Raw genomic sequence first — 67,591 nt, forward strand, 5'->3', positions numbered from 1 at the left:
CGATTTTCGAGTGGAGTCTATCTTTGAGCGCTTAGTGCACTCCATCAATGGTGAGGAGCGCTAAAAGCCGGTATCAGCCGCCACAATTTAAATTTCGGCGCTTACTGCAATGCATGTGTGAGGGAGGCCTAAGGGGCAGATTTACAAAAGAAAATCTGACTCTGTTGCCCCCAGCAACCCCGCCCTGCGCAGCTTTCATTTTTCAAGAGCACAGTATGGATTGTTAGCTGCGCGGGGCGGGGTTGCCGGGGCAACAATACAGTTCCTTTACACCCCAGGAATTTGCAATAGAGTTCACGTTGCTAGGTTACGGGTTGCCGGAGAGAACGCGCTCTACGTCCTATCTAGCCAGCGGGCGGTGAACTCTATGGTTTGCTTAGCAACTCCCGCCTTCACAGCCCCGTGTCCTTTCCCCCGGAAGCGGAAGTGCTGAGAACAGACGTTTTTCAGGTCACGAATTAGGATCTGCGCAGTGGCGGCGTGTGATGGTGGAGAGCTGAGTATCGTGTGCAGCGGACGGACAGCGGTGAGGAGAAGCTAGTTGCCTGTGAGCGCGGCGGGGCCGGGCCGCTGAGGGGGACTTTGGCGCCATCTTGGTCTTCCAGCGCTGTGTGTGGCGGGCCGCGTTGTGCTGACATTGTTCTGTAGCGTACCCCGTGCTATCTGCTGGCAATTCACACATTTTGATTAACTTTACAAAATAAACGCATTTTAGGCCAAAAAAAAATTCTTAAAATTGCAAATATTGAAAACTTGACCTTTTTTAAAATAAATGTAGAGAGCGGTGGCCTGGTGTCCGGCGCGGTCACATGACTGCGGTCTGGCCGCATCCAGGCTTTGTTTACATCAGCTTCACGTGATTCCTGTGTGACGCCCGAGCTGCGCCTGAAGAGAAGCCCTTGTCCGTACATTTTCCCCTTCACCTCTAGCATCAGAGCGAGGCCGTATCACAGGGTGGCGGCAGATTCCGGCGCAGACCGCGGCCGTTTACCCTGCGTACCCTTCTTTCGTTTTCACCTGTATCCCGGATGGTTCGGGCGTCTCGCTGTCCGCCGCGCACTGCAGATTTTTTTTTTTCTCCTTTAAATATTTATTTTTCCCGCGTTTTACCTGCCACCCCTCCACCATGTCAAATTGCGAAGGCTGCGGGTCGTACGGCTTAAATTAACTTAAATGGAAGCCGTCCGTGTGAAATCCCTAAAATAGAGAGCATGCTGCGATTTTAAATTTTTTTTTATTTTTTCCCCCCGTAAGCGGATATTGCTATTGGTCCTCTCGTGTCCAGGAAGAATCCATTTCCTGTAGCATGCTGTGGACGGTATTGGCTGCGGATTTGTGGTGCAGACACCGCAGCAAAAATCTGCCTGTGTGCAGGCGGTCTAAGGCCTCATGTCCACGGGGATAGAGCCGCAGCATGATCCGCGCCCCGTAGGGATGCATTGGACACCTGCACATCGTTAAATACCTGCGGATGTCATTTTTCCCTGAGGCGCGGATTGCGTGTGCAGGAAATCACCTGCGGCATGCAGCATTTTAGTGCGAGTCTCCTGCAGGCTTCTATTGAAGCCTATGGAAGCCATCCGGATCCGCGGCACTACTGCAGCTGAATTCCTGCTCTCCGGCGCGGGAGAGCAGGAGTTTTAAAAGAGTGCACGATGCATGCGCGCGGCATGCTGCTGTCATGCCGAACACATCCTCTGGGCCGAAGAAAGAAGATCCGGCTGCGACGGAGGGAAGATCCGCAGCGTCCGGGCAGGTGAGTAATTCTTCTTTTAGGCCTCATGTCCGCAGCAAAGGAGGGACCTGCTGCAGGATTCTGCATGCAGTATCCGCATCGGGCCTTACTTTCCCCGTCGACATGAGGCCTAAGGAAGCCAAAAGAATGTTTTCATTTTTACATTTTATTTGCCACCTTGTAAATGCATCGCGACCCTGCGTACACCTGCCAAGTTTAGTGTAACGTGCAAGTCATAGTGTGAAAAGACATAAGTCAACTTCACAGAATGTGTGATGCTACTGCCTAGAGGTGGACATGTGATCTCCTGTCACTTACTGTCACACAAGTATAATAGAGGAGCTCACAGCTCATCCTCCAGGCTGTATACTTATGGTCTATCACTTATTTAAGTGACTATAGCAGGTAATAACTAAACTGTTCCCCCTGTATAGCCTTAATAATACTGGAGTGATGTATTGTGGGATTGATTGAAAGTGAAGGTAAAAAATCTCTTCACCAAGATGGTGTCTGATAAGGGGGCTGCAGGGAAGAGCCTGGAATACAGAGGAGACCCCAGATTGTGAAATATGCAAGCCTTCTCTGAAAGATGTTGTCTGTATTGGAGCATATGTTCTCTAACCCCTATATACTGTCAGCACTGATAGTGCCTTTCAGGATGTGTGAGCTGCCCATGCCATAGGCACTAATGCCACCCCGTACCATCAGAGATGCAGGACTGTGCGCTGATAACAAGCTGGAAGGTCTCTGTTCTTGTGTCCGCAGGACACGGCGGCTGTGGTTTCCAAGAAGAATTTCACATTTTGATTCATCTGACCACAGATTTGGCCCAGAGAAGACGCTTGTGTTTCTGGACTTTTGACATATGGTGGATTTTTTTTTTTTGCATGATACAGCTTTAACCTGAATTTGTGAATTGCGTGGCAAACTGTGATTTCTGGAAATATTCCTGAACCCATGCAGTGACTTAGCATTACAGATGGCTGAGGGCCCGTGGATGTTAATGCAGGGATGGCTGAGGGCCCGTGGATGTTAATGCAGGGATGGCGGAGGGGCCGTGGATATTAATGCAGGGATGGCTGAGGGGCCGTGGATATTAATGCAGGGATGGCTGAGGGGCCGTGGATATTAATGCAGGGATGGCTGAGGGGCCGTGGATATTAATGCAGGGATGGCTGAGGGGCCGTGGATATTAATGCAGGGATGGCTGAGGGGCCGTGGATATTAATGCAGGGATGGCTGAGGGGCCGTGGATATTGACCATCCAATATTGAAAGCCTGCCCTGTGCTCATGAATTCCTCCAGATTCTCTGAATCTTTGGGTTTTATGTATTGTAGATGGTCGGGTATTCAAAGTCTTTGCAACTTTACGATGAGGAATGTTTCACAATTTTGTAGATGTGGTTTTGGTGTGTTTTTGTTTGTTTTTTTTTTTGTTTTTTTTTTTCAGATTGACCCGCCCCCCCCCCCCCCCCCCTTCCATTTTTTTACTTCTGAGAGACTCTGCCTCTCTAACATGTTCTTTTTATAGTCATTTGACTTACTAATCAAAAGCAGATGGACGATCAATTTTCTACCAGTTTTTCAGCCTTTTGTTAACCCTATCACAACTTTAGATGTGTTGCTGCCATCAGTTCCCAAATTATTATTTTTTTTTTAACCCCTTGAGTCCTAAATGGGTTAACTAGACAGAGCTCTGTTCCTGGGATTTAATCCCATCCAGTAACAGAAGCATCCACATAGAAAAAGGCTTGGCAGCATAAGTAGGTGTAAGTGATGGATAAAGACTTTATTCACCCATAAGGCAGGCAGTGACATTTCGGCCAGTGGCCTTTTTCAAGCTAAAGTATGACGTGGGATTAAAGCCTCTACTCCCCCAATCAAACAGCAGGTGGGGGATCCTCGGCTGTCAGACACCACCAAGGACCCACAGGAGTAGGGAGAAACCTTTTTTTTTTTTTTAACCTCTTCTGCCGCTGCCTTTCCAAGCCACACACTAATTTACTCAAAAGTGAGAACCACCTGGTGCCCTCTGTCACAGCAGAGCTTCAGGGTCCCTGCAGACCCTGATTGGCTCTGTTAGCGACTATCGTCACTACAGGGGTATGACAGTAAGAGCTCCTTGTAACTGGAACTCTTAGGGCTAATGCCCACAGATGGATTTCTGCCGCATTCCCCGCGGCGGAAATCCGCAGCTATTAGGTTCTGTTGAACCTAATAGTTTTTCTGCCTGTCGGTGCTCACGTGTGTGACTCTGCTGTGGATTTCCACAATGGGAAATAATTGCGTCATGTTCTGTTTCACCGTGGAGGTTTCCATACCATATAGTATTAATGGAGGTCAGGGAAACGGGGACTTTTTGTTTATCACCTGTGGCGTAAATCCGTGGGCGTATCCCCGTCCGTCCGTGGGCATTAGCCCTTATGGATGCCCCAGCTACAGTGTGAAATAAAAAAAAAAAATGTGACTAATCCTCAGTGGTTTTGATGTCATGGGGGCCATAGATGGTAAAAATATAGTTAGAAGATGAAGTAAAAAAATCAGATGAGAGCATACATACAGAAGAGAGAAAATGACCCACCACCGACGCCTTGTAATCCGAAACTATACAAATTATATCAATATGAGGAACCCATTGCCATACTTTATTTTAGTGTAAATATACCAATTTTAGAAATAAGCTATAAATTAACTTTTTTTTTCTTTTTACTCTCAGTTGAACAAACAAAAAATTTAAGCCAGTGTTAGGGCTCATGTCCACGGGCAAAATATGATTTAAGATCCGCAGCGGATCTCCCGCATGCGGATCCGCATCCCATAGGGATGCATTGACCACCCGCGGGTAGATAAATACCCGCGGATCGTCAATAAAAGGGATTTAAAAAAAAATGGAGCATGGAAAAATCCGGACCATGCTCCATTTTCGTGCGGGTCTCCCGCGGGGACGGCTCCCGCGGGCTTCTATTGAAGCCTATGGAAGCCGTCCGGATCCGCGGGAGACCTAAAATAGGAATTTAAAGTATTTACCATCCGGCGCGGGCGGGGAAGGTCAGCTGTTCCTCACGGCCGCATCTTCCTTGCTTCGGCTCGGCGGATGTGCCCGGCGCATGCGCGCGGCACGTCTGCGACGTGCCGGCGACGTGCCGCCGGCGTCAGGAATTCATCCGCCGGCCGAAAATGAAGATCCGGCCGTGAGGAACAGCTGATCTTCTCCGCCCGCGCCGGATGGTAAATACTTTTAAATTCTTATTTTCGGCGCTCATGTCCGCGGGGCAGGAGGGACCCGCTGCAGATTCTCCATGTAGAATCTGCAGCGGATCTGATTTTCCCCGTGGACATGAGGCCTTAAAAAGGATATAAAAAAAAATAGCCGAAAAAGTTGCCGAAAAAAATGCAGCAAAAATTTTGGTGGGTAAAGGGGAAAAAATAGTACAACTCCCATATAGTATTTTCCCTAAAGTGTCTGGTCCTTAGGGCCTCCTGTCCACGCGTGATATTTCACTGTGTTGCCCATGACGATAATCTGCACATCGGTAACGCAATGACCGTTTTCCATGGGATAACTAATGAGACCGTGCAGCCCGATGCACACAAGCGGAGAATTGAGGCGATTTTCCACTCTTATATAAAAATCGCAGTGAGAATGTTCTCCCGCGGTGGTATATCGCAGCGCCTGTGGGCAGCCAGCCTAAGGCCTCATGTCCACTTGCACGCACGGATACCATTGCTGAATCCCGCAGTGGTATCCGCCCAAGGACATGGCGAGGGGAAAAAAAACATTTCTTACCACTCAGTCCAGCGCAGGTTTCTTCTGCGTCGCCTGGATCTCCTTTCCTCAGCATGGCGGATGCTTCTGGGAGCTCCAGCTGGCGCATGTGCAGTGTTTTTCTTTTTTACTGCATTACATTTAGTGTCCCAACTCTTCTGGCGTTGTGGAGGAATGTGTGTTGGTGTATGGGCTCACTCCAGCGTTTTTGTACCGCACGCGCATTGCGCAGCAAGTGTGCGATGAATTGCGTACTTCCTGTGTGCCAACAATCCCCAGACATTATCTTGGCATGTAATAAGCGGTCAGGTGGTGTCTGCCGTGATTATATATATATATATATTTTTTACATTCTTTACGTGTGGTATTACTTTGGTGCTGTGTATTGCGTGCGCGAAACCTGGTAGCGTACGCTAGCGCCCTATGTATGTAAAATGTAATTGGAGAAGCAGAATCCCTTATCCCTTGCCAACTGTAACTGCCCTAAAGTAAGTTTAGTTAAGGTGCGCCCTCCTACTGCTGGTTGTTGGTATTGCTGTGTATAAAGGCACTTTCACAGGGGCGCATTGTCATAGCGCAACTCTTCACACGCGCTGCCAATAGCCCGTTGAGTTGTATCTCACGCACGCTGCCATGCGCAGTCTTCCTGTGTTTTTTTTATTTTTTTATTTTTATTTCCAGCGCTGTTGCTTCAGAATAGCACATATGAACGCTGCCCATACGCTATGTAATTGTATGAGAGGCATTGATGACACACCTATAAGGACCAGTGGGTGCTCTTGTGTGTAAAATAGAACATACTGCGGTTTGTATTTTTTTCTGCGCTCATGTTTTATGTAATTCCTACAAATATATGCAAATGTAAGCGAAATTGTGTAAGTCAATGTATTTGCCTGCAAACTACCACATATCGCACGTGTGATACGTGGTAACCTTACGCTTGTTAGCCTGACCTTAAAGTGTCAATTTTTATTTTTTATCCTGGCGCTAGAAAACTATTTTTGAAACCTAAAAATAAAATGGCGTAGCAGCGGTTGGCTTCTGTACTGACCAGCTAGGAGCCAGATAACTTTTAGTCTCCAAATTTAAATCCATATTAAAAGGAATCGGCCAGCAGCTATGAAGACCACGATCTGAGTTATGGTGCCCTTGGGGTGTTTCCGGGACTCTGGGGAGGCTTTTTACACTTAAGACTCCCGACGCTTGCACTGTCAGCCTCCAAAGCCGGTGCGAGGACTCAAAGCTGCAAACTGTGCGCATGCGTTCCCATAGGGATCAGTGGGAGTGCGTGTGCACACGCCTGGGGCACTGAGTGCGATGCCATGGTCTGCATGCTGATAGCGGGAGGTGGGTAAGTGTGTATAACCCTGCAGCCCCTTACTGTTTCTTACAGGTGATCCTATTACAGTGCAGACTAAACTAGCTGTAACTGCTAACACTGCACCCCATATAGAAGAATATAACCTATCGCTGCTCCCTGTAGGTCTCTTGTTGCCTCCTCGTATCATTCTATACATCTGAAGAAAAGTTCATTCCCCCTTATAGTATACACAGTGCTGCTCCTTGGTATACACGTCCAGCACCAACTTACTGCGCAGCTCCTGGTACTGCTGCCTCTACAGCTTCTGGATCCCTGCTGATTGGTTATCCTAAGCATAAGCCATCAGTATCCATGTCTGGGGAGACCCCACCCCTGGGATAGGGATGTTTGACCTCTGCTATAGGGTTTGCTGCTTTAGCATAGTGCAGCTCATGGGTTATCCTGCTGACACGGGTTACCAGGGCTGGACAGATCTCAGGTAGAGGACATGTTCAGCTTCTGAAATGCAGCAGGTTCCTAAAGTCTGCAGCATATATTTCCTCCTTCTTGTTCCTCTACCCTCTACACCCCATCTATCGATGCCCCTGCAGTCATTCTGCCTGTCGTTCCCCACCTTAATTTGTCGTCAGATTCTATCCAGATCTGTTCCCTGTAAGAGGGGCTTGAGGCTGACTGTTGTAGCAGCGGTCCCCTGGCCCGCATCAAGACACCCAGAGGTACCTGGGTTAGACACCTTCTACTTCTGCCAAGTAATTGGTCAGTGTTGCATACCTAGGAACGACTTTTACCCCCGTCTTCCTGATCCATATGGAATGGCATTCTGTGCCCGAAGTACATCTCCTCTCCTTTCACTCTACACCAGTATGGCTAATGAGAACTGCAGCCTATGGGCACGTGTAACGTGCTGTCTGTGGAGTATAGAGTGAAGCTTTCATTGCATATGGTTTCTTATCTACGGTGCTTTCTGTATGGGATTGGCGCCCTCGCTCAACGCTCCACTGTTTGTATGAGGGGAAGTCAGGAATACAAAGGTTCCCTGGTTTGTACCAGCAGGCTATAACTCTGCATACTACCTAGTCTGACATCTCAGCACTGCTTGAGAAAGTTCTAAGCCTGTATTTACAGTATCTTTAAAAATACTGTTCTATGCAAGTGCGATCCATTTTGCAAGAAAAACATATTGCTGTACGTGTTTTTTTTGTTTTTTTTTCCTCCTACTGAAATGGCATGCAGTTTTCATGTATCTAAAAACATCGCATTCACATGAAAATTGCATCTGCATGCAAGTGATCCTGTTTTTGTGTGGTCCCATTGAAATAATGGGCCAGAGTCCTAAAAATAACATGCTTCAATTAAAGGAAAATCTTATTACTAAAATCTAATCACTTATGAATAGACCCATTGTAAATGATGGGTTCTATTTTTGTTCATCTTGTAACGCACAAAACTTGCGCAAGAAAAAACAAACCATGTAATAGCACCCTAAAGTTACAGGTTGTCTCATCCCAGTTTCTTCTGGCCCTGACTATATAGCGGAATAGTATGTCTGCATTGGAGACTCCTTAGAAACTTAATTACTGGCATCCTCAAAGCTCTTGTTGGTGGTGTAGCCTTAGAGTTGTTTGCTCTGTCTACTATTTAGACAACTAAAGGCCCTTTTACATGCTACGATTATCACTCAAAATTCCTTCAATGGCCAAAACTGAGCAAAGCCAATGATGTGGTGATTTAGACTAAACATATAGTACAAAACTTAATAGGGAACCTTATTTCTTGACTTCCCCCTCATTTCCGAAGCGCACCTGCTGTGCTGATGGTCAAAGTTTTATGTTTGGGAACCTACAAGTTCTGGTAGAAAATGATCCACAGCTGTTCAGGAAAAGAGATTTCCAAGTTATTGCCGCAGTACCGTGTTCACCTTTTATGAATTGCGTTGGTGCAAACACTTTTTGTACCGTTTCACTCACCTTATCCATCTTTCCTTGGTATCTTTTATATGTACTTGTATATTTCTTTTTGGGTCTGTGTCCTTTAACCCCGTTACATCATAAGAATATCTGAATTTTGACACAGGTATTGATTAATAATAAAAAAAAATAAAATCACATCTCCTTTCAAGCTCTACCAGACAAAAGTGAAAAGTATGAGCAGTCGTGTACAACCTTCCTGTAGACCTGTCCCTGCCTTCCATCTTCCTTTCTGTTCACTGTCTGCTTAGCAGCACATCTGTTGCTGGATCCTTACACTTGATTGTCATTCTTGGGACTGTGTGTATAAAAATGTTGACTTTTCAGTCCTGATTTTGTTCAAATTGTAACCAGATGACTGTTGTGTTGACTAAAATTACTTGTTTTTCTACAGAATTGTGTGCCGTCTTTCTACTTAACGAAGATACTTCAGTCTTCCACATTCTCAATTCTCGGAACATTCTCGTGTTTTTTTCTGTTTTCTTCTTGTCGTGAACCAGAGCAATAGTACGACCATGTCGAAGTCCTATTCTCAATCCTCTTTAGGTAGAGACTTCATGAACATCGGTTCCGGCTCTAAATTAAGTCAGCAAGGCTCTCGTACCTTACTGTCTGGTCCCTCGTCCAAAAACTTGCCATCCATATTTAGTATTGGTAACAGAGCTCCTCCTCCTCCCCCTCCTCCTTTATCTTCTCAACGTAGAGGAGACCCCAATCAGGCCAATAATATCTTGGCCAGCTTTGGTCTGTCCTCCAGGGACTTGGATGAATTAAGTCGCTATCCCGAGGAGAAGATCACTCCTGAAAGCTTGCCACAGCTTATTCAGCAGATTAAGAGGAGGAGGTCGGAAGACATGTCTATGTTGAGTTACAGAGAGCGACTTCCTCGAGAGCCATTGAGAGTATCTAGCAGTGACTGGGATGATGACGTAAGGCCTTACAGAAGAGAGAGTTTTCCTGATCGCTCATCCGGTCTCGACCATGTGGTCGATTACGACCATGGGAGCCGCTCTCGAGAGCCCACTTATCGCGACAGACTGGATTTAGATGAACGCTTAAGAGATCGGGAAAACTTTAGAGAAGACCGTTTCTTATCTGACGCTCCTTTCCGTAAGCTTAGTACAGATTATGAGCCCATGAGCTACAGCCAACCACAAGAACGATCTGTCTTTGAAAAGACGAGAGGAATGCCATCCATTAGAAACATTGATGATTTCCACGGACGATTGCCAAAAGACTTTCCCCATCTCTGTTCCCTCTGTGACATGCCACTCCATACTAAGAAGGTGAGTTCCTACCTCCAGTAGCTTATTTTGGCCATAAAACCTTAAGTCATGATAGATCTTATTCTTTGGGTTCACTCAGACCTTTACTTTAGAAAGGTCTTAGAAATTGTATTTTCTCAAGTGGGCAGTAGTCATGCTTGGTCTGCGTAATGCGTATGTTCATCTACCAAAATCCATTTTGTCCCACTACTCTTCCCCTGGTTTTCCTTCAAATGGCATTCCCTCTCGAGTCTTAACCATATTGGCACATGCCTTTCTGTGTAACTGTTCCAAAGTATTTTAACTTTCTGATTTATTCATATTCTTAGTATATATGCTTCATTCTAAACTAAATGGTAATAACTGCACAATGCTCTTATATACTCGATCATCATCCTTGAGTACGGTAAGACCTGGGCCACATGGAAAGTATCATAGAACATGGCCAACAGTTAGAATGGTCTTGAGACAAATCCCTTGGTTCTCCGGCTCCCACGAGTCTGATATCAATATAAATGGTACCAGGACAAAATGGTAATTGATGAAGAACCTCTGGGACGCAGTAATAAGGTAGCTTCCCCTATCGTTATTTTAGCCAACATTAGATGGCATATAACTTAGAGGGAAAATGTGGTGAGCGTTTCTGGTTGGGTGGTGATACTTGGGGCATTGCTGAAGATCCCTCCTGAGCTCTTGCACTTGGCCAAGCATTCTGCGCATTATTTCTCCCATTATTCATTTTACCTTATTTTTCCTCTGCTGACTGGAATCTCTTGAAACTTCATACTTTATATTACCCCAAGAATTTACTCTACAGTTGCACTAAACTGTAAACGTGGAAGTAAACGCCTTTCAATTTACACATGGACGTTCCTTACAAACCTTCTCACTTTGCCTGGATGGCAAGTCTGTAGTCATGAGGCTTTTTAAAATCCTTTTTCGATGGGCACCAGAATCTCTTAACATCGTGAGCTCCATCACTATTCCTTACAGAATAGACTTCACCAAACGATATATTCTAGTAGAGCAAACACAAATTCTTTCACTGATCAATGGACTTCCTATTACAGAACCAGATTTCCTTCACTTCAAGGGGTTTCCCATCTCACACTTGTGTTCTACCTGCAGGTTGACTAAGAGGGGCTTCTAAAGCTCCCATTGCTTGGTAGAATGGTGGTTGCATACTGAAGTGGTGGCCATGCGCGTGTGCAGCTTTCACCACTTGGGTCTGTCAGCTTGTTTGCACACTCAGTTTGGGGGCCTTTTAGACGAGTGACTTATTGTTTGTACGAGTCAACGGTGTCTGAATTCGCTTGTTCTCTCGTGCAGCATGTTTATACATCGCTGGCTCGTTCAGACGAGAAATCGGTCAGTTCGCATTCGCTGTATAAATAATTGAGAACGGCTGCAGTTTAAACTGAACGGTAAGCGAACGAGCCAACGATGATGTTAATGCCTGCATATGATGAAGGAAAGTGAACGATTATTGTTTGGCGCACGTTTAGACTGAACGATTATCGTTTCCTTTCGCTCTATTTGGATTTTTTTTTTCTTTTTTCAAACAATCATTGTTTTAAAAGGGCCTTTAGTCTATGGCTGCCTTAAAGAGGTTGTCATGAACCTTTATCACCTGATCACAAGATAGGTGATACATATAATTCCTGGAGGTCCCACCACTGCTACTCCCAACAATCAAGAGAACGGCGCCCCTGAGTCACTCCGCGTTTATGGAGCTGTGGTGGCCTGACCGCCACGATCTGTGGAGATGGCCTAGCAATGCGTTGGTTATCCCACTCAGTCCCATGGAAGGGAATGGAGCTGTAGTCACTCATGTGCATTTGCTGCTCTAGTCTTCCTGGAGACTTGGGCTGGTGCTGCTTTCATGATTAGTGGGGGTCCAAGCGATCTATCCTTTATCGTGTGGGTACATGATAAGCGGTTTTGGTGGGAAAACCGCTTAGGAGTTGTCCAGAATAAGAAAACAATACAACCGATGGATGCAATGTGGCACTTAAAGGGAATAGCATTACCAGACACAACCTGCAGATGTATGTAGCTTCTTTTAGAAGAGCTGTGCTTTTCCAATTCTGGACAACCTTTTTAACTGACTGGGCTGGTACCCCTCTTCTCCCAGTAGACGCCCCCCGGTAATCGGACACTTATGGTATATCCTATAGACACTGGAGACTAAAATGAGGGTTGTTACTTGGCCTCCAATGTCTATGGTTCTGTAATCGGAGAAAAAGGGAAAACTGGTGTAATGACCCCAACCCACTTGTTTGTTTTTGAATGGGATTAATATTGGCCCGAGTACTGGAATACTTGTATTATGCTACTAATTGTTTCTCTTTTCTAGGGCTGGGTTGAGCATGTTGGCGGTCTCACTCATAGAAGACATCGACTGCTTCTGCTTGAAGTGTATGTCAAGTATTTCCATTTGGATTTGTTTCATTGTGAAAGATCTATTGTCGGCGAGGCGACTAAAATTTTGGAGTAGGCAAAACACAATTGCCTTAAAGGGCCAAGCCAACTAAATTTTTAATTTTTTAAAATTATGACTGGCCCCTATATGTCAGCTGGCATTATCTTGTTTAGTTCCTTTCTAGTTGAAACTCCTGGCAGTCTTCTCAGTCAGTGACTCGTGTGTTTAGCATTTCGGGTGCATTCACATGGGCGGTTTTATCATGCGGGTTCGTGCGTTGCGAGATGCACAACTTGCATGAAAATAGAACTGGTTATTTATAATAAATGTATTCACATAAGCTGCGTGGTTTTTTTTTTTTGGTTTTTTTTTTCCCGTTCTTTTTGGAATGATATCTTGCTCGCCGCTTGTGAATGCACTGTTGCTGCGGAAGTTTAAAGCTCCTCTCACACAGTTATAATGAATGAGATATTAGTTCAATCACCTGTATGTATGGTCTGTAACCTAGAAATAGAATATGTATGTTAATGGAAATGCCCACTGCAGGCGGAGATGGTACTGTCTCTAGCTGCACATGTAGTTGTGGTTTGATGCATCACTGATAGTGCAGTATAGTGAAAGAGAAGGCAGGCGCAAATCGCAGCATCAAGATGGTGTCTGACAAGCATCAGGCAGGAGGCTGCACTGCATGGAAGTGACTGCAATATACATAAGTAGGAGACTTCCAGAGTGTGACAGGCAATCTGGTGAGGGGTGTAGTGACTGCAAAATGTGTTTTCTCTGCAGTTTTCTAGAGGCTGAAACCTTGGTCCGAAGGACCAATACATTAATGAAAGAGTTCATGTATTTATCTGCAGAGACATTTGTCCCTAAAACTTGCATGACGTGGCATACTTAATTTTGACTTTTTTTTCTTTCCAAATCTAGATATCCAGAGTGGAATGGACATGGCATGTAAGTATCAGCTGAAAATCATTGTGAAGTGTTTCAGGGAGTCAAGCGGTGTACAAAATGGCAATCATTGGCTGTCTGCATCTTCTGGTGTATGCCTGTCTTCTAATCGTCTTGCCTATTGTTTATTTGTAACGGTTGTAGAATAAAAATGAATATCCATTTTGTAGGGGAGATTCGCTCATGCTGCGGCAGTCCACAAACCATGCACCAGGACTATTGGGACCGCCACCACCACAGCCGCAATCCCTATTATCCATGGGCGGTGGACCCGAAGGAAGACATGGAGGCCCAAGGGTTCACTTAGGGGGTGAGACTAACTTAACTGTTTCATGAGGGGATCTGAGATCTGTGGATGCAATACTCTTCGTAGACAAGCTTTTGGGTTCCCCACTGACTTTTCCCCTTACCGCCACCTTTCTGTAGTCTTGTTTTGTTAATAGCTTTTGGTTTTCTTTTTGTACTTGTGGTCCCTCCTAGTGTAGTTTCGGGAGGCACAGTAAGACCACATTTTAACAGTCACAAGACCTTAATTTCATGCAGTTCTACTTAAATCGCCATAAGATGCTATGTAACTTCTTGTGGTCCTGAGATCACAGCTATGAAACATGTTAGAATGCAGCCACGACCAGGCTTAAAGGGGGTTGTCCTAGAAAAAAAACTTTTCACTGATCTGCTGGCTAGGTGATATCCGAACGCTGGGAGTCCTGAGTGTTTATGAATTAAAGGGTGGTCACATGTGCCATTCATCTTTGGATTGGAACTGACGGAGATGGGTGACAGCCTGTACTTGGCTATCTCTGCCAGTTCCACAGAAATTAATGGAGATATCATGTACACGTGTAACTGCTGCTGTGCTCATTTGGGGTGGCTTAGGATCCTAATTCTTGTGATCACTGAAGGTCCTAGCAGTCGAATCGCTACCAGTCAGATCACCTATGTTGTGGATTGGTAATAGAATTGATTCTGCCATAACTTAAGTTTTAGATAACTCGGTATAGCATAACAGGAGTGCATTATTCTGGCCACAGTTTGGGTAGAGAAATATGTCCTTGTTATGCTTGTGTAAAATTGGCCATAACAATGTATCCATGGGTTTCTATGGGCTGCGCATATGCCAAAGCATCCCATTTAGCTCGTTTGCATCTAATTATATTGGAAACCTTAGCTTTCCTGGAAAAGGGGATCTGGCAAAAGTATGCAGTTTACTTCAAAGGTTGTGCAAGCATAGCCTCAGTTGCTTATGAGTTTACACTTAGGAAAATAGACTGCAGTTCAAAATTGAGTTTGAAGCAAGCAATGAAATGGTATGTTTTTAATGAAATTTCTATCCTTGTATTTCAGGAATGGAAGAACGTGGTCCTGGACCAAGGCATATGCAGAACAGACCACCGGTATGTATAACTTTTTTCAAGACTTGCTGATTACCTATCCTTAAGATAGGTCATCAGTTTCTGATTGGTGAGGATTAGAGATGAGCGAGCCTACTCGGCCACGCCCCTTTTTCGCCCGAGTACCGCGATTTTCGAGTACTTCCGTACTCGGGCGAAAAGATTTGGGGGGCCCCGTGAGTGAGTGGGGGGGAGAAGGAGAGAGGGCTCCCCCCTGTTCCCCGCTGCTACCACCCCCCCCCCCCCCCACTCCGTCACGCCCCCCCCCCCCGAATCTTTGCACCCGAGTACTGAAGTACTCGAAAATCGCCGTGCTCGATCGAGTAATTACTCGAAACGAGTAGGTTCGCTCATCTCTAGTGAGGATCTGTCCCTCTGGACCTCTCTGATTAGCCTTTTGTAGTGCTCAGGCGAGTGCCACAGCCTCTTAACTGCATACTGGGGCAGAGTACATTCCTCTGTCCAGAGAAGAGGCAGCGGTGCTCACCCTCTACAACCAGTCCTCTTCAAAAAGCTGGGGGCCCCAAGCAGCAGATCCTGCTTATCTGATATTGATAACGTGTTCTGACGATAAGTGGTCAATATTTGTCATGGAAAACGCCTTTAACCCTTTAATGATGTGGCTCTTGTTCCATTTTTAGTTTTTTCTCCCCACTTTCAGAAAATCACTTTTGAAAATTTGAAAATCAACTTTTTATCCATTGACCTAGCTGTCTGAGGGCTTGTTTTTTGTTTTTTTGTGGGAAGAGTTGCATTTTTCAATGGTGCTATATAATATACTAGGAAATAATAACTTTATTTATTTATTTTTTTTAAAGCCAAAAATTATTTTTAAAGATAAATAAAAATTTCCCGCTGCTATTTTCTGACCCGCAGAACTATTTTTTTATTTTCCTACAGATGAAACCAGCCAGATATGGAACCGGGAGAGTGGTTCATATCATAAACTTTGAGCGAGGGAGGAATCTGAAGAGCCGACTTCTAAGGCTGGCTGAGCCTTTTGGAGAAATCACCAACCATTTGATTTTAAACAAAATGAATGAGGTGGGTGTGACTGGCGAGCCCCCCCCCCCCCCCCCCCCAAAGATCTATCACTGTGTGTGTATATGTATACAGTTGGTTTAAAACTTGTAAGTTCCCTTATACATCATGCAGATTTATACACAGCTATTGGGCAACATCACAGAACGCGTCGCCTGAAATCTTAGAGCTACAATTTTGTTTATTTTCAAAAAAATACTTTTTCCTTCATTATTATAGGCATTCATTGAGATGTCCACTGCAGAAGATGCAGTGGCCGTGGTAGACTACTACACTACAAATCCAGCTATCATCATGGGGAAGCCTGTTCGCGTCCTCCTGTCTCAAAAATATAAACGTATTAAGGTAAGTTCTCACTTATTTCAAATGTGTCTGTTCTGTAATCGGCTGTTTTCTTTTTGCAAAGGTTTAAAGTATTTTTCATACCAACATTAAGTTGATTTTTTTTTTGCCGCTTGGACAATTTTTTTCCTTAACATTTTGGGAGACCTAAATAGAACTTGAATCCTAAAATAATTATAAAAAAAAAAAAAAACCTTTATATTGCACCCCATACCCATATATTTTCTGAAAGGAGACGCCAGTCACATTGTGAAAATGCCACCAGCACTTTACATTCATGGACATTTTCATGCAACTTTGCATTAAATTGTAACCTTTTTAGAGAAGGGAAAAAAATACTACAATTTGATATTTTGCTAAAAATCTGATGCCGCAGCGATGGTGAACTCCAGCACCGAAAATAAAATTAAAACTTCATGCATTATTGGTAGACTGGTTTTAAAAACTCAGTATACAGACCATGAAAACGCTAACAATTAGACAACACTGGCCGACGCTGCTCAATAAACTGTAATGAAGTGAAACTTGCTTAAACAAGTATGCAGGAGCTTCTCCACATGAGGTCACTAGAGGCTGTACAGGGATGAGAAGTGACGGTAATGGGCAGCGATCCTTCACACCTCTTTTCCAGTAGAGCGGGAGAAGAAGCATTTCATGCTGCTCTCTGGCTTCAAAGACGTGCTGTGCTCCGGTATTTATACTGTAATCATTAGAGATGAGCGAACGTACTCGGATAAGCACTACTCGTCCGAGTAATGTGCCTTATCCGAGTACCGCTGTGTTCGTGCTGAAAGATTCGGGACTCGCTGCGGAGCGGGGAGCTGCAGGGGAGAGCCGGGAGGAACGGAGGGGAGATCTTTCTCTCCTTCTCTCCCGGCCGCTCTGCCCCGCTCCCCGCTGCGACTCACCTGTCAGCAGCGGAGCGCCCCGAATCTTTCAGCACGAACACAGCGGTACTCGGATAAGGCACTTTACTCGGACGAGTAGTGCCTATCCGAGTACGTTCGCTCATCTCTAGTAATCATCATCGTTTAAACGCTACAATCTTGGCTTCATGAACTTGGTAGGCCTTACAACTTGGCCATGTCTGGAAGTGTTTAACAGCAAGACGTTGCATAAGTCGTTGGCAATGAAGGGATTAAAGATCAGCTCTGCTTTTTATTTTTTAGTAAGTACTTTAGGAAGAAAAATTCTGGATTTTTTTTTTTTTTTAAAGTTGTGTTCCTCTTTTGCTCATCCTGAAAACTGTCTAAATTGCCAACTGTTACGACTCCCCTTGTCAGTGTGCCTACCTCTCAGAGCTGACTGTATGCAGGATTACACTCTACTGACAAGGGGGTGGTAACGCTCAGTTGTCAACTTTGACAGGAGGAATAACCCTGCCAAAATCTAAAGGTAAAATCTGAGATTTGGGTTGTGTTTTTTTTGTTTTTTTTTCTCTTTAGAAATCTGAACCAAAGCCTGAAGCAAAACCTGACCCCCAAAAAACAGAAGTCAGCCGCGTGGTGCACGTTAGTAGGCTACCCAGTTATGGCTTCACCGACTCTGCACTGATTAATCTTGCTGAGACTTTTGGGAAAGTGAAAACCTATATTCTAATGAGAGTGAGGAATCAGGTACATTTACTTTAGGTCGCTGTTCAGGTGGGTTTTGGTCGACTAAGATATTAGTGTGAATATGCTGTAATTGACTTTCAGGCTTTTATTGAAATGGAGAGGTTGGAGGACGCTCAGGACATGGTGAAGCGTTGTGAGATCGTCCCTCTAATGTTCCAGGGAAAGACATTGAAAGTAGATCTCTCTGAGAGATACAAGAAGCTGGTTTTAAGGGTAAGCATTACGGCTTTTTTTATAATTTTTTTTTTTTTTTTTATAGTTAAATATCTATGCCCTCTTACAGTGTAATAGTTTGATCCCTCAGTGGAGAGCTGCCTGAAATGTAGTATGCGGTCCATTAAAGCCCTTAATTTGTCACTGCCATTACGAAGGAACGGCAACCGGTGGTGTCGTTTTCGCCAGGCCGTTCATTTAAATGCCACAGTCAGAATTGACAGTGGAATGGTTAATGGCTGGGATCGGCATTATCTCCAACCCTGGCTGCTGCAGCTGATTCATCTGTCAAAGGCTGCTGACACCTTTGGAGCAAACGTGCATGTATGATGTCATCAAGGACTTAAACTTGTTCTATTTGCCACTTTTTTAATGCATTTATAATTTTTTTTTTTTCCCTTCTCTCTCCAGATCCCAAACAAACTTATTGAACAGAAAGATAAGACCCGGTAAGTGTTTACTCCACTTTGTAGGTAATGCATTAATAACACAGCATAACAAATAAAAATTAATTTTCTGGTGCCTGAGATATTTAAGCTGATCTTTGCTATACCTGATACGCTGATTCCAAAAATGGTGGTAGTTTTTTTTTCTATCAGCTATAGTTTTAGAGATATGGCATGTTATTGTTTACATATAAACAAAAGCATTACCTCAATTGATGCACACTTTTTTTTTTTTTTCAGGTATGCATGCTGTATGCATATATCTCGAGAATGAAAGCTGATAGGAGAAAAGTAAATTCATATTTGAATTCTACGCATCAAATACGTTACAAATCATCTGTAAAATATTTGGCACCAAAGTATGTGTTGGGCTGTGTAATCTTTCTGTTTAGTTGACAGTTTTGCTGGTTTCTGATTCTACATAATGCTGCAGTTGTTGAGATTTCGGCAGTTGGCACGTAAACTGAAAGGGAATTGCAGAAGAATAGTTCAGACTTGCTGAGATGGTCTGCGCACTTCCCTGCCTGCTCCATATATTTAGTAGATTTTGCATAGCCTAGATCAGCACCTTCCTGCTATATTCCTGCACCTGGAAGGAAATGGGCGACTGCCGGACTCCTTCTATAATGGCACCTTTTATCTATCTCTCCCTTGTTCAGCCAAGGAAGCTAGCAGAACCGTAAATTGCATAATGGACTGTTGGATGCTAAGTGTGATTGCCTGCACCTGCCAGTAGAGGGAGCTTACTGCTTAGAGATTTCTTATTAGCCCAATGAGAGCAGTATAAATCTTTCTGCATCTAGCTCCCTCTAGTAACAGTATTTTATCATTCTCACTTCTGCACTACATGAGCTTTTTTCTTTCTCTGTAGCAGGATGGATGACAGTCGTTTTCTGTATTATTGAATGGTTTGTCACTTTTTTGCCTTTATTTTTTATTTTAGCAAGAGGGCTCATTCTCCAGACCACAAAGCGGGTGCCAAAGAGAAGCAGAGAAAGCCTGAGTCAACTGAAGGTGATGATGGAGAGGGCCAGGTTTCTTCAGAAGACATCACTGGTGATGATACCGTTCACACTTCAGAGGAGGCTGATCAAAAAGATATAGTGACAGATTCTTGTGAAGCGGATCTTCTGGAGGACGAGGAGGAGGAAGCCACTGCTCTCCTAGAAACCAGTAGCTCTGTGGCTGATGATGAAGTACTAGACTCAAACGAGGCAGACACAAACGATGATGGAGAAGACCAAATGGAGGCACAGGAACCTTTGTCTCCAGCTCCCACTGCAGGCTTCACTGAGGAGAAACCGAAGGTACAGGAGTGCTGCAGTGTGGGGTGTAACAATAGCGACTGTTACTTCAGCAATCGGGTTATAGTAATATGGGTCTCCATGACTTTCAGATCTCTTTTTTACAATAGTGTTTAGTGGAGACTCTGACGTCAGCACCATCATACAAATGTTTGATAAGCGGTTATGTCATTTAGATGACCTTTTTAGAAACTCAAGATGTAAAGTAGGAGTGAGTTTGCAGTACCATTTCAGGCCACTGTACAATATGTAGAGCACTGCTAGTTCCTGTGCAAAGCAGCTCTGCGAACAGTTTATGTTCAGGGATGATGGGTGTTGGACCCTCACAATCTGCTACAGTATTGATTACCTTTCCTTATGGAGAAGTCCTCAATCTAAAAACAAAAACCTGAATCCCTGTTTAGGGTGAATGCAAACGGCCTGGTCGGATCCCGCTGAGAGAATTCTCGCAGCGGGATGCAACCAGTGCCCTTGCTCTGACCCACGGCTCACCTTTTCCCACCGTCTAGTCTCTGCTCTATGTGCGGCTGGCACACAGCCGCATATGCGCAGAGCCAGCGTGTCAGCGGTGACGTTTCTGTGCAGACCTCTGCAAGGCTCGCACAGAAATGGGGCGTTCCGCGATTTGTCTACCACGTGAGTTTTTACGCGGTCAAATTGCAGCTAAAAATTATGAGCGGAAATCTTGCATTCCCCCTTAATGTAAAGAGTCTGTTAGTGTTTTGGGTTGCTAAACTAAGATTAGATATTGGACAAGACATTTCAGTGTGTTTTGATATAAATGAGCTTTTTCCTTTCAGGGAGCAGCCAAGTTTTCTGGGAATATAGATGATTTTGTAACTCTTGATGAGGTCGGTGATGAAGAGGATTTGGATAGGCTGAAAGCTGCTGTTGCAGAGAAGTCTGCAGAAAGGGCTAAAATGGAATGCAGTTCAGTTTTGGCTAGCACAAGTGTGGAAGAAACGGAGCAAGAAAATGAGGCCGAGCAGGAGGCAGAACAGGCAGCGGAAAAGGGGACCTGCAAAACGGCTGCCAGAAAACCTACTAAGGCCACTGAAAGCACAAGTGAAATAAACCCTCTGGCAGCATTAACTAAGGATTATTTTCTTGGCCCGTATCAGTCCAATAATCCTGTTGGTAAGTATGTGTGCATAATTTATGTTTGGATACAGGTAGTGTCTATGGTGCCAGACTAAGGGGTCTTGGGCATGGTCTTTACCTTAGTATGGCATTGCATTACGACGAGGGGCACCTGTGCAAATGTCTTATCACCATTTTTAAAGTTGTAAGCTGCTGAAGAATAACTGTAGGTTCCTACTTAAAGGTTGTCATGTATTAACATCTGCTTTATATTGACACTTTAAGGTGTGGAGTTCGTTGTTCCCAAGACTGGCTTCTACTGCAAGTTGTGTTCATTATTCTATACCAATGAAGACGTTGCAAAGGTTACCCACTGCAGTACCTTACCTCACTACCAGAAACTGAAGGTGAGTGTTTAGGTTTCTGTGCCTTTTAACTTTGACTTTACAGGACGTAAGCTTGCCTCCTAGCAGAGGGGTACTTCACGCAACTCGCTTAATTTTATTTCATGATCAGAAGTGAGCCCATATCATCCTGCAGCAGGTGCCGACTGGTAGTCTGCCTTTTGCCACAACAGCGGGGTTCGATACCAATAGTGACACCTGCTTTTAACCCCTTTACATGCTGCAATCAATGTACATCGCAACATCTAAAGGGTTCAGAAGGAGCAATGGGTTGCCATGGTAAGCGAATGTTAGATCGCTATTGTGAGTGATAAGGCACTGCAGCTCATCACGCAAAAAAACAAGCCCTCATAGAGCTCAGTCCTTGAAAAAATAAAGATATAAGCTTTTCAATACAATGATGTAAAAAAAATTCCCCAAAAAGGTTTTATTGTAGAAAAACCTAAAAAAGATAGTTTGCGATCATAATCGTGCCAGCCTGCAGAAAAAATGGTTCATGTCATTTATGCTGTATATTTAACACTGTAAAAACAAAAGTCCCAATTGATGTGTTCTCTCCCTGTGCTACAAAAAAAGTTTTCCAATATATTTTTGTGTACATATAGCGTAAGGGCCGGCGCTTGTCACTGCAGGCATGGCTCTCATTGAAATCAGTGAGCCATGCCTGCAGTTGCAAGCGCCCACCACTACAGAGGTTCCGCTTCAACCTCCTGTGTTGCGGCACTGACAGCATGTGCCCGCTCAGCTGATCATTCGGGTCCTGAGCGACAGGCCCTGGCCGATCAGCTATTGATGACTTATCCTGATAGGTCAGCAGTAGTATTTCCCTGGGAAACCCCTTAGAGGCCCTCTCTTAATTTGATATATCAATAGTGCCATGTAGAAAATCCTTGAGGAGGGGTGAAGTGTTGCTTAGTTTGGTGTGGGGAGAACTTGACTGACCTGTACAGAAATTTGACATCGGCCCCATGTGAAACACAATGGGGTAGATTCTAGTAAGCAACCCATAACCCATTAACCAACATTGCTACGCAACTTAAAGATGATATGCTAAGGAACCAATCCCTGTTCACATGCCTAGTTCATGTGAATGTCATAAAGCGGGTTTCCCCTGCATGGAACCCATCTGCTCTATCCTGAGCGGAGTGTTGCCCTTACTAGGTGGTTGCCGTTTTGGAGGCCATTGTGCGGTCCTTGTATTACAGGACAGTCCATCTTCATCATCATCCTGTAATACTTTGTTTCACTGGGGAAAATGGGCCGGCTATGGTTTCCCCATCAACATCTCCTGGCTAAATGGTGTCCCTGCATTCTGAAAGGGGTTGTGTATGTTGTCGCAATCCCTTTTTAAAGGTTTGTATGAGACTTGAAGAAATTAAATGATCTGCAGGAAATCCTACTACTCATCCCCATTAAATTCAGCTTTGGTAGTCTCTGGTGTTTACTGTCCTCTGTGTTCACATGGCATACAGTTGTGCCAAAGGTTTTGAGACGCGCACACACTCAGGTTTTCAGTTTGCTGCTTGGGTCTTTTTTTTTTTTTTTTTTCTCATCAAACTTGCACTCGAGATTTCGTTTTCCTGCTCCGTTCGGTGAGTAGGAAAGGGAAATCCACACGGATGATCTGTGCCACTTCTGGACGGACCTGAACAGCGCCGGGCGGACCCCATTGACCATAATGGGCTCCACCTGCTTTCCGCCCAGCTGCCCGGTTTTAGGAAGGGAGAAAAGTGTCAGTCCCAACATTTTGCCAAGACTGTACATGCTAGAATCACTGCTGGCTGCAGCTGTCATGTGGATGTACAGCGCACCACTGCTCCAGGAGAATAAGCAGACCGACAAGGACCATGGCAGAGTAAATTTAACATGTGAGTAACGTTTCCTGCAGCTAGCTTCCATCTGGCAACCACTTTAACTTGTGCTTTTGTGGGTGAACAGATGTGAATTCCCAGAAGGAGGTTTCAAAGGGTATACGTTGTTAAAGAGGAGCAATTGAAACCTGGCATTTCATATCGATTACCATGGAAGAGGGTATGAATGACTCATGGCCATATTTGTGTGTTTTAATTTTTATTTTTTTTCCTTCTGTTGTAGAAAGTTCTCACCAAGCTGGCAAAGAATCCAGAGAAGAAAAACTAAATACTGCAGAAAAAAAACCCTCGTTTCAATTTGTTCTTTTTTAGTTTGCAACATGAAAAGCTAAGGCTTTATGGCAGTCTGCCAAGTAAATAGCATGTTGGTAGCAATCAATGTCCTTTTGGCCTTTGCTCTGCAGCAGGTTTACACTGGCATCAGATGCGGGATGACATCTTGCTAAATTTCCGCCATTAGACCACCACCTTCACCTCAAAAGCTAACCATGCGTTGTCGCATCACTGACGCAAGATCTTGACATTGTTGCCCAGCTTGTCGGGAAGCCTTGGCATATTTGGCATGCAGCATTAGCTAAATGTTTGTCTCTTTTTAATGTACATCGCCGCACTCGGTGTAAGTGGTTTTGTGTGTTTGTTTTTATTTTTTCCCCTCCTAGGTTGACCAATCAGTTTTTTTGATTCATCAGATAAGCACCGCTGTAAATTCTTTGTTCTAGGAAAACCCAAGAGGGTCTCAAATGTGGGGCCTCTCCCTCTTAATGTGCAGTACGGCATGTTATTATGAGAACCCATGGTCCGCTTCACCGCTAAGCAGCATTTTGTTTTTAAAGCAGAACTTCCTAAAAATCTGTGTTTAATTCCTTTTTTTGTGTTTGAAAATCTGTGAAAACTTGTATCTTCTCCCGTCTTGAATTATTGGAGCCGCCTTCAAGGCGTTACTGTAAATGTTGGAATATGTGCGCATAACAGAATCCAACACAGGTTTTTCTGCATGGATTCTGTGGCTGAAATTTTTGGCTAAACTGCAAACTTCTATGCGTGTTTGGGAATCCATAAGCCTATTTGGCTCTGTTGGCAAAATCTAAATGTAGAATTTCCAACACAGATCCTCACGGAATCACATCAGGAATGTTGCACACGGATTTTGCCCATTGACAAGGTTAAATCCACATGTGGATCCGTGGCGGAAATACAATGTTTGGCAGATTTCTGGTAAAGAATCCATGTTTGATTCTGCTCTGTGCACATTCTTATAGGAATACAGCTGTCAGGAGACTTGCAACTTTTCCCATTTAGAACTGGAGACTAGAGTAAGCTGTGTAAATTTTTCAACTTAAAAAAAAAAACCAGAAGGGGATTTAAAGAGATTATTTAGATCCTCCACCCCTCGCCCCCTAAAACTGCGCCACTTGCATCAATTGACTGCTACACATGAGGAGAAGCTGCAATACTAAAATGCAGTTTGAGCACCAATCCTAGATGCTTTCCATGGCCAGGAGGAATGCTGTGTATAAGGGGAGGGGGATTTTTTATTTCCCCCCCCCCCCCATCCCTCCATCCCATTTCCTTTAACATAACCTTCTAAAATGATATTTCAGTGCTGCACCGCTGGCGTCTGACTACCTCATGCACACTTTGCTTTGGTATACATCATTAGCCCAAGACACGACATGCTGCACTGCTCATAGGCGGCCCCGACCAATGAGAGCAAATGTGTGCAGTGTCTTGGGCTAATAATGCATGCTAATGTACCGCGTGAATCAGGTAGTCAGACGCGGTGCAGCCATCTTTCTTTTGTTTTTTTTCCAGGACCAGAGTCTCTTTTGTTAGCATTTTATTTTCCTGTTTAAAGATATTCACACATGGCAGATTTCTTGCAGAAAATCTGTTCTTTATCTAAATGGGCTTGTTTCTGAAGCAGATGCATGGAGTTCAAGCCCCATCCAGAAGTTTCTAAAACCATCTTTGCTTGTGTGAATATACCCTGACAAGGGACTCAAAACGCATTTAGGTATACTCTCTAGAATGCAGTAAAACATTCATGGAATGATCAGTATTCACATGGCGCTGACTTGTAGTGCCCAGCGTAGCGGTGGCCGCAGGTAAATGGCAGATTTTATCCATAAAACTGCAGCCGTTGTGATTGTGTTTAATGGTGCTGCGATTTTTGCAAGTAAAACAGCTGTTTATCTGAAATCATGCAGCTATTAATGAAGAATATAAACCCACGCCTACCATGTTGGTGCAGTCTGTAGTTGCATGCAGCTACAGGAGTCTGTAGCATTTCATAGCGTAATGGGGGTTCTCTGGTTACTGGACATCCCGGCTTCCCCTCTGTTAAAATAAAGTGAACTACACTTGCCCTTCCGTGGCCGCCGGGATCCAGCGTTGCGGTTCAGTTGTAGTCCCGGTGATTGCTGTGACAGTTAATGTCACAGGAAATCGGTTGCCCGCTGCAGCGTCACTGTCCATTCCCCTGGCATCAATGCTCACATCCTAAGTGAAGTGACTCTGCAGTGGTCACCTGGTTTCCTGTGACTACATCTATCACAACACTCCCTATGATCACAATTGGGCTGCAGCACTGGATCCTGGTGGCCGCAGAGGGGTAAGTGTAGTACCGTATATTTTAATACAGGGGGTCCTTTGAAGCAGGGTTGTCCAGTAACCAGACAATCTCTTTAATTAGCTCTTAATGTGCAAATGTAAGATTAGGTTACAGTAAAGGGTTAAGAGTCTAAAAACAATTTTTTAAATTTTCGTTTTCTCACGACCCTATGCCAAATGTCCATATTTCTGTAAACAGTGTTGCCCTTACTGTGAAGCTGTAGAACGTTGTGATGCCATAGTGTCCCAGTTGTCATGCTTGGAATTTAGATGAATCTTTACGTATTTATTTAGAGAGCATTCTAAATAAAACCTTGTATTATAAAGTGGAGATGTGTTGCGTTTTGTCTTCTGGCCATTTTATAAATCTAACCAGTTTTTCTTCTTTTTTACATAAATTTATGTGCAAAAGGAATAAAAATATATAAACTGAGCAAACGTTCTGGTAAAACCAGTGAAGTGCCAAAAGCAGTCCAACATTAATCTGGTGTCTTTGGTAGAAGTGATTTCTACATAGCAGGTAATTTATTTGTAAGTATAGTGGAGTAATTGCCAGTGTCGCAGGAACGTAGGCGCTTTTGCGCAATGGGTGTTGCATTTTTGCGTGTTTCACTGTCCTTTTTGCACATGCAGCAACAAAGCATGCTCCTTAGCATATTTAACTTGATAGCCCATTGTGTTTTTCTGAGCAAATCCACTGGGAAATCATTCAAAATGTGTGCGCAGAATACGCTTGTGTGAACAAACCCATTGAAATCTGTGTACTAATCACACACAACGCTGCAAATTAGCACTTGTGATACAGGCCTAAAAATAGTGCCAACAATTGGGATGTGCGTGCCGCTCGTTCTCAGGAATTGAAATAGGAGTTTTCAAAATAGGAGTGGGGAGTTAAATTGAAGTAATTCTGTGGAACGAAGGGGAAAGGGGAGGATTTTGACTCTTTAAGATAGGAGGGTGGCAAATGTCACACATGTTGGTTATTGTGCATTTCCTTCTAAAATACTGGTGAAAATGTGTTCCAGACTATTCTGACTTAAAAAGTTGATTGAAAAGGGAAAATCTATATAGAGAAGTGCAGTAAATTCTAGGCTGATCAGCGAAAATTATCTCCAATGCCTTGATATGCCAACCCAAACATGAAAGACGCAGAAGGAAGTGGGGAACTAGTTGCCATTTTGGCTATTATATTCTTCGATCCATTCAAAGACTCGGCCTATTATCGCCTCCACAAAGAACAGAGCGGAGGAGAAAGAGGTACAGCAAGAAATGACCATTCAAGAGGACTGTGTGCTTACTATACAGTTCTCTATGGGTAAAGTGCTGTTAAGAAGAAGAGAGTGGTGGTTGTGGGAGATTTCCTATTGAGAGGATTAGGGGCCGCTGTCTGCAGACCTGACACTTCACGAGAGGTGTGCTGTCTTCCAGGTGCACAAATCAAAGGTGTCTGATAGGCTGTCAAGACTCTTTTTAGTCTTACAAAACACCACCCATTCCTACAAATACATGTAGGGACAAATGACACTGCAAATAAAGACCTTGCAACTATCTGCAGAGACTTTGAACACCTTGGGAAGAAGGTGAAGGAACTAGGAGCACAGGTGGTCTTCTCATCCATCCTCCCAGTGCATGGCCATGGAATAAGATGGAACAGGATTCTAGAGGTGAACTAGCTACGTCGATCAGCAAAGATTTGGATTCCTAGACCATGGAGTGAATTACCTATATGATGGACTGCTTGCTAGAGACAGGCTGCACCTTACAAAAACAGGTAAGCATATATTTGGTGGGCACCTTGCTTCACTCATTAGATGAGCTTTAAACTAGAACAATATGGGAAGGGGAAGTGAAAGGCCAGGTAAAAATATTCAGCTAATTACTACATTTAAGAACCTCGCTATTAGAAGTGGAAAGAAAGAACAAAGACAAAAAATTCAGAAGGGAAGTAGAAGAGTAAGAGACACCGATCACAAACTAAACTGTTTTTACACAAATGCACAGAGCATGAGAAACAAACGAGGATTGGAGCTCCTATCACAGGAAGAGAAATATGATGCCATAGGCATCAGGAAAACTGGCTTGAAGGATACAATTTTATTTTCTCATAAGAAAGAGACCTAAAAAAGAGAAGCTATTGCGTTGTATGTTAGGAAAACATTCATCTCCACTGAGATTAATGCTTCGGAACATAGGAGTGCTGTAGTAACTGGGTAAGAATACAAGGCGAAAACAGAAAGGACACCATTGTAGGCGTTTACTATAGGCTGCCTGGACAAGCACAAGATATTGATGAACTCTTTCTTCATCAGGTGGCCAAGCTCTCAAAAAAGCATGATCTAGTGATTATGGGAGATTTTACCGATCCAGACATTTGTTGGGAATCTCTCTCAGGTAACAGTAATGGATCCAACAAATTCTTATCCGCTTTTGCTGACAACTTTATCTTCCAAAAGGTAGAAGAGAAAACAAGGGGATCTGCTATCTTGGACCTAATTCTTACCAACAGGGAGGAAATGGTTGAGAAAGTAAGGGTGGCTGGGACCTTAGGAGGCAGTGATCATGCTAGCCTTGAATTTTGGATAAAAATGGGGAATTACCTGAGAAAACTCAGACCTCAAGGTTAGATTTCAGAAAGTTAGTTTTTAATAAACTCAAAAGAGGGTAGGAAGAATCCGATGCCTGGATGTTCAATTGACAAATGTCCAAGAAGGTTGGGAAATATTGCGAAATAAGATTCTCAAAGCACAATCATTAGCAATCCCTAAAAGGAAAAATGGGAAGCATTTAAAAAGACGAGGATGGATGAACACAGGATTTGCACACGTTAAAAAGGAAGAAAATATGTTTATCAAATGGAAAGAGGGGGGAATATCTAATGAAGAATATAATGTGATCTGCAGAAACTGTAGAGCAAGTGTCAGAGAAGCTAAAGCTAATAATGAATTGAGGCTTGCAACAGAGGCCAAAAGCAATTAAAGGATTGGGAGGGGGGGGGGGGGGGTCAAATGCAAAGGAAAAGTCAAAGATGCTATTGGATGCTTACAAGATGAAAATGGTGAATTGGTTAAGAATGATGAAAAGGCAGAACTTTTTAAATTCCTGGTTTGTATCGGTTTTCTCTCAAAGTAGATGGAACATCAACTGGTTTTCCCTGTGCTATTGGGGAAATAAAAGAATGCAGGCTATCTGTAAGCAGAGAGATGGCGAGGGAACACATGGCTAACTTAAATGAATTCAAGTCTCAAGATCCAGATGAATTGCATCCTAAAATACTAAAGGAAGCAGCGGAGGTAATTGCTGAGCCACTCGCCATAATCTTTGAAAATTCCTGGAGACCAGGAGAAGTCCCAGAAGATTGGAAAAGGGCAAATGTTGTCCCCATCTTCAAAAAAGGGAAGAAGGTGGATCCAGGAAACTACAGGCCTGTGAGCCTGACTTCTATACCGGGAAAGATCGTTGAACAAATTATTAATCATGTAAGCAAGTACTTGGATGAAAATGGAGTAATTAACCAGAGCCAGCATGGGGTTGTAACAAGTCATGCCAGACAAATCTAAATGCCTTCTATGACAATCTAAGACTGGGTTGATCAGGGAAATGCAGTGGATATAGTATATCTTGACTTTAGTAAAGCATTTGACAAAGTATCTCATACCATACTTATTGAAAAAATGACCAAATAAGGGATTCACAAGGCAACTGTTAGATGGATTCACAACTGGCTGAGTGATCGTACTCGGAGTGGTCATAAATGGCTGCATATCCAAGTGGGAGAATGTATCAAGTGGGGTACCACAAGGCTCTGTCCTGGGCCCAGGGTTGGTCAACCTTTTTATAAATGATCTGGAGGAGAGAATTGATGGGGAAACTGATCAAATTTGCCGTGGACACAAAGCTAGGAGGGATAGCTAACACTAGGGAAGAGAGAGGATTCAAAAGGATCGAGAAAAGCTTGAACAGTGGGAGACTAGCAGAATAGTATTTAACAAGGAGAAATGCAAAGTCCTACATTTGGGGAAGAAAAATTTTAAAAAGCACATACAGAATGGGAGGGATTGGGCTAAGCAGCACATGTGAAAAAGACTTTGCACAAGAAAAGACTATAAAAGCTTAAACCAAAAAACTGCAGCATGCAGAACCGTTTTCCTGGACTGGAATACCTGCGCAGAGGTGCCAGAAGTTGGTTGACTCAATGCACAGATGTCAGGGTTTTTTTTTAATAGGAAAAAGTATTTTCAATACATTTATAGAAATGAGTTATAATTTGTGCTTTAATTCCTTTTAATTTTTTTCTTCACTACTGTATATGTACCCTTGAATTGTAAATATTACCAAAAGTGATTTCTAAGAAGGTCAACTAGTGATCTGGTGCCCAGGCCATGAGCATCTAAGGTTTATTCATGTGCTTGGGGAGTAAAAACTGGTCTGATCCCACAGAAGTGCCACGGTAGAAGCGTTCCTGCTGGCAATGATGGGTGTCTGAAGAAAGAGGGCATCGCAGCTACAGACCACTATTTGGTGCACAGTGTAATGCCTCATGTCCACGGCATGTGTAGATTCCACAAATTGAATTTGCCTGTGCACATTGGGCCTAATTGTTCAGTGTACACAAGACCACGGCAGGGTGATGAGCAATTAAGTTGCACCGCCTCACAAAAAAAAAGGTCACTGGTCGATCAAAAGTTGTACTCGACAACATCTTTTCTTAGCGACTATCTGAATGATGGCTGCCCCCGTATAAGGGGGACTTTGCTTTTGGCTCTAATATGTGTTTACATGGACTAAGTTTTCCCAACTTCTCTGGATTGAAGCCAGCTGTCTCCTGCTTTGTATTTGCTGAACCGTTATCTCCATGTTAAATATTTAACAATGATGCCATCGTGTTCCTGTGGTGCACCTTCCCTTTCCTGGTATATATCTACCTTCCAGCAGCTGCAGGGTATTCTACACGATGGGGATGTACGCACTACTGCTGTCCGTGCTGGCCCTCCTAACTCCGGCTAAGAGCCAAGGAAGCATTGCATTATGGCTATAGGCGGACGGGTCTTTTATGGCATCAATGTGGATGGATAGTTAGATACTAGAGAGCTTCAATGTAATAAGACATATATTAAGGGAACCTTTAAGCAAGAGGCTCCTCAAGGTAAACTACCACCCTTAGGTCGGCTCCACATGGGTCGGAGGTTCTGCAGCATTTACAGTAGAAGCAATGGGGGAAGATGTCCAAAATCTCCTGAAAATGGACTGGAACATTTCTGTATCAAATGGACAGCATTTTTGAAACTGCAGATTTTAAATCTATCTCGCCTATTTATGCTGCGGATTTCACCATCTAAATACAAGGGTTAACCCCTTAGTGACACAGGCTATTTTGGAAAAAGGACACCGAGTTTTGGAGGACTTTCATCTCCACTTTTCAAAAGCCCTAACTTTTTTAAAAATATATATACTTCCATTGACACGGCCGTATAAGGGCTTGTTTTTTGCATGACGAGTTTTTATTGGTAGCATTTTTAGGTATCTATTGTACAACTTTTATTAGTTTTTGTGTTTTTTTTGCAGGTTACAGAGAATAAAAATCCCCAATTCTGCCATTTTTGTCCTATGATTAGGGTTGCAACCCGCCCGGTATTTTTGTGTGAAAGTACCCTTTAGGTTGTTTTATATAGAGGGTTTTATTTGGGGGTGGAAACGCTGCAGTTCTTGATGCAGGTTTTGGGCTGAGGCCATGAGTGGAATAAAAAGCAATGGGAAACGTAAAGAATGGACTACAGGTACTTGTACACCTGGGTGATCTATCAGACGAATAACTGCTTGAAGGAGTGAATGCAAATAGTCCTCCCATATAACCTCAGCCACCACCCGGGTGACCAGTGATAAAAAGAAAACGCAGGTAGAAGTGGCTCAGGAGAAGTCAATGGTCTTTTATCACCACGTAATATGCAGTAACAATACACCCCTGTAAGTAAGCCCTTAGGCTGGGTTCTCACAGGGCAAAATCCCACCGGAAATTGCTGCGGCAAAACCGCAAGATTTCCTCTCAGAAAGCGCAGCTCGAAAATCTGCGGCACTTAGCTGCGGGTCTTAAAGCGGCTTGACCGTATGCTTTTCTGTTCCTGGACGGCGCTCCCATAGAAAAGAGCACAGCCGCAAAGGAAAGAAAAAATTGACATGCTGCGGCCGGAAAAAACGCGTCACACCACTGGCTGAAGCCAGCTTTTCCGCGACAGATTGGCCGTCCCATGTGGATGAGATTTTTGACAAATCTTGTCCATATGGCTGGCTAAGCATAGGATTAGCAGCCGTAGCCAGATTTGCCGCAGCAATATCCCAGACGGAATTTCCTTGGCAAATCTACCCTGTGTGAGCTAAGCCTTAAGGTTCCACCCACCTTTAACAGCTATCAGCTGAACAACCACCAATGTGCTCCTCGTGGCTGGGAGAAGTTGCTCCTGGACGATATTTAGATCCTCTTCTTTATACATGGTCGTGCCGTTAGGCTGTGATTGAGCCCACTCCCATGGATGAAAAGCAACCTAAGAGTCCACTGTAGTCCGATCCCTGTACTTCTTGCAGAATGTCTGTCTGTCCTTGATGTTTTTCTTGGATAGAAGTGGCTTCTTTGCTACTGTTCTTGACACCAAAAAAATAAGTAAGGGACATAAAAAAAACACAAAAAATGGCCATATACTTACTATTGTGCTAATGCAAGAGAGTGGGTAATGCACCCATTCCTCAGCATGCAGACTAATATCAAACTTCTAACGACCACTAGTTTGTGGGTGGGTGCTTCTCATGCTCCGCCCCTGGTGACAACATCATCCCACCCCCTGATCACATAACGGTGATGTCATTACAGGTCTTACAGCATATATAAATCACAGAGCCGGACTGACAGAAGAACAAAGTTAGGGCTCTTGGAAGGGGAGGACAAAAATAACAAGATGAGAATACAACTAAGTCGTTATTCTCTTAGACACAACTTAGGGGTCCTGACAGAAGGCACTGACCTACCGCCAGCACAGAGATCCGGCGGGCTGAAGGACCTATGGTGATGTCATTGCTGTGGGAGGCGCTATTCTGGAGTTTGGTAGAAAGTACCTTATACTGGGTAAGCCGACAGCAGCTACCAGAACCTGTGATGACATCACCATCATGTGCTCACCTGTGTGAGTGGAGTCAGAGATCATATGAGCAGGGATAGATCACTGTATCCAGGAGTCTGCTGTGCTGGTTGTCATCCCTTCTCTGCTGGATGAGCTGCGTATGTGATGTCTGGGACTCAGGATGGATGTGGATGTAGCACAGCTGTGTGTGTGATGTGTGGAGGATCAGGATAGATGTAGTAGAGCTGTGCTTCTCCCAAACATACAGGAGCAATGCGCTGATGAATAATGCCTTGTCCAGCAAGATGGAGCATCTCGTCACAAGGCAAAAGTGATAAGTAAGTGGCTCTGTGAACAAAAGTTGAAACTTTCAGTCCCTGGCCAAGAAACTTCCTAGATCGCAATCCCATTTATATCTGCTGTCATTTGGATTTTGCCCAGAAGCTGATATCCAGCGTGCCAGGGCAAATGGCAGAAGTTTTGGAAAATAATGGTTAACACCGTAAGGCTGCTTTCACATCGGCAGTGTTACTTCCAGTATTTTGTGCCAGATCTACAATGGATCCTCTGGATGGAGGTTCCAGCGCAGATGTGAAGGCAGCCGAAATAGTGAGTCTTTGCCTAAACTTTATGTATTTTCAAAAAAAGTTTGAAACATTATGAAAGGCTTATAATTGTACTTCAGTAACGATAGAAACCTCTGACTAAGGCCCCTGCACACGGGATTTTACCGCAGAATTTCCGTCCGTGCCCGCCTGCATAGGATTGCATTACAAAACGCAATTCTATGTAGACGGCTGTGAAAATACACGTGGAAAACAAATCGCGTCATGCTCTATTTCTGAAATGTAATTCCTGGCGCTCTGGCTTCGCTCTGCGCATGCGCTGGCTGGGCGGCAGCCAGTACATCACAGAGCCTCAGTCCCTGCAGGGGCGCGGGCCGGTCTCGCAGGGGATCTAACCCGGCCATCTGCAGGCGACCTAAAAGATATAAAAACACCGAAGCAGCAAACTTTGTGAAAACCACAATTTGTGTCAGTCTCAACTTTTGGCCACGACTGTACAGCAAATGTGTTTTGAATGTTTGCTGCCTATAGTGGAAAAAAATATTGCATGCTTTCCAAGTGCTCTAAAATGTTGGGAAGTCATTGCCAGAGACTTTCACAACTTTTGCTGATTGTACACTGTTGTTTGTGCTGTAAAATTGCAACATGTTCTAATCCTCTGAAAAGCAAGAGTCTCTGCAGATTCATATGACAGAGCCGACAAATGGCACCTCCCTATAGCACCATATTACTTAGATCATTGCTGATGAAGAGAAGTTGGGGGGCCCCAAGATAAACTTTTGCACCTAGGACCATGAGCCTTTAGCTACGCTCCTACCTCTAGGGAAGAATATACCTCTGGTATGACATATGAGGGAATGTACCCAAAAAACTGCTGTACACCTCCTTATGGAGCCAGAGGCACATAGAGGCGCAGTGCAATCCCATGGACTTCTATGGGTGATGTCCTAAGGCTTGTTGGTTGTATGAAGCCATGAAATATACATGATGATGGGTTCACGTCTGCAAAATCCATCAATAATCTAATATGTTGTTAGCTATTTAGTCGTTCACGACCCTGAAGGCAAGCTCCCTCCATGTTTTTCGGTTTTGCGCCAAGCGATGTAGGAGTCATCCATATACTCCGATCCCAAACCCGGAAAAATGGGGAGGGTTAGGGAAAGACCTGGTGACCTACCCTGTAAAACCTTTGCCTTGGAAACCCTATAATCTAATATGCAAGATCCAACCATGCCCAATCTGGTGTTCAATGGGAGATAAACCAGCTTATGCTCCGCTGATCCAAGCGTGTGTGTTTATGGCGGAGCTGCTGGCCGAAAACTTGTAAAACTCTATGTCCAGCAATAGTGACTGATGCTACTAAATTAACATGGAGATGAGTCTGAACACCAAAGCAATGACATTTGTGCTGCTGCTAGGATCTATGGAAATCATGCAATCACTGAACTCCCACCTCCTCTTGGGGCAGGGAGGACATTATATTTTCTAAAGTCACCAGATTTTCCCAGGGTCAAAGCGGGACAGAGAGGTGGGGTCAGGGGCGGGGCTTACCACAACATGATTTCAGCTCCATCATTATATAAGAGACAGGAAGCAAATTCACAGTATTTCTGCGTCCAAAAAACAATCAAAATCCTTAGCATTGGTGCGGATTTTGACTGGAAATACTATGCAGCGCTTCACCTCACCTTCTCCAAAGGCTGACCGTTGTCAGCGCTCCCTGGCTTCCGGTTCCCAGAGGCCTGTAAGCATATATCTATATTACACTCAAGTTCGGCACTAACAACCAATCAGGTTGAATCAGACAAGCCAAACAACCAATCAGGTTGCTAAAATTGTGAATCAGAACGAATGAGGTTGCTGGAATTGCCCCATAGTGCTGAACTTGAGTGTAATATATATATATATATATGCGGCCTGTAATGACTTCACCTGACCAGTGGTGCCACAACTGACTAGCTCGCTGGGAGGCGGAAGCCGGGGAGCACTAATTGTTGGAGGCCTTCGGAGGAGGTTAGAAGTGCCGCATAGTATGAAATCAGCTGCGGATACGTGGCTGATTTCCAATTAAAATCTACACCAATGGTGCAAATTTTGACTGTTTTTGAATGCGGAAAAGCTGCATAATTTGCCACAGCATACCTCAAGCTGAGTGGCCTCAGTAGTAATAGTGTCCCCTATATCAGTCCTAGTAGTAATAATGACCTCCCACAGTGGCCTCAGTAGTAATTGTGCCTCCTATATTGGCCCCAGTAGTAATACTATTACTGGGGCTGATATAGGGGACACTATTACTAATAGTGTCCCCTATATCGGCTCCAGTATGAGAAGTGATCCCCATAGTAGCCCCCCTGAGATCGATATACTTGCTTCCTTCTTGTCTTTAAAGCACTGCTGCTTCTCTGTGCTTCTGTGGGCGGAGGTGTGTGTGGCTGGACGCCGCCTCTCCTCTCCTGCAAAACCAAAGAGGAGAGGTCAGGGGAGGAAAATCCTGGCTGCACACACTGCCATCACTGTGTGCATCCCACAGCAGTGCCACTGAGTGATTACCAGTCAGGGTGTTGCGGCACCCCGGCAGGTAATCACCTTCATGGTCCTGAAAGCGGGGCAAGACAAGGCTGTGGTCCCCTTCGAGGTGAGACCATCAGAGATGACCAGGCCGGATGCAGCAGAATTCTTAGGGACGTTGACTTTAATAAAACAAAGACCAGGACCAGGCACACCGCACTAGGAACCCGGGAGCAGAAAAAAAACAGACGGTGCAGGTGGTTTGGGTCCACACAGAAAACAGTGGAGCAGCGGAGAACACAGGAACACTGACCATCAAGACAGCTAACAGGGAGCCATGAGATGACATAGTTCATAACAGCCACCAACTTTGTGACCAGAAAATCTAGCATAAAACAGTATGGTAGAGAGCAATGCCCCCACCTACTATGTGCCACTTATAATACATGTGTAACGCCCCAATGCACTTACAGTTGGTATGGCCAAAGGCATCCTGTTGTCACGGTAATGCCACACTTTATTTGGACCTTCCGGATGATGATGACGCAGAAATAACAGAGACCAGTCCAGTATAGTTTTGTAAACCGAGAGTGAGCAGTTTTACTAACTTTGGTATCAGTAAACAACAGGTTAACTTTACAACTTTACAACTTTCTGTGGATGGCCTTATCTCAGGTGAACAAGGATGCAATATAAGACAGGCAGGATACAGTAAGATTGATTTGATTCTCTGATTTTCAACTCTCTCTCTATTATTTAGCTGAAGACTGAATTACTAGACAATTTTCCCCACTAGTGAAGTTAGATGAACAGATTGGAGTTTACTATAACTGAAGGTATTTTTCTGAAGCAGAGGGGCTAGTGACAATATGCTGATCCTGGCTTTGATTTCACCAGGCAGCTGTAACACAGTTTTTGATGAAGATGCACCTCTGAAAGGGTCTTCTGGAACTCTGCTGTGGAATAACAAGGGAGCGGGTTTTGCACCACACTCAACCTTGGATGAGAATAACTCGCTGAATACTCCTCCTCGCCGACTACGGAACTGCAACTTTCTCCTTACGCTCTCCTCGCTGAGTCTGCTAACTGCTTTACTTCACTTCCTATTATCACTTCTCTCACTACCTGCCCACTTGCATAGGGACTTGTATGTGTGTTTCCCACCCTTGGACTCTGCACCAGTGGGATTAAACCTGACTATCAGCCAATGAGAGGCCAGCTGATGTCAGTGATGAGCTCTTGCTTAGAGCAAAATGGGAGACACAGGGTCTCCCCCACAGATAGCACCTTCTGTATCCATGGACGGCATACAGACAGGTAAGACAGGACAAGTGTGCTTCTAGTGTTCTGTAGTACCCACTGCGCCACTACACATGTATCATATTATATGGCAGAGGAACTTGGCTGCGACGACTACCTCTGCACCCCCTATAGCTACATACTGTTATATCTACTGATAGGGGTGTTTCTAAACTTCATGCTGGGGGTAAAATGTAATGACACCACCCCAAAATTTCTGAAATTAAGGTTGGAACAATTCCCCCCCCCCCCCCCCCCCTACAATCAAGGAAAGAATGTGCCGTGTCTCATGGTTGGCCCAACATTTGGGACACCAAATGTTCTGCATCCACTGGTGGAAATAAGGTTAAAACTTTCCTTCACCAAAAAAAAAGATTCCGTTTGCTACCCTAATGCCGTGTCTAAATAACCTGCCCAAGGCAGTGTGGCATGTTTGTGCCCTCCTTCCATCAGGCACTCAGCATCCCGGGCACATACCTCCGCAGGACTCCTAATATTGCCCTACCTACAGGATCATCCTAGCAGGATGATTTCAGACCCAAACTAATATATATGTTTAATGGTGAAAATTTTTTGTATTCAGCATCCAAAGAATAAGATAAAACTTGACGTGCACACAGGTCCCTCAAACTTTTGGCAGAACGTCTGCCTTATTCATAGCATACTGAACAAATGCACATCTAGTCTATAAGTAAGCACAGGAAGGAACATCATGTATGTAAATGACTCCCATCTTGTGTCAATTCAACCCCATGTATATCAGTTGTAGAAGGAATAGAAAAATGGAAAAAAAACAAGCAAAAAACATTAATATGGCAATGTCCATTGCAAATCCCAGCATGCAATCGACCAAAAAATTAAACAAAAAATTTTTGGAAAAGAAATGAAGCAAAGCATTGATATAGCAATATCCATAGCAATCCCCAGCAAACAGCCTACCAAAAAAAAAAAAATTAAATCTGAATAGACAGAAGTTAGGCATGAAACCTATAATCAATAATTGTAGAGTAGACCATTTCCATAATTCAAACCCTTCGGAGCCCTTGTGTCTAATCTGAGAACCCAAAAGGTTTCTCTTGCTAAACGTTTTTTTTGCCACTTGCCTCCTCTTGTGGGTTTAAACACCCTTTCTATTCCGATCACCTGCAATTGTGCAATATCACCAGCGTGATCTACGACAAAATGTCAGGCAGCGCCTGATAGGGGCCGGACCCCTCTATTTAGGCTATTGCTGGTGATGGAGGAAATCCTAGTTTTGAGTCTCCTCGACTTGCATCCCACATAGTGTAATTGACACAGATTGCAAAAAATCAGATACGCCACATAGGTGGAGTTGCAGTTGAGGAACTAATGTATGTCATATTTGGGATTAGTCGTTGTAAACCTTTTAGTTTGTACAATCCTTTTACATAGGCTGCAAATCCCTATTTCCACAGCGAAAGCAGCCCCTTAGATTTAACCAGTTTAGATTTGATATATTCTGCGTATTGTGTGTAAGTTTGTTGTTAATTGTTGGCACTTCATTGCCACAAATCTGATGCCACCATCCAGATTGCGTGCAAGGGAGTCGTTTTGGCTCAAAATGGGTAAATTGTTGCGTACTATCTTAACGATAGCAGAGAGATTTCTAGAGTAAGGGGTCGAAAAGGCCAAGAATGGATCATCCCTCAATGTGGCTGGCATGTGATAGATGGAAATCCCTGGATTTGTTCTCCACTCTGAGGCGTGCATTCTGAATGGTGAGTGCTGGGTAACCCCGCTGGAGGAACCTGCTGGGGATGTTTCTAGCTTCTTGCGTATAATCAGCTTGTTGTGCACAGGCCCTTCTGGCTCTAATGAATTCCCCAGTTGGTAAATTGGAAGTCACATGTGTAGGGTGACAACTTTTGGCATCAACTTGTTTTCTACTCTCTCACTAGTTTAATTTCCCATTAAACATAGATCTAAAAACTCTGTCTCCTTGTCATGTTGTGCGCATGTGAAGATCTGATTCCTTATTATCATTTAAATAATGGAATAAATTATGTGGAGAAGATGACCGGGAATCCTAAATTATGATTATATCATCAAGGTATCTTCCATACCACATGACGTTGTCCAAAAAAATGTTACGAGAATTGTACAAAAAACAATCCTCCCACCATGCCATGTATAGACTTGCCAACGAAGGGGGAAAAGCCCATAGGGCATCCACATAATTGTAAATAAGATTTGTTGTCAAACCAGAAAAAATTGCGTGTTAGCAAAACAGAAGTCACCATAATAATATCTTCTTTCTGATCCCAAGAATAGTTACTGAAAATGTCCAAATGATATCTGATTGCTAGAAGGGCCCTTTCGTGTGGTATGGAAGAGTATAGTGCCTGTACGTCACAGGTTATCCAATTGTGGTGCTCCTTCCATTGTAATTTATCAAGAACCTGCAGAACAAATTTAGTATCCTTGAGAAAGCCCGAAACCCAGGTGACCAATGGGTAAAGCAGGGCATCCAACCACTGAGATAATTTTTCAAAGAGGGACCCCCTGTTGGCATTAAAGGGGTGGTCTCGCGAAAGCAAGTGGGTCTATACACTTCTGTATGGCCATATTAATGCACTTTGTAATATACATCGTGCATTAAATATGAGCCATACAGAAGTTATTCACTTACCTGCTCCGTTGCTAGCGTCCCCGTTGCCATGGTTCCGTCTAACTTCGGTGTCTTCTTGCTTTTTTAGACGCGCTTGCGCAGATCCGTCTTCTCCCTTCTTCTCCCTTCGGCTCCGCTCGGCAGCATCGGCATTTTGGCTCCGCCCCCTTGTACGCATCATCGCGTAGCTCCGCCCCATGACGTGTGCCGGTTCCAGCCTCCTGATTGGCTGGAATCGGCACATGACGGGGGCGGAGCTACGCGATGACGCGAAAAGGGGGCGGAGCCAAAACTCCGATGCTTCCAAGACCAGCCGAAGGGAGAAGATGCATCTGCGCAAGCGCGTCTAAAAAAGCAAGAAGACACCGAAGTTAGACGGAACCATGGCAACGGGGACGCTAGCAACGGAGCAGGTAAGTGAATAACTTCTGTATGGCTCATATTTAATGCACGATGTATATTACAAAGTGCATTAATATGGCCATACAGAAGTGTATGACCCCACTTGATTTCGCGAGACCACCCCTTTAATAGGTCTAAATTTGAGAGGAAAACAATCTTTGTGAATTTTGGAGAGGGCATTAAATATGGGACAAATAGGATGATCTTCCCCAAAGAATTTGCACTGTTTAGGGTTAATCACCCCAAGAGTAAGACCTCTAGCGAGTAGGTTGTCCAGATCCTTGGAATAATTTCCAGTGGGGTTCCCTGGTAGTGAAACATATATGTAAGAGAATTAGACAGCATGGACACCACCTCTCTGATGTATAATGCCTTATCTAGAACCACAATCGTGCCCCCCCATCAGCCTCTTTAATGTTAATGTTGGGATTTCGGGACAGTTCCTCAAGGGCATTTCTTTCAGCATACCATAAATTCTGTTTATTTTTGAAAGATTGTTTATCCAAATTTAATAGCTCCTCCACCTGTGCTTGAAACTGGTCCATCACATTAGCTCTGGTCTGTAAAGGGTAGAAATTAGGATTGGTGATTTGGGTGAGATGGAATGTGTTGTTCAATTCCATATGTTGGTCTGCCTTCAGGTCAGTGTTCAGACTATTCAGCATACTTATGCAAAGCTGTTCTTTGGCTGAAAGAAGGAGTGAGGGAATGTGGTATCATTATGGGGGAAGGAGAGTCTTTTTGATTGGATGTAAATATTTAATGTTCTCTCTGTTTCTCATTTGTAGGGCTAGTATCGGCCTATCGGACCACAGCACTAGTTGGTGATAGCGTGATTTTACGTTGTGTGAGCCCCATTACCCATCATACAAGTCTTGCATGTTGGGGAAGGGGAGCCTGTTCAAGTACTGGATGCAACTTTCCTGTAGCCACAGTCAATGGAAGCAGAGTGATCTGGACAAAATCTATGAAATACCAGGTAAAAGGAGATATTACTGATGGAGAAATGTCCCTGACCATCGCTGATGTGAACCTGGATGATTCGGGAGTGTACTGCTGCCGCGTGAAGATTGAAAGTCTCGGGATTGATCTGAAGAGAGAGATCCAGGTGGAGATACAGCATCGTAAGTAATTTTCTATATGAGTAGGCCATCCAGCTTTCCCAATACGCATCTCTGTTTGTAGCTCTTAAAATGGGCCATCCTAAAAAAGGTGTGTTGGCATGACAAGATTCCTAGACAGCTGTACTTACTGGAGACACTGGCTTAGCTATTTAGACTGGGACACAACCCCTACACAATCCCAGCATGACATGACTTATATAAAATTTCATTCTCTCCACAGCCATGATGCCAGACAATCTTGTGCAAGGGTCAGTAGATGATACATTGACTCTACCCTGCAAATATACACCTGATGATGGTCCAAGAGAGGTTTGCTGGGGAAAAGGTAGCTGTAGTATCTTCAAGTGTAATAACAAGGTTCTCAGTACTGATGGCGCCAACGTGGATTGGACTGAATCCAACAGATACAAGTTGTTGGGGAATATCACAAATGGAGATGTATCTCTAACCATCAGTGGGCTGACAAAGGACCAGGAAGGGACCTATTGCTGCCATATATGGGTCCCAGGAATATTCAACGACATTAAAAAAGACATAAAACTGGAAATACGAGATGGTAGGATTTCTTTTATTACTTTATGAGCATTGCAATATCCCATGTAGAGGGTCTTCCTCTGGTAGGGTTTTCTTTCACTTCAAGAAGACCAACTGGCTTTACATAGTCCAGTATTTCATCCCTTGGTGAAAATCAGGCTATGACCTCAACCATATAAAGAGAGCTGTTGAGCACTTTCGATGCCTAGATGTCATGTCCAATGTCATGGGAATTTTTAATGTTTTCGAAAATCTCTCCTGGATTAACCAATCCTTTCTTCTCATAGAAAACTGGGCAGCAATGCCCAAAATTTTAATGTCAAGGTGTCTCACAACTGTCTGTAGCATCGAGGCATCTAAAGCTCGAATCACTCTATTGTCATGGCTTCTGTTCCTAATAGAGCCCTGCCCAGTAGGATAGAATTGTTTTCAAACAGATCCTAACACATCCTAATAGATCCCACTGACTTATAATGGGGTCTGTTAGGTTTCCAGTAGGGTTCTGGTATTATATTGCTCGGTGTACTTAGGTTATCAATGATTCATTAGTGGATCTCAAACATAGGTGACCTCAGTTGGCTAGCATAATAGAGGGCTCTGATGCTCTTGAGAAAGTACAGGCTCATAAAATGGAAGAATCTGTCTCAAAATGGCCGCTAGATACAAAATGGAGCATTATAAGATGTAAATAAGCTTGTGTGTAGTGAAACAATTATTCAAGCAGAAATAACTTTACAGCAGTATATTCGGTACAATGTGTAATGATGTGTCTCTCTCTGTTCTTTTTCATGAGAACCAAGTCTGGACAACAGTTCTTATCAGGAAAAGTCCTCCCACACCTGCGGAGAAACTTGGACAAGGGAACTGACTGTACTACAGCGAGTTGAATAACAAAGGGAGGACCAGGGAGGACGAGATAACGCTGAAGCTTGAGAACATAAATATATTCTCACTAAACAGTGCATGATTCTAATGTTTTTTCTAACCCAATGAGATTAACCCCCGTGACTAATGACGTATTCATTTTCTGTATTAGAATTATAGTCAGTCAATAAACTTTTCAGTGTGTACACGCCTTAAGCAGAGTGGGCTGTATATACTTGCCGCGGCTCATCTCTACATGTCTGTGAGAGCTAATTACTATAAATCATAGTTTTTGGCCTCTCTGATGCATCCAGGTATGAACTAATTTGGAACCCAAGGCTTGAAAGGTTAATGTGACCGGTCATGTGTAACGGTCCTTAACAGTTGGCGTAGTCGGCAGGATTTACTTTTGACTCTTGTGTCACTCATCGGACGACGACATCGGACTGGGAGAACATATATCCACTGTGCCAGACCAGAGGACTGATCAACCTCACACACAGCCCGGTAAGTGTCATATTTATTATATGATGTCTGCCGTTGGTCTGTTTGGCTCAGTTGATTGACAGACTCCTAGGTCAGTCGGATGTTTGATGTTTGACATCATAGTTGTCATCGGTAAAGAAGTTTACCTCAGGTCCTACAGACGAGCGTCACAATCTGAAACCAGGTGGCAGGTTTGATCCACATGTGTATATATATAGATGCAATCAGAGTGCCAAGGGGGGGTGCCAGATGAGTTTAAAGCCAGGGATCAAGTTAAGGCCGGATTTGAGTCCCTGTTTGGAATAGTAACCATCAATAAGAATGTTTGTATATATATTACAACTAACAAAGGTTCGTGAACTATACAAGAGATGCACTTCAAGGGCTTGCTGATCAGTTGGGCCCCACGGCCACCATGGCTTTCCGGAACCGAGTGGCTCTGGATATGATGCTAGCCGAGAACGGTGGTGTTTGTAAAATGATTGGTGAAAACTTGCTGTACATATATTCCAGATAATACAGGCCCCACAGGTAAAGTGACTATCGCAATAAAGAAATTGGCCACATTGTCAGAAGAGCTGAAGCGTAATTCTGGGATAACTAACCCCTGGGATGAGTGGTTTGTATGGACCGGACAATGGAAACAAATCTTGATGCAGATAGGAATAGGGATTCTGGTTACTCTTATCATACTCCTGCTACTTTCTGTCTGTATTGTGCCCTGCATAAGACGCTCCTGTGCTAAGCTTACAGATCAGATGGTGCCTGTTGCTCCCGTGTATGTTGATGCGGAAACCCCAGGCAATGGCTATATGCCTATAATACAACAGAGCGATTTGTCCCCTTATGGATCTGTCTCAGCAGAAACAGGGGTGACCACTCTAGTCTCCCAGCCATTAGAATAGAGTAGCATGTATGTTGTAGATCCCTTCTGTGTCCATCAGGTCTTCGCGTTTAGTTAGTTAGGATTAGTTGTCGGGGAAGGGATTAGCCCTTGGACAGCTGACCAACAATGATAGGTAGGGCATAGATCATAAACTAGAGATAGGGAAAGCAAACCTTACCCCGCCCAGTAGAAGTTATAAAGTATCGTTTATTTTGAGAGAGTTTCTAGGGGGAATTGAGAAAGTACAGGCTCATAAAATGGAAGAATCTGTCTCAAAATGGCCGCTAGATACAAAATGGAGCATTATAAGATGTAAATAAGCTTGTGTGTAGTGAAACAATTATTCAAGCAGAAATAACTTTACAGCAGGAGATTCGGTACAATGTGTAATGATGTGTCTCTCTCTGTTCTTTTTCATGAGAACCAAGTCTGGACAACAGTTCTTATCAGGAAAAGTCCTCCCACACCTGCGGAGAAACTTGGACAAGGGAACTGACTGTACTACAGCGAGTTGAATAACAAAGGGAGGACCAGGGAGGACGAGATAACGCTGAAGCTTGAGAACATAAATATATTCTCACTAAACAGTGCATGATTCTAATGTTTTTTCTAACCCAATGAGATTAACCCCCGTGACTAATGACGTATTCATTTTCTGTATTAGAACTATAGTCAGTCAATAAACTTTTCAGTGTGTACGCGCCTTAAGCAGAGTGGGCTGTATATACTTGCCGCGGCCCATCTCTACATATCTGTGACAGCTGATTACTATAAATCATAGTTTTTGGCCTCTCTGATGCATCCAGGTATGAACTAATTTGGAACCCAAGGCTTGAAAGGTTAATGTGACCGGTCATGTGTAACGGTCCTTAACACTCTCACAGAATCATTGAGTCCCTTTCATTGCATATCTAGGTACAGTGGCATGTCCAAATGAGTGGTTGTGCATTGTTCTTCAACTCATCTCAATCACTTGAGGTCTGACCATCAGTGATCCCAACTCTGATGACTATTTCCATTGAAAAGTAATCAATGTTATGGTCCTGGAGAATCCCTTTAAAAAGGTTGTCCAGTTGTAAACTAATAATGGCCTATCCTTAGGATCATCAATAGTAGATCAGTGGGGGTCTGTTGCTCAGGACCCCCGCTGATCAGCTGTTTGCTGGGCTCATGTGCTCAAGCAGGAAGCAGACTGCTGTGTTCCCTCTGCAGTGTTCAGGGTTGGAATTACAGGTATAACATCCTTAATTGGAATTACTTCAATGTGAAATTTGCCTGTAAAACCAAGCCTGATCATTGCAGTGGGAGCAGAGCTGTCTGCTTCTGGCAGAAATCAGCTCAGTGCACGAGTACACTTGCTTGGTGAATAGCTTTTAAGTGAAGGTCCTAGACAACAGATCCCCACTGATCTACTATTGATGGCCTGTCTTGCAGATAGGTAATCAATAATTTACAACTGGACAACCCTTTTAAGTCAGGCTTACCATTTGTTAGACCAGTTACTCATGCTTGCCACCCTCTTGCTATTCCTGGCAAATGTGGGCATTGTCCTGCTCCCTCTGTATTAATGAACTGCTGTATACTTTCTGTCAGCACTGCAGGAGGTAATACTCCACAGTGCTATTACCTGCCTATTTAGCTGAGCTGGGGATCCTTCTTCCTTGCCTGAGTGTTGGTGTATGTTTGCTTCTGTCACTTCAGCACAGGTCCTCTGTCTCTGACTAGTGTGTCTGCACCTTTCTCTGCCTTGTTTGTCTGCCCTCATTTCTGCGCCTGTTCCTATCCGTTTGTTCTCTGTCTGTCCCAACTCTGCTCCGTTTTCCGGTTACCATTCAGCCTGTTGCGCATGGTGCCTTTCACCTCTGACCACCGTGAGTCAGCTGCCAACCACACCAGGACTACTCCAAGAGGTAGGGGCCTGCTCGGCTCTCCACGGCGAAGTCCAGATCCATGTACAGGGGTTAAAGGGTGAATACTAGGGAGCCAACAGGATAATGCCCTCAAGTTTAGCCCAAAGCCAAACAAATTGGTTGGCACAGTGGGTCCACACTCACAATCCATAACATCAATTTTCCATTTTTTTTCAAGGGAAGGTGAAAACATGGTGCAAGCCTCTAGGAAGAATTTTGCTAGTTTTGGCCAAATCCACTAGTTAAAGGCAAATCAAAATGTCCTTAGAAATGAAACAGAATGCTTTATCTACATGTCATTTTACTTTTTTACGGTACCTTTATTTCCGCAGTCACTCTTGTGAGAGGGTCATTGAAGGTTACACTGGTATTACCTTGCTCCTATGACACCGACAGCGGCACTTACTCAACATGCTGGGGTCACGGCCCTTGCGGACTGCTCACATGTTACAATAAGATTCTTGAAAGTGATGGTGATGACGTGATCTGGAGAGAGTCAAGAAGATACCAATTAACAGGGAACTTAGCAAAGGGGAACGTGTCTTTGACCATCGAGGAGGCCAATGCGGATGATGGTGGAGTCTACTGCTGCAGAGTTAAGGTCCCTGGAGTTTTCAACGATCTAAAGAAGGAAATCCGTGTAGAGATACGTAACGGTATAGTATTTCGCATCCTTTATTTGTAGAGCACCATTATATTACTGTGTTTTGTACATAGAATAGATGCAGCAGGGTGGTAGGGCCGGCTCCAGGTTTATGTAGGCGCTTGGGCAATAGAGCCCGAGTGGGCCCCTTTGTGTCACATGTGGCAGTGAGATTCCTTGTATTGTAGATATTGCTGAATATTCCACCTATTTCTTGAATAAGTGAAAGCCATTGAAAATTTTGCAGCAGACTATATTCTGCAGAGTAGATTTATGTGAATCAGCAGTTAGGGTGGTGTTACGGCACTCTGCCCCCCGAGCGCCAGTTGGGGTGCCCTGATCTCCTGCACCCCACTGTCCCTGCCTACTTGCCTCGGCCCTGGCGGACAACTGGGCGGCAGTCCCTGCGCTGGCTAGGGACCTGGCGACTACCTGGATGGAACTACTAACAGGGGACAGAGTGCCGACAGAAGAGGCAGGTGTAACAGACCAACAAAACTACTAGGTGAATCAAGGCTGGAGGTGTAGCTCACAGGCAAACGAAAGGATGCTGACAAGCAACTAGGACAGACTAGAATAGACCTGACTAGAGGCTAGCAGAACCAATAACTGGCAGTGAGTTCAGGTCACTGCCAGCCTTTTAACTAAAAGCCTCCGCCCCGGGGCGGAGAGTGGGAGGAGTCGACTCTCCCACTGTTGCATAAGGGAGGTGGATGAGAGCGGGCGGCACCCTACGGGCGGACACGCCCACGCCGCAGCACGCTGGCTGCTCCACGCCGCCGGGAGATCCCTGACAGCACAGCTCCGGGACGCCGAAGCCGAGCTCGAAGCGGCGCGCGCCGGCCGCGGGACCCAGCGCCGCCCTGCATGGTAACAGGTGGTACCATACATTTTTATGAAAAACGCCATGTTCTTTGTACCTTTTTTCGTGAGTGTTTTTGTACTGGGCTATATAAAATTCATTTTCCAATCACTGATAGCTCCGCCCATTGGACTGTTCAGGTCTGAATCAGCGAATATATAAATGGATAAAATACTAATTATACTGAACCTTTCCCCATAAATCTATATATCGCTCTGCTCAGCTCCTCCTGCTCTACAACATGATGCCTGCAGTTTGGACATGTTTGAGTGGACAGATTACCTTTCCGCGTTGGTCGGGATCTGACGCCGGGCTTGCAGAGTGGTATGGCCATGCGTCTGTCATGCGTATGACAGTATTTAGGAGAGCCGACCCCCCTTCCGACCCATACGTATCACAGACCGATAGGCTATTCATGTGCTTCCATGAGGCACCGCATGTATTTAGGAGAGACTCTCTGTGTACAATGGGCTGTGATCATATAATTTCTCTCCATTCTATTCACAGTTGATGTCATCTCTGGACGCGCAGGTGACTCCATTACATTACCCTGTACATACAATGTCAGTGAGGGCACATCCCCTGTGTGCTGGGGGAAAGACACTTGTCCAATATCTAGATGTACTAACAGCATTGTCTGGACCGATGGCGAAGCAGTGTCCTGGACTATGTCCGAAAAATACAAGTTGATCGGGAACATAAAAACTGGAGACGTGTCCTTGACCATCAAAAGGTTGACGAAGGAGGATGAAGGAACGTACTGCTGTCGTGTGGAGATCCCGGGACTGTTCAACGACAAGACGAAGAAAATCAGTTTGAATGTGGAAGATGGTAACTTATTCGACGATCATGAAAATAATTTTTGATTAGATCTAGAATTTATATATTCACAAGGGGATCTGGAGTGCCCAAGAACAAGGATGTATATACCATAGAGGCGCCTATCAAGCATATCTAGTGAGTGAGTCCATTAGGTCCATAAAATCCAAAGATTGCCCGGGAAATTTTAAATCTCCTTGCTCCTGGCTACCAAAGGTAGCCGAGAGCCGCCTGGAGATTTCACGGAGGGCTGGGCATGCGGTCCTTAGTCTTCTGATCCATTGGATAATCAGATCTGTGAGGAGTGGTGATATTACTTACCTATGGCCCCCGGATTTGTCCCCAGATGGGATCTTTATCCGCGGACCTTTCCGTGGCTTCTGCGCATGTGTCTGTTGGCAAAATGGCGGACGCACCACAGAAGGTGGGGAGGGCCCAGGAAATTTTAAATTTACTTGTTCCTGGCGAACAAAGGTAGCTAAGAGCCTGGAACAGTGACCGAGGGCCACAGTGAGCGGTCCCCAGTCATGTGATAAAAAGGTAGCGATCTACCATAGGCCGATCTCACATGATCGGATAGGAATTACCTAATCCACTTACAGAAAACAGAACGCAGCAGTTTCTATTTTACTGCAGATATCCGCAACATAAAGCGCATTGTGCTCTACGGTCGCAGATAAACCTGCAGCCCATACGCAGCAACATTACAGCACTTAGTGATGATGTAGGAAATCTAAACAAACAATCAAAAACAGTGCGCTGCGCATGACCGGCTATGTGAGTATGCAGTTACGCTCAGTACACAGCGCCACGGCCGGGCTCACAGCTGGGATCCGCTGCAGGCCTCCGCAAGCGGATTCCACATCCGATCATGTGAGCCCGGTCAAAAAATACCCCCCAAAAAGCATGGGAGGAGGAGGGATACCTGATTTTATTTCCCCATGAGCCCCTCCCAACCAGCCTCCGTAATTCCCCCTGGGTTCGGACATACCACACAGCTTACATTATTACTTTTATCTAAGATTTACGGAATACCAAAAAAGAGCAATCTTTTTAGAAAGTAAAATTTTTTTCTGTGCAATGAGGCCTGGAATTTATTCAGTTGTGCCCTGAAATCCAACGGGTGTTCCTTCCATTAGAGGCCTGGCCCTGTGTCCTGTAAGCAGATTAGGGCCACAATAGGGGTATTGGGGTGTGTCTCCCCAGTTTTCCCTGTTTGAAACAAAGGAAACTATCATGAAAGTGACATCTATGAAAAAAATTAAATTTTATTTATTTTTCAAATGCTTTATAATAATTTTTACAAAATACTGTGGGGTCAGAATGCTCAGTGCACAACTAGATAAATGGGCTGAGGTGTCTAGATTTCAAAATGGGGTCATTTGTGGGGGGTGTTCTATTGATTTGGCAGCTTGATGTCTCTACAAGTGAGTAATGGGGACTGGAATTTATTCAGTTGTGCCCTGAGAGCCAAAGGGTGATCCCTCCATTATAGGCCGAGCCATGGGTCCTGTAAGCAGATTAGGGCCATAATGGGTATGTTTCTGAATACGGTACAAATAGGGGGATCCATTTTGGGGTGAAAGTCTTCATTTATTTGTGTGCTGTACAAAGAAACTGTTTTCAAAATGACATAATTGTCCAGAAAAATGAAAATCATAATTTTTTCCTTCTGCTTTACTTACATTAAAGGGGTTGTCCCGCGCCGAAACGGGGTTTTTTTTTTATTCAACCCCCCCCCCCCCGTTCGGCGCGAGACAACCCCGATGCAGGGACGTACAGAAAGCTCACCGGAGCGCTTACCTTAATCCCCGCGCTCCGGTGACTTCTATACTTACCTGTGAAGATGGCCGCCGGGATCCTCTGCCTCCGTGGACCGCAGCTCTTCTGTGCGGTCCACTGCCGATTCCAGCCTCCTGATTGGCTGGAATCGGCACGTGACGGGGCGGAGCTACACGGAGCCCCATAGAGAACAGGAGAAGACCTGGACTGCGCAAGCGCGGCTAATTTGGCCATCGGAGGGCGAAAATTAGTCGGCACCATGGAGACGAGGACGCTAGCAACGGAGCAGGTAAGTATAAAACTTTTTATAACTTCTGTATGGCTCATAATTAATGCACAATGTATATTACAAAGTGCATTAATATGGCCATACAGAAGTGTATAGACCCACTTGCTGCCGCGGGACAACCCCTTTAATTCAAAAACGGTGGGGTCAAAATTCGCAGTATACCCCTAGATGAATTCATTAAGGGGTCTAGTTTGGAAAATGGGGTCATTTGTGGGGGTTCTCCATCGTTGGCAGCTCAAGGGTTCTACAAGAGTGCAATGGGGCCTAAAATGCCTCCAAGCAAAGTGTCTGTTCTGAAACACAACGGGCTGCTCCTTTCGGTTTGGGCCCCGTTGTGCATATGGATATAAGATTAGGGCCACAATGGGTATGTTTCTAAACAGGGGATAAACAGGGAGATCCATTTTGGGTGCAAATCCTTTTTCATTTTCATGTGACTATAGAAAAAAAAGACTGTCTTTAAAATGACATATTTGCAAAAATATGAAATGTTATTCTTTCTCCTCTAAATTGCATTAACTCCTGAAAAAAAACATGGGGTCAAAATACTACTAACACCCCGAGGGAATACAATAAGAGGTGCATTTTTTAAAAAGGGGGGCATTTGTGGGGGTATCTATTATTCTGACACCTGTGAGCCTTTGCCATCTTGACTTGGTGTGGGAAAAGAAAATGTTCCTCAAAATGTTAATAATTAATCTTCATTTGTACGTCTCCTAAATGGTTAAAAAAAACTAAAGTTTTTTCAATGTGCTTCTAGAATAAAGTAAACGGATGGAAATATATATCTTATCAAAAATTCGCACAATATGTTTGCGCATATTTGCAGTTGAAAATGTGAAAAAAATTACAATTTTTCCAATTTTGGCTCTTTTAATATATTTACACAGATTCTATTGGTCTATTTTTACCACCTAAATGAAGTACAACATGTGGTAAAAAAATAATGTCAGAATCACTTGGATATGCAAAATCAGAGTTATTCTATATTAAGGCCCTTTTACACGCATTGATTATCGCTCAAAATTCCTCAAAATGGACGAAAATCAGCAATAATCGTTACATGTAAACATGGGCATCTGACACTTTTTGTTTAAACGATGGATTACACTTTACATAAAATCCATCGTTCAGCCAATGAACACATTTCATGGTCTCCCGGCGGCCTGTTTACACTAGCCATGAGGAGAACAATGCAATCTGCTGGCAGCCAGGAGGAGAACAATGGAATGTGCAGCAGCTGTTTGCACATCTGGGTGGGTGTTTAAACACACGCTGGGCTCTGCAAACAACTCCTGCAGGTCATTTTACATACAAATGAAGATGATAAAGTGTTAAAGGGGTTGTCCCGCGAAAGCAAGTGGGGTTCAGCACTTCTGTATGGCCATATTAATGCACTTTGTAATGTACATCGTGCATTAATTATGAGCCATACAGAAGTTATTCACTTACCTGTTCCGTTGCTGGCGTCCTCGTCTCCATGGAGCCGTCTAATTTCAGCGTCTAATCGCCCGATTAGACGCGCTTGCGCAGTCCGGTCTTCTCCCTTCTGAATGGGGCCGCTCATGCCGGAGAGCTGCTCCTCGTAGCTCCGCCCCGTCACGTTTGCCGATTCCAGCCAATTAGGAGTCTGGAATCGGCAATGGAACGCACAGAGCCCACGGTGCACCATGGGAGAAGACCTGCGGTCCACCGTGGGTGAAGATCCCGGCGGCCATCTTCGCAAGGTAAGTAAGAAGTCACCGGAGCGCGGGGATTCGGGTAAGTACTATCCGTTTGTTTTTTTTTAAACCCCTGCATCGGGTTTGTCTCGCGCCGAACGGAGGGGCTATTGAAAAAAAAAAAAAACCGTTTCGGTGCGGGACAACCCCTTTAAGGGCTATTAACACTTAATGCAAATACATTGCTCAATCTTTCAATAGTTTGGCCATTTGAAAGATTATCTTTGCGTGTAAAGGGACCGTTAAAGTGACACATGTCAGATTCCCTAAATTTGGCCTGATTATTAAGGTGGAAACAAGCTAATATCGAAATGTCTTCGTTTTTCTTTTCTAGATGGATTCCAAGGATTCCAAACATTCCAAACTGAAGCCTTGGGAAGGTGATAAATGTATCCAGACTCAAACATGTAGAAAAACCATTTGTATATCTGTCATTCTTCGTTCTTAAAATGGACCCGATACACAGCGAAACCTGCGCTCACAAATTCACATAAGTACAATCAAAACATGTTTCCAGGCATCAGTTATGGGCTACAAGTGAAAAAAAACAGTGGTGAGGGTGCAAAACTGTTCTTGTATCAGGCACCTGTGGCAAGGATTGCTTTAATGCCAATGGTCAGGTTTGCCACTGAGACTCAGGCACGCCTCAAGTTTCCTGTAGCCGCACGCTTGACCCCTGACACCATATCAATCCTTGTGACAGGTACATAATACAAAATTTTCCTCCAAGGAACAGCCTTGCACCCTCACCACTGTTTCTTCCACCTCCAACGCATTGTAACTGATGAAGAGCCCTTGTTTCTTGAAACGTGTGTTTTTAATGCTGGCGTTCTATAATTCACCATAAACTAATCTATTTATATGAATTTGTGAAAAATAATCCCTATTGTGCCGTACACTAGGCTCGTTTTCTCAGGCTTTCCTGTCTCCAAATTTCATGCCCACCAATCTAGGTGAAGCATTCGAGCTTATTGGCAGCACCGCCGCCCAGATTTAGTCTCCAGTTCTCATAACATGGGAAATAACATTTACAAGCACCTTTTTTTGGGTCTGCTTCGCCTATTATTCAGATCTTCACCTAGTCATTCTTAAAACCATTCTTGTAGAAATCTATCACAGAAACAAGAATCCTTCATATCCTACCGAATAGGAATAGGGTGGAGCTAGCCTTGCTTGGTCTCCATTGAATAAAATCCCCCAGCTGGAAGTTTCTGCTGCTGCAAGCTGCCTCCCAGTCAATGGCAAACAGCCTATATTCTATAACCTTTGCTTTATGCATTGTTGATATCTCCGAGCCCTGGATATCAAGAGGCATGCTGTTCTCTTTTTCTCTGAAGAGGTCTATTAGCTTTCTGGGACAACCAAGTGGGTAACGTTAACCCAAATTATATAAATAGTTCCAGTTTTTCTCTTTATGTGACTTTCAGAATTTATATTGTTGCGTCTCCTAGATAACATCTAGTACCACCACTAGAGTGGGTGGGGTACATTGAACTCATGTACATGTATCACAGCTGTCTCAGAGAAAGGATGGTCTTCTTGTCCATGCTGACCTATGCCCGTGTTTGGTTGATTGTGTTTTCCTATGCTTTAATATGTGAGGCTCCTAATTGTTATGTTTAACCAAATGTGTGTTATTACATATCCCTGCAGCTTTGAATGAATTATACGGAGCCCCAAAGAAGCAAACAACTCTGTAGAGTAAAGGCGGCCATTTTGTACTCAGTATACAGAAGTCTACAGCGTCATCAGCAGCGAATCCTACAGCGGATATCAGTAGCTTTACTGAGGAGCGCTGGGGGGGCAGTAGATAAGTAGTCATAGCATATGTACCTCAAACGATGGGAAAGTGAGTGAGGGTACGGGGGGGGGGGGGGGGGATGACCTGGTATTAAAAATCCTAAGGCGTCTTTTACACGAGAGACAGCAATATCGCTGCGATGTATAGACAATTTTGTAGCGTCAGTGATGCTTTTTTCTTAGGAAGGGCCGAATGCAGGATCCCGCAGCGGAATCAGACCCTGTGCTGGCTGGTGACCCCCTGTGTACCTGTAAAGATTGTCTTTTCTCTGCTGTGGAGGTGCCAGATGCCCGCTGCGGATTCTGCAGCAAAAATCCGCCCATGTGCATTGGGCCTTAACTGTAGCATCGCATCGCTGCTGCCCACGATAAAATCACACGATTTTATAGCGAGGAAGTTAATAGGACTTTCTAATGATAAAATCGCATCACATTGCACAAAAATTCGTCTTATGTGATAAACAAAGAGGCTCCATAGGGAAACATGGGCTACAAAACATAGCAAATTGTGACTGTATAGAGCATGCCACGGTGTTTCGATTCTCGCAATGAAGCCGCCTACAAAACATCGCTAATGTGAAAGAACCCATTGGAAACTATGGGCTTCACATACGTGCGATTTGTAGACCGTGTGAAACCAGCCTTAGGCCTCCCTCACACAGGGCGTTTGCAGAAACGCAGCATTTTTCAACGCTGTGTTACAGCAGATTCTGCCCCGTTTCAGCAGCGCTGGCATACTTTATGCCAGCGTTTTGGCTGCGTTTTCAGCCGAGCAAGAATGCTGAAAAGAAAAAAAAAGTAATACTCACCTAGCCGCTGCGGTCCGGGTCGCAACTGCTGGTCTCTGCCGCTGATCCGGGCTTCCTCGGCACTCCCAAGTCTATTGCCGGAGGCCAGGTTTGAGAACCCAGCCTCCGGCAATAGAGTGCTGTGATTGGTTGTTGGTGCTTGCTCGATGCCCAATCACAGCCCTTCATTGACTGTCTCAGCCAATCAGAGCTTTCAGGCTACAAAACATCTCATGTGAAAGATCCCGGGCTTCACATACATGCGTTTTGTAGCGATGATTTTGCAGCCAGTGTGGGCGACAATGTCGCATGATTTTCTCGTGTTATGTATGTGAAGCCCACGCTTTTTTATAGGTTCCTTCACATTTGCGATGTTTTATAGCATGCGACATTGGGAGCCAAAAACCATGCAGGTTTCGCAAATATGCACACGACTTGTGAGGTTTTGTAGCCCTTGTCCTTATTTCTTGTTGTGCGCGCTGTGTGAGAGGCACGATTGATGGTAATGTAAAGCTAGTTACTGCGTATTAGGCGCGCAAAACCTGCGTGTGTGATACACGTTAAAAAATGGATGTGTGAGAGCGGCCCTAGGGCTCATTTACACGAAGGACCTAATCGTGGAAAAATTCTGGCTGCAAAAAAAAAATCACAGCTAACTCCACTTCTCGACCGGTAGAAATCCACCTAATGACTTAAATAGCGGCAGCCATCTTCTTTTCCGAGCGTTGGGCGCAGCTAAACTCCCTCCCCTTCCTTGTTTTCCAGCTCCCATAGAAGTCTATGGACACTCCTGCATTTTGCGCACCAGAGAGGTCAGGTCCTGTATTTTTGCTCAGCTGATTTTCTATATTTCTTCGCCTCGACGTTTCCATTGGAAACCATTGGTCCTAATAGTCACAATTTTTTTGCGGATGTAATTTAACCGTGCAGATTCCCTGGTGTGAACGAGGCCTTAGGCTGTATTCACATGTTGTAGCCAGACCTGAACTACAGCACAAATGTAGCCGTTTGTACCGCAATGAACCCAACATGTGAACACGGCGTTAGAGCTGGATCGCTGGTAGCGGTTGCTTCCTGAAGATGTGGGGTCAGAGGGGAGGAGACATCAGCTGTCCAATAGAAGCAGAGCAAAGGAGATGATGGACAGAGAAGCTTCTAGACGGGATGAAGAGGGGGGACTTGAAACAGCCTGCAGCTGCACAATGGCGTCCAGTCAGAGAATGACGGAGCCGGGATGAAATGGCAGCATTTTGTGACAGGAAAAGTTGAAGAAAAAGAAGCGGAAATGATGAGAAGCAGAAAATGTACTAAACGGAGTGAAGTAGAAGCAGAACAGACTGTAAAACTGAGCGAATTACTTCGTGTTTCTTCCTTATGTAACATTGATGGTCAAGGCCTTAATATTTGAGGTATTTTTGGCCTTCTGACCGGATACATTTTGGTCTGTACGGGGTTCACTGCTGTAACACTTATTATAAACCAGTGTTGTATAGGCCCCCAATATGGCGCCCTTGGGCCTCACACGGGCGTATTGTCTGCGTATTACATGCGGATTCTTCATGCACTTAAAATACAGGCCGTGCGATGTGCATGCGAACGCTTTCCAAGTTTCCCATTGAAGTCAATTGGAAACACTTCTGATTCTTTATCATTTGTGAAACCCGCGCAAGAGGACCAGAATTTCACAGATGAGGGGCATTTTGCCTGAAAATCGCCTCACGTCTGCAGGTAAACCTCACGCTGAGATTCACGGCCCAATATCGCTCTTGCCCGCATGTAGGTAGCCTTCGCCTGATAAGGGCCCATATTATACCTGTGATTTTTCATGGCAGCGTACAGAGTCGTATTAGTCGTCCTCTAGTGATACTTGTTATTGCGGTACCATATATCACCCGTGCACATTTTGCAGACCCGTTGGCTCACCCAGATTTTCCTGGCATCGCCCTACTCACAAGTACATTATAGCCTATGGGATTATGCAGAGTAACGTTTTTTTCCACACGGACCAAACTTATTACATGTACTGTTTTTGTCTTTATCAAGGTGGCTTCACGCGACCGTATGCTCAAAACCGCTCGCTGAAGAGCAGAATATTTGCGCATGAACCAGGTTTGAAGCTGTACATGAGCTGCCTGTTACACGCGTGTCTGTGCATACTACTGTACTTTCGTGCAGGCAAGGACAGTTCACATGAGCACGTAACACTTTACGTGTATTTAATGGCCAGACAAACCCTTTCCATGGATTTCATGGCTATTTAAAGCCTAATCAGCTTAAGAGGTCTTGTTTTCCCTGCGTTTTGCGCAGTCACACCCTTCCCCATGCGCATTTGCACATCTCCCATAGACTCCTATGGGACTTCTGCTGCACAAAATGCAGATAGTTTGAAACCCCTAAACACTGATCCGGGCACTGAGAATTGAACGCTGACTACTCCGGGCAAACTCCACATGCCGGGGACATAACTGCTCGGCCCGGGGTGTGAAGGGGTTAAACTGAAGCAAAACTGCTGAACTTTTAGGCCACACTCACGCGTCCGTTTTTTACCGCAATTACCAGTGTTTTGAACGCTCCCATAGCTTTCAATGGTGCCTCGCAGACGGGCTTCAACACGTGATTTTTGTGCACTGCTGGCTCTATTTTACCCCATTTAGCGCACCTCATCACCCATCACAACAATGGGGTGCGCTAAAACTCGCTGTCGGACGAAGGTAGCGTTTTGCCGACCGCATGTGTGAGAGTGGCCTTATTTCCAGTTCTAAAAACAGAACCAAAGCAGATTGCAGCGTTTGTTTTTTTTAAACATTGCTGTCAATGGATATTGAAGGAAACAGAAAGCTATCCATCTCCGTTTTCTGTCCGTTTACCATTTTAGTTATTTTTTTCCTGTAGCTGCTAATACAAAGGAACACCACAGATAACACAGTGATAGCGCTGAGGACAGATAATGATGTCCCCGGCAGTCCTATGTAACACCACATATAACACAGTGATAAAGCTGAGGATAATGATGTCACCTACAGTCCTATGTAACACTACAGAGAACACACAGTGATAATGCTGAGGACTGATAATGATGTCACCTGCAGTCCTATGTAACACCACATATAACACACAGTGATAATGCTGAGGATAATGATGTCACCTACAGTCCTATGTAACACTACAGATAACACACAGTGATAATGCTGAGGACAGATAGTGATGTCACCTGCAGTACTATGTAACACTACAGATAACAGAGATAACACTGAGGATAGATAATGATGTCACCTGCAGTCCTATGTAACACCACATATAACACAGTGATAGCGCTAAGGACAGATAATGATGTCACCTACAGTCCTATATAACACTACAGATAACACACAGTGATAATGCTGAGGACAGATAGTGATGTCACCTGCAGTACTATGTAACACTACAGATAACAGAGATAACGCTGAGGATAGATAAAGCTGTCACCGGCAGTCCTATGTAACACCACATATAACACAGTGATAGCGCTAAGGACAGATAATGATGTCACCTGCAGTCCTATATAACACCACATATAATATACAGTGATAGCGCTGGAGGACAAATAAGCCAAATTAGCCAAATACAGTCGCAAGAAGCATATATTCATATTTACAAACAAAACAGATATATTTGCAAAAAATAATTGCCAAACATATATTCATATTTACAAAATTTTACAGAAACAGTAAAAGAGTGAAAACCGGTCCGGCCGCATCCCCAATCACACATATCCCAAATTTACATTACAAAACATAACAAAAGCAAGAGAATCTATCACAATCCTGCAGTGCTGCATATTCCAACTTACTAAATAGAGAAAAAAACAACACACAATAGTAAAACAAGAATTTTTTTTTCTCTCTTTTTTTTCAGAACGGTGCAACGTAAGCTGGAAGATGTCCGTGCGGTGTACAAAAGTCCTTCACACACCCTCCTGTCTCCCACTCCTGGAAGAACGTCCGAAACCATCTCGTACAGGAGGATACCCACAGAGGAGTCCTCTCATTCCAGAGGTTTGCGATATTAGCTTTTAAAAAGGTATTCACGAGGAATACCACTGGGTTGACCATACGCAACCCGTCTAGTCTCCTCGTACGGTAAGTAACCTCCCTCTTGACTGGGTTCAACCTATTCCCCCATAACAGCTGGAAGAATAGGCTGTAGACCCGTGACCAAAGAGGTTCTGGCAAAATGCAGACACTTCCCAGGTACATTAACAAAGGGAGCAGGTAAGTCTTGATCCAGCAAACCCTTTCTCTCAGGGTCAAAGACCACCCTTTCCATTTATCCACCTTTTGAGCGGCATTCCTCAACCTGCCTTCTCAGTTTTTCTCGGGATAATTCCCTTGGTCGAAATCGATATCTAAAATTTTAGCGGAATCTTGGGGTTCTGGGAGAGCGTCCGGAAGATCAAAAGCAGGATCTCCCCCTCCCAGCCAGAGACTCTCACACTTTTCCCGATTGATTTTTGACCCGGAGACCTCCGAGTAGCGGACAACTTCCGACATCACCCACCCCGCCTCCTCATGAGAGGAGACAAAGATGGTAATGTCATCAGCGTACGCCACTATCCTCGAGGCCGGGTCCTGCACCCCCGGGTCCATCCTCACCCCCGCAAAGGAATTCCGACATTTTAGGTAACCACTTTTTGGGGGGTCCACCGCAGGGCCCTTATTGGGGCCACCCGACGCCGGATGGCGCCCCAACCTCCCAGGATGTTTGGGATCACCCAACGCCGGGCAATCCCCTTTATCCAGGCCCACCGCAGGGCCTTTCTGGGGGCCACCTGACGTCGGATGACCCCCCACCTTCCGTGAACTTTTGGGATCACCCGATGCTGGGTGACCCCTCTTACTTAGGCCCACCGCAGGGCCTTTCTGGGGGTCACCCGATGCCGGATGACCCCCCACCTTTTCCTCCACCTTCCCTGAACTCTTGGGATCACCCGACGCCGGGTGACCCCCCTTACTTAGGCCCACCGCAGGGCCTTTCTGGGGGCCACCCGATGCCGGATGACCCCCCACCTTCGCAGCTTTTTTTGACATTTTACCTGGATCATCCGACGCCGGATGACCCCCACTCTTAGGAATCTTGCTGTCAGACAACAGCTTCTGCCCGTCACCCCTCCTTTCATTACGAACTGGGGGGGGGGGTTGGATCAGGATGCCTAGCACTCTCCCCCTTCCTTTGCACTGAACCCACCTTAGCAGAGTCCAGGCTGGGTCGGACTCGGGGGCTACCCATGCAGCTACCTCCCTCCCCTGGTTTAGAGGCTTGCCCAGGGAGGCTGACGTACCTGTACTCCACCTGGGTGATCTTTTTGCCACTTTTCTTCTTTTTAGCCTGGGGGTCTCGCTCAGGAAGGTCATTGCCAAAATAGAGACCCTCCAGGCCTCCAGGCGATTCCAGTTGACTTATGTACGCCATTAGTTTCCCCCCCCCCCCCCGTCCACTGTCCTCGCCCTCTTCCCCAGAGGAGTCCGAGCTTGAAATAATAGTAGCTTGCCCGGATGGAAGGTCACTGCACAGGGACTGCTGACTGTCCGCTATCTGCAGTCCTCCAGCAGGGACCTGCTCCATGTTGGACACTAGGCCCTTCATATCCTCACAGACCCCAGCCAGAGCTGGCTGAGACCCTTCAAACCGGTCAAAATTCCCCAGCTTCTTAGCGAAGGGACCTGCACCCCTGGAGATGGCCGCCCTCTTCTCAACCAGGGTGAGGATCTCGCTTTTCAATTCCTGGACGGCCTGGTTGTATTGGGCCCTTCTTGACCCACCTGAATTGTTGGCCAGGGACCTGGCTGCCTTTACCTCCTCCTGAAGCCTTCTGATGGTGCTACCGGCCTCACGGTACTCCTGGTTACTTGAAGCGAGCCTGGCAACAAAGACGGTAACATCCTCCCTAGGCCGCAGTGTCCCCCAGTGCTCGATGGTAGGACTGGGGGCTCCCCGAGAAGTACCTGGCCTGGCTTCAGGAGGGCCTTTGCTGGAAGTCTCAGCAGCCGAGGTCCCGGAGAGCCGCCATCCCTCACCTTGGCTAGCTCGACGGCCGCCTCGGTCTCCAGGAGGGGTGCAGGAGACACATCGCTGCGTTTTCTGCTAGATCTCCTCAGCCCCTCCTGGGTAGCCGGTTGCAAAGCATCCCCATCCTCCGCCGGCTGGCTCCGGAGAGTGGGGGTAGTAGCCCTATGTAACACCACATAAAACACACTGTGATAACACTGAGGACAGATAAAGATGTCACCTGCAGTCCTATGTAACACCACAGATAAAGTGATAACGCTGAGGACAGATAATGATATCACCCGCAGTCCTATGTAACACCACAGATAAAGTGATAACGCTGAGGACAGATAATGATGTCACCTGCAGTCCTATGTAACACCACAGAGAACACTGATAACGCTGAGGACAGATGATGTAGTAGAAGTGGCCTGCAGTCCTATGTAACAGCACAGATAAAACAGTAAAATGTTCAATAACTTGTTAAATGTTCTTTTATTCTTTACAGTAGTCTTTTATATTCACTTATTATTGTTATTGGTTTTGGTATTTATTCTCTATGTGGTTTAGTGTTTTTTAGAATGTCTAGAACAAATTAATTGGTTTCACATTGATTCCTATGGAAATAATTGCCTCCAGTTTCATTGGTTTCAATTTGGCCGATTGCTTTCAGACGGATTACAAACAAAACTAGAGGTTTGACTGTAGGTCCCAGTCAGGGATGTTCAGCGTCCTGCAGCTTTAAGCCAGGGGATTCCCAGTGAGTCGTACATCTCCATAGTCAGTGCTGGTTGGCTGCGGAGGGTCACTTGACTAGTAGTTCTCCTCTGAAGGCGGAAGCGCTGTGTGCTTGATCTGGATTATAGTTTTCTCCAGCAGGTTTTGGGGTATTTTGTAGCTTCCAAATTGTATTGTGTGCACACATCATCGACCAGGATCAGACACAAATGCTGGTCTAAAACCGGGAGAGTCTCTACAATGTGTAAAGGCTCAGGCTTTTTATTATAACACATGATAAACGCCCTTTAATGGGCGTGCAACAGATTACATCAGTAACATATATAGGATTCTCATTTGTCGGATCATATAGAATCCCCCACCTCTCTGCCCACCCTCTACTAGCCAGGATGTAGCTTGGACTTTGTCCTCTATGCAGGCTACCTTAAGCAGTTTCTGTGTATGTGGCAACCCATTATTTAACTAGCTTCAGGATGGAAGGGGTGGAGAAGTGCTAGAAAGACACTCCGTATATACATATAATCCTATAATCTTTAACTCTTAGAGGCTGGTTGTGCAATTCCTATGTACTTAGCTAACATTACATCATACATCCTTTGTCTAGCAAATACCATGATTAGATTGTGTGTGTGTCCTTTAAACTCCACAGAGCTAAGAGTCATTACAACAGCATAATACATTTGGTTTATACAAATCGATAGACATTTTATACTGACTAATCATTATGTCTATCACAATCCCCCCTTAAAATGTCTATCCTCTAACTCTCTATCTGATTTTCACAGTTCTCTGCACGTGAGCCTATAACTGGAGCGCGTTGAAGGTTCGTTTTAGAGTCTTCAAGGGGGTGTAGGACTTGTCCACTCCTTCTGGGGATGCATCCAGCAAACTCATGGTGGGAGCGGCTTTTCCAGCATCAGTTTCACAGGTCTCTCTGACACAGGGGATAACACAGCAGACTAGAACAGAAAAGATAACCATCAGTTCACATACAACAGCGACGCCCGTCTGTGCCAGGATCCTTTACCACCCGCTCATCCATGGCGAGTGCTGGTCCCAAAAGTTAGCTCTTTTTAGTTAGCGCGGTCAGCTTCTTAATGGCAACTGTGTCTTTACCCGCGGGTCACGTGTCGTCTAGGATGTAGGTACAACAAGTCTCCCCTATCATCTTACAGACACTCCCCTTTTTAGCTAAAGTCATATCTAAGGCCATTCTATTTTAAAAAGTCATAGTCGAGGTAGGTCCTATTGGTCGACTAGTCCCTATAAGGCGTCTCTAGTATAATTTATAAACCACTGCTAATTATAATAAAACATAATTAATCCAATCAACATATATTTACCATAATGATCAGGAAAATGGACTCGAATCTAGTTTTAACTTGGTCTCTATTTTTTTAAAACTCGTCAGGTACCCCCCTTGGCTATCCTATGACGTCAATGTATACGTGTAGATCAAAACTACCACCAGGGGTCTCTCTTCTCGCTCTAGTATAATGTTACAATACTAGTAGCGTGCACAGGTACGCACGGCGTAGGACTCCCTAATCTTCACCCACACCAGTGTCCCTCCTGGAGATAGTCCTAATGGTGAACACGTCCAGGTCGCCTCACCCTGACCCTACACTAACTAGTGACAAGATTGGAAGGAACCGCTGTACCTATGCGGAAAACAAGGATAGACCAACATGACAGGATAACCACAAAACACAGACTGAGTTGGATCGAGATAAATTAACTATTGGGGGTAACCTCATTATCCTCAATGTTGTCTGACAGGATGTGGAGGAGCATAAGGGCTTTACTAAGGTACACTCCCCTGTCCAATTACCCTCCAGGCGGGTCCTCTACCTCATGTCTCCACAAAGCCAGTAAACGTCTCCTAAGGACTGGACCTGATTCTGCATCTATTCCCCTCCTATCGCACCGTAGGAGGAGCAATACCCGTTGGTGAGTTCCCCAAAAAATCTCCCTCCACCCTGCCTATTTGCCTGGCAGGTGTAGTTTCCAGGGTAGTCAGTAATACTCTCTCCGGTGCAAAACAGTTAAGTAGTTATAGAGTATTACTTCTTGCATTTCTCACGGACAGTGTAATTAGTGGAAATGTTCATGAAGAGACTAATAAACCACTCTTCAGCATCTACAGGGAGATTTAGGGGGACCATCCCCGAGTATAGTCGGGCACTACCGCACACGCAACAGTTAGACTTGTTGCTCCTGTTAGCATTGTACCTCATCAACTCCAACCAGAGATTCTGGTCAGAATAGCCAGTCGCTACTCTCAAGGTGTCCACAAAAGGTAGGGTCGGCTATGATCATCATGTTCGTCAAGGTCTTTATCTTACGGCGGAGGGGGTTAATTATGGGCACGGGACTAAGTGAAGGCTTCCATTCGGGTGCATCTACCATACCCCTTATTTTAAACTTCCCTAAGGGATCTGTCCTCCCGTACCGGTATGTCCTTAGACTATAAGTCCCTCCGTCCCCCGGGCTTGGATCTCCCATGGTTAATGTAAAAACCGCATTAAAACCAAGCAACATACTAAGTTCAGCCTTCCAATACCTGCTGTCCTTATTATTCTCAAGGAGGGTTATACGACTAATTAGGGATTTCCCGCTCCTATCTTTCTTATTTAAGGCACTTCGCGGTTTATAGGACCATTCTATTCCTATGTTACATCCCACTAATCCCCAATAACGGCAGTCTTCTCCCCAGACGTTATCAGTGGCGCAAACATATTGTATTCCCCGGGTGTGTAAGTCATATAACCAGCTGGACTGAGCTAAATCTGGCCTGCGGTGGGATCTTGCGCCTAGACACGGGACCACAGTACAATAGTCGAAGGAATATGCGGCTACTTGAGCATTGAATGAGTTACACCAGAAGGTAACCATACCCTCATATTCTTCCGACTAAGGATTCCAGTTGCCACCCTCCTCTCTCACTAGCCCTAACCAGAGTAATGTCTTTGGCACAACTAAGACTGGTCTCCCAGATCTGAAGCTTTCTTACAGTATGAAGCATGGATCCATGTAAGTCTTTCGGCTAGTTTCACAGCTGTGGCAGTAGTCAGAAGCACCTGGTAGGGGCCATCAAATCGGGGCTCAAGAGGGTGCTTCCTGAGGAACTTCTTGACGCACACCCAATCCCCAGGCTGCAAGATATGTGTCCCAGTGTCTGCCTGTGAGTCTGGAAGAGAACACCTGTGCATAGGCTTTGGTTAGTTCTTTAACAACGGAAATCACATACTCAGTCAACACATCAGATTGTAATTGTAACTACTGAGGATAGTAACAACCTAGCCTTGGGGCTAGCCCAAACAATCTCGTAGGGAGATAATGTATGATCCCCCCTGGGTTCATATCTAACACTGTATAAGGCTATTGGATGACAGTCTTTCCAAAGCGGCGTCATTTTTAAGTGTCTTACTTTTTAGCGTGCCACTAAGTCTCTCCACCTTTCCACTACTCTAAAGATGGTAGAGTATGTAAAAGGCCTGGGATACACCCAGAGCAGACATGACGTGTTACATTCACCTGCGAAGTTTATACCTGTCTGACTCTGAATCACTTCTGGTACCCCATATTCACAGTTTACCTCGTTCATGAGCTTCTTTGCGGTTACCTACTTGTTTGCCTTGGTAACAGGGTCAGCCTCCAACCTGCAAAGACATCAACAACAACAAGCACGTATTCATACTTCCCAACAAGTGGGAGCTGAACGTAGTCAATTTGCAATCCCTGAAATGGGTAGAGTGGTCCCGGCAAGTGTGATGTGGCAAATTTACTTCTGCCCTGACTCACCTATGGCATAGATCATGCTAAACTGGACAAATGATGCAGCAGCTACAGAGAACCCAGAAGTCGCCCATCGTCTTTCAAGCGTCGTCGTCATTGCTGGTTTACTAGGTGGGTCTTTCCGTCCATCAGCTGGGCCATCATGGGATACAGGAACTGTGGTGGGCAAGTGCTGTTGACTGTTCACCACACGCTGTCCTGTTTCTGCTGCTCCCATATTAGTCCATTTATTCTTTCCTTCCTTGCTGGCTTGTAACTGTAAAAGTCTTTAGCATATCAAAGTCCAAATTTTTGTCAATGTCCAAAGTTTTTACCACTGACTCATGCTGTCAGTATCTTTCTTCTTTCTTCCACGGCTTGAGGGCCGCTGCCTTTGCTATGCTGTCAGCAAGGGTGTCGTCTCTCGCCTCTCCAGTGTAGAAATCGGTGCGAACTCTCAACTTTGTCAGGTAGAAGTAGGGCCTCCATGCGACTGTACCGCTGCACCATTCTCAATTGGTTGTCCTGCTAAGGTAAAAACTGTCTGGCCTTCCATATTGGGCCGTAATCATGAACTATGCCAAATGCATACCAGGAGTCAGTGTAAAGGGTTGCCGTCTTACCTCTCGCCACTCTACTCGCCTCAGTGAGGGCCTTCAATTCCGCTTCTTGTACTGTGACATGCGGAGGCAGAGCTTCTGCTTCTAGGACATCTTGTTGTGTGACCACTGCATATCCGATGTGGAGTCATCAATCCTCACCCTGGTACCATCTGCAAAAAGCTCAACATATGCATTATCAACAGAGGTTCTGGTAACTGTTTGCATACCTGCAGTTTCTTACTGTATTAGTACTAAATAATCGTGCTGATGTTCTATTTCACATGGTTTGGAATCTTGTTATCTTATTCCATTTATTTATTTACTTTTTTTAAAAAAGCCCAATAGCTGATCTACAACACCTAGATCATCTACAGTTAGGGCCAGAAATATTTGGACAGTGACACAAGTTTTGTTATTTTAGCTGTTTAGAAAAACATGTTCAGAAATACAATTATATATATAATATGGGCTGAAAGTGCACACTCCCAGCTGCAATATGAGAGTTTCCACATCCAAATCGGAGAAAGGGTTTAGGAATCATAGCTCTGTAATGCATAGCCTCCTCTTTTTCAAGGGACCAAAAGTAATTGGACAATGGACTCTAAGGGCTGCAATTAACTCAGAAGGTGTCTCCCTCGTTAACCTGTAATCAATTAAGTAGTTAAAAGGTCTGGGGTTGATTCCAGGTGTGTGGTTTTGGATTTGGAAGCTGTTGCTGTGACCAGACAACATGCGGTCAAAGGAACTCTCAATTGAGGTGAAGCAGAACATCCTGAAGCTGAAAAAAAAGAAAAAATCCATCAGAGAGATAGCAGACATGCTTGGAGTAGCAAAATCAGCAGTCGGGTACATTCTGAGAAAAAAAGGAATTCACTGGTGAGCTTGGGAACTCAAAAAGGCCTGGGCGTCCACGGAAGACAACGGTGGTGGATGATCGCCGCATACTTTCTTTGGTGAAGAAGAACCCGTTCACAACATCAACTGAAGTCCAGAACACTCGCAGGGAAGTAGGTGTATCTGTCTCTAAGTCAACAGTAAAGAGAAGACTCCATGAAAGTAAATACAAAGGGTTCACATCTAGATGCAAACCATTCATCAATTCCAAAAATAGACAGGCCAGAGTTAAATTTGCCGAAAAACACCTCAAGAAGCCAGCCCAGTTCTGGAAAAGTATTCTATGGACAGATGAGACAAAGATCAACCTGTACCAGAATGATGGGAAGAAAAAAGTTTGGCGAAGAAAGGGAACGGCACATGATCCAAGGCACACCACATCCTCTGTAAAACATGGTGGAGGCAACGTGATGGCATGGGCATGCATGGCTTTCAATGGCACTGGGTCACTTGTGTTTATTGATGACATAACAGCAGACAAGAGTAGCCGGATGAATTCTGAAGTGTACCGGGATATACTTTCAGCCCAGATTCAGCCAAATGCTGCAAAGTTGATCGGACGGCGCTTCACAGTACAGATGGACAATGACCCCAAGCATACAGCCAAAGCTACCCAGGAGTTCATGAGTGCAAAAAAGTGGAACATTCTGCAATGGCCAAGTCAATCACCAGATCTTAACCCAATTGAGCATGCATTTCACTTGCTCAAATCCAGACTTCAGACGGAAAGACCCACAAACAAGCAAGACCTGAAGGCTGCGGCTGTAAAGGCCTGGCAAAGCATTAAGAAGGA

The 67,591-nt window shown here is 44.7% G+C and overlaps 2 protein-coding genes across 2 annotated transcripts; both read left to right on the plus strand.

Annotated features, from left to right (window-relative positions):
- The first annotated feature begins 407 nt into the window (after positions 1-407).
- LOC136611102 (matrin-3-like) lies at positions 408-26,074 on the plus strand. Its single transcript, XM_066590376.1, has 15 exons — positions 408-526; positions 9,184-10,075; positions 12,411-12,472; positions 13,404-13,430; positions 13,598-13,737; positions 14,772-14,821; positions 15,719-15,862; positions 16,079-16,204; positions 17,647-17,817; positions 17,899-18,030; positions 18,442-18,479; positions 19,420-19,783; positions 20,581-20,917; positions 21,146-21,267; positions 23,359-26,074. The coding sequence occupies exons 2-15, from the start codon at positions 9,305-9,307 to the stop codon at positions 23,401-23,403; spliced, it is 2,529 nt and encodes an 842-aa protein (XP_066446473.1). The 5' UTR covers positions 408-526; positions 9,184-9,304; the 3' UTR covers positions 23,404-26,074.
- A 4,602-nt stretch (positions 26,075-30,676) lies between these two features.
- On the plus strand, positions 30,677-53,962 carry LOC136610169 (polymeric immunoglobulin receptor-like). The gene is made up of 7 exons (XM_066589414.1): positions 30,677-30,744; positions 41,043-41,379; positions 41,600-41,935; positions 46,392-46,715; positions 48,072-48,395; positions 52,510-52,555; positions 53,829-53,962. Exons 1-7 carry the CDS (start codon positions 30,697-30,699, stop codon positions 53,836-53,838), a joined length of 1,425 nt encoding a protein of 474 aa, XP_066445511.1. The 5' UTR covers positions 30,677-30,696; the 3' UTR covers positions 53,839-53,962.
- The last annotated feature ends 13,629 nt before the right edge of the window (positions 53,963-67,591 follow it).

This window comes from Eleutherodactylus coqui, chromosome 2, assembly GCF_035609145.1.
Source record: "Eleutherodactylus coqui strain aEleCoq1 chromosome 2, aEleCoq1.hap1, whole genome shotgun sequence".
NCBI classification, from domain to species: Eukaryota; Metazoa; Chordata; class Amphibia; order Anura; family Eleutherodactylidae; genus Eleutherodactylus; species Eleutherodactylus coqui.

Excerpts from the sequence above, each read along its gene's own strand:
- LOC136611102 (XM_066590376.1), top strand. The coding sequence starts at position 9,305 with ATGTCGAAGTCCTATTCTCAATCCTCTTTAGGTAGAGACTTCATGAAC. Across the intron at positions 18,031-18,441 it reads ACAAGAAGCTGGTTTTAAGG|ATCCCAAACAAACTTATTGA; the intron begins GTAAGCATTACG and ends TTCTCTCTCCAG. Across the intron at positions 20,918-21,145 it reads TCAGTCCAATAATCCTGTTG|GTGTGGAGTTCGTTGTTCCC; the intron begins GTAAGTATGTGT and ends TGACACTTTAAG.
- LOC136610169 (XM_066589414.1), top strand. The coding sequence starts at position 30,697 with ATGGGGATGTACGCACTACTGCTGTCCGTGCTGGCCCTCCTAACTCCG. Across the intron at positions 41,936-46,391 it reads AAAACTGGAAATACGAGATG|TCACTCTTGTGAGAGGGTCA; the intron begins GTAGGATTTCTT and ends TTATTTCCGCAG. Across the intron at positions 48,396-52,509 it reads CAGTTTGAATGTGGAAGATG|ATGGATTCCAAGGATTCCAA; the intron begins GTAACTTATTCG and ends TTTCTTTTCTAG.